Source organism: Sturnus vulgaris, chromosome 27, assembly GCF_052056855.1.
Source record: "Sturnus vulgaris isolate bStuVul1 chromosome 27, bStuVul1.hap1, whole genome shotgun sequence".
In the NCBI taxonomy this organism is placed as follows: Eukaryota; Metazoa; Chordata; class Aves; order Passeriformes; family Sturnidae; genus Sturnus; species Sturnus vulgaris.
In genome coordinates this window covers 885,632-956,255 of record NC_142269.1, presented here as the reverse complement: position 1 = coordinate 956,255, position 70,624 = coordinate 885,632, and the positions used below count along the sequence as shown (strand labels likewise).

Genomic DNA, 70,624 nt, shown 5'->3' with positions numbered 1-70,624 from the left:
TGCCATGTCCTCTTCCCATCACAACTCCAGCCTCCCGTGGCTGTTCTGGGAGTTCCAGATGTCCTGTGCTGGACCTCCATGGCCATGGACAAGTTACACCTCCCTCCCACCTTTCTCCAGAGCAGCAGAAGGGTCAATGTGATGGAGGAGGTAGAGCAGCAAAGGCCTCAAAACAACACCTTGGGCTCATTCCCACTCAGTCTCGTTTCACAAAGTTGCGCTCAGCAAGTTCCCAACAAAATCACAAATGTGGTTTTCATCCTTTTCTGGATCCAGAAAGGGATATGAGAGAATGCACTATGGATGCAGAAGAAAGCAGGGACAAGGAAAACATCGAGACCATCTTCTTGGGAGGGACATTCAGATGTGGGCATGAGGGACCCCAGCAGCAGCCAAAGCTCTGCTCACCCAAACTGCTGCACTTGCTGCTGCTCCTGTCTCACACATCCCAGAACACACCTTGGGATCTTCCAGCACAGGGAACAAGTTGAAATTGCTCACTAAATAAAGCCTTGGGAGAGTGTGACAAGTATTGACAAACACTGAAATGCTTCAGCCTAGAGTGGCCTGCAGGGCCCCTTCTAGACACAGCCGTTCAGCTCTGCACCTGAATTCGATAAAAGCAGATGGAAAAATCTTCAATTTCCACTTCAATCTTCTTCTTGACAAAATCAGTCCATTCAGGGGCACATTCTGTTTCTTTAAATCCTTATTTGCAGCTGAGAAGCTGAACCTGTGGGGCACTTCTAGCCAGTGGTGCAAATTAGAAGAAATGCTCGTAGAAAGCAGAGAAAATTTCCTTTTGTGTACCTGGCAGATCAGAAATGTCACACACCACAAAAATGGGCAAGTTTCACATCTCCCTGACTGTTTCACAGCAATGCTCAGGTTTAATATTTTTGCCTCACTTTTCACAAGTACAATGATTTTGAATTGTCCCTAACCCAGATTTAGGACTGGCCAAGAGAGTGAAAAATTCTATGTTTTTTCTTTTTATTTCTCTTTATATATATATATATATATATTTAATTTTTTTTTTTTGGCCTGTGACTTCTGATCTTTAATACCTTTATTTCCATTATTCATGCATGTGTTTCCCAAGGAATTTCCTAAGGTGCAACACTTCATAGAATGTGTGGTGGAGCCATCCCTTCGTGCATCTCTAAAAGATGCAGTCACCAAGAGATGGACTTTAAATCAAATCAAAGAAATAAATAACTAAAGGCCATTAGTCTGCACAAAGTCCACGGAAATTTATCACAGGGAGCAGGAGCTCTCTGTGCTGGAGAGCTGGAGAGCCTTGATGGCAGGGATGTCAGTGTTTTCAAAAGCCTTGACCAAGCACAACAATGTGAGAATCTGGCAATGCCCAAATACTCAGATGAATATTTTCTCCACATCATTAGAAAGCATCAAGTTTCCAATTCCTTGTCTCTCCAGCTATTAAAAAAAAAAGCTTCATATTCATCACACTCTGAGTTATTAATTTCTCAATTTTTTTTCTAGCTTGTAGTTTAGTAAATTAAAGACTCTTAAAATATATATCTGCCTATTTCTGCTTCTAGACAACATTTCTTGGTTTAAAGAGTGTATTCAAGAGCAGAAATAATCAGCTGGCCAGAAGGGATTGGATTTTCAACTGAAGCTGAAGCAAAAGTGTAGCAGGAACTTTTTTGCCTGGTTGTATGAGCATGACCTGCTGTGCTTTGTTCCCCATTGCTCAAAAAAGGCAGTGGGAGGAAAAAGCCATTTCCTACCTCTGAGACAAATCGTGACCATTAATACACTGACATTTATGGGCAGGCAGATAAGAGAACAATTCGCAATGTAGAAATGTCTTTTAATTATGTTTAATATTCAAATTAGGATTTAACATGGCTTTTTCTAGCTGTACTTAAAATAATTGCTGTGAAAATAATGCATCTTTCTTCTTTAGGGATCTAATAAAAATTATGAGAGAAGAATAAATAGCCTTTGGAAAAGCCCTGTTCTAAATCCTTGCCACAACAAAACTAAACAAAGAGAAAACAAAATCCAAAAAGCAAAAAACCCCAACCTGTTTACTTCAGGTTGATTAAAGCATTTTTCTTAAGCTGATATGAAATGTTTTCTCATTTTCAGGCTCACCTTTTGTTTTAATTTAGGCAGAGAAAGGATAAATTGATTTCTGAGTCAACATTCTGTTCCAAAAATAACAAAAGACATCTGCTCCAACTGCTTCTATGCAAACCCAGGGAGAGGCTGCAGATCCTGTACGTTCCCACTTCCTTTTCCTCCCTCCTGATCAGCAAAATTCATTTCACTTCCAGGGCCACAGCTACGAGCTATGAGCTTTTCTCATTCCTGGGGCCTGTGTTTGCCCAGGGCACATTCCCAGAGCCAGGACTCCATTCCTGCCCCTGTGGGAGCCCCTGCTGCAGCTCTGGGCAGGCACAGACACAGGAAATGCATCTCCCACCTGTCCCATACCTTTATTGCCAAATTTCTCTCTCCTCTCCTGAATGCTCTTAGGTTCAATTATAGCACTGAACCTTTTACGTGGTTTCTATTATCTCCTCTCAGCCAATGAACTTACTGTGTTCACAGATTGTGTAGCAAGGAAGGCTCAGCCTCCTCTACCTCCTGCATTTTCACAGAATAAATGTTTGGGTCAAACAATGGCTTTCAAGAAGACAGAATAACATCAACAAACTGGTTTTTGTCAGGGAAAAAGTGGAAATCTTTAAAAGATGCCAGGGGAAAAGAAAGCTTCCCTCCTCACCCCCAACAAAAAACCCATTTTCCAAGTGAAAAGGACATTTTCTTTGGAACAGTCTCCTTTCATCAGAAACCAGTGAAGAAAAGACAAAGAAGTGCCAGGAGAATTGTCTGAGCTGAGGTCCAAAAAACATTTGTTCAAGCCAAAGTAAAGTTTCATTAAACTCTGGACCAACAAGGAAGTTTGAATACATCACTCAAAGCAACATACCAACAAAAATAAAGATTATGACAGTGATGACAGAGATGTCACTCGAGTGATGTCACTGGTTTTGACCCAGCCCTGCTCCTGCCCCAGCACCTGAATCCTTGTTGCCTTTTCATCCATCCACATTATTTTCCTGCTCTGGAGTTCTTGCTGGTCCTGTTTCCACTCCTGGCTCTTCCTTGCTTTGAAAATCCCAAAAATTATCTGTCTGCTCTGGGTTCCCAAGAAAACCCACTGGAATGAGGCCATTCCTTCCTGCAGGAATCTGTGTGCCCTAATCCTGACCTTTCCAGCTCCATCATGTCTTTCAAAAAGAGTGATACTCTCGTCCCATTGTCTCAGCTGGACCTGACACCTGACATTTTGATGACTAAATTTAATTGAGTTTAATTCTGTTTCACTGCAAGGGAGTCATGTACTTTTTAATGCATGAATAATTCCATACAAAATACTTTAAAATTAGTCACTTCACAAATCCCAAGCACTCCATGATTAGGGATAGCAGGCTTCACTGTTCATTAAATATTAATCTGCCCAGCTCATGCATATCCATTCTGATACAGCTTCTCATTATATCAATGCACTCTGCTTTTTCCAGAGTCCCTGCCTGGAATTGCTATTCCCAAAGAACAGCCCAGAAAGACATTAGGTCTGCCAAGAAACTGCTTATGATCTTTCATTTTCATACAAAATGTATTTTAATGTCTCTTCCTAACCCAGCCCTTTCGATTTGCCTTGACTATAACATGGCTTGTTTTACAGAAAATAAATCATGTTGTGCCCTTAGTAATAATGACAATAAAGAAAAATAATAATCCTTGGGGGACAGGAGAAAGAGCTGCAGCAGCAGTTTTGTCAGCTAACATGAGTATATGGGAAATCATTGGGGATAAAAGACATGCAGGTGGGAGTCAGCTGCTTAACAAAAAGCTTTTCTAAAAGCATCTCCAGAATGGACGGAGCAGCTCCAGCTATGCCTCCTGCCTTTCTCTGGTTTGATGACAGTAATTGGAAAAGCTCCAGGTAGAAAGGAGCCCTTGAGACCCTTGGGTTCCTTGACAATATGTGCAGCAGCAGCTCATGTCTCACAGCAGGGCACTGCAGAAAGGCTGGGAGGCTTGATCCATTTGCAGTTTGAAAACAAAAAAGGAGTAAAAGAGGTATAATTTAGTTTTAACTTCAAACATCAAAGGTCTCTGAAAACTTCTTGAACACTGAGAATTGTGTTTGCTTTCCTCAGGTTTCCCAAACAATCCCATGGCTGTGGTTCATAAGATCTGTCTTAATTTTAGAAGTATAGAATCCCACAATGGTTTGGGTGGGAAGGTACCTTAAAGTCCAAGCACTCTCGAACCTGGCCTTGTGCACTTCCAGGGATGGAGCAGCCACAGCTTCTCTGGGCATCCTATGCCAGGGCCTCAGCACCCTCATAGGGAAGAATTTCTTCCTAATGTCCCATCTAACTACCTCCCACAACTGTGCAAGGCAGTGTCAGGAATTGTGCTTCTGGCTTTTCTGAGCCCCCTGAATATTTGCAGAGCAAAGCAAAGGGCTTATGTGGGACCTAAGGGCAATCTTCTGCTGAGATTTCCTGGTTGGGATCCTTGCAGGTGTCACAGTGCTTGGAAGGCTGGAAGGAAAGCAAGATGCCATCCCAGCTTCCATGGCTGTCTCTGAGAGAGGCCTTGCACTCTAACAACCAACAAATTGCAGTGCACTGTCTTGGACAATGTAGATGTGCTGTCCTGGCTCCATCCCCCATGCTCAGCCTTAGTCTCAGCCCAAATGAGAGCTTTAGAGAGAGGAACCAGGAAAAGTGGTGCTGCCAGAAGAAGATGCCTATTGCTTACAAATAAAACCAGGCAGATGGCCTGTTGAATTTTAATCCTTAATTAAAGTGCCTTACTCTCTAAGCTAATTATAGACTAATTCCTGCTGTGGGAGGGGCTCCTTTGGCATGGAGAGGGTGGTAATGAACATCTCAGTTCGCCTCCGCATCAGCAGGCTCGGACCTTCCCTCTGCTGCCTGAGGGATAAAAGAGGGATAAAGATACCCCTGGCTGTTAGCTCCAAGTAGACCTTGTGAAGGGAAATGAAAAAGGGAGCAAAAGGTCTCAGACAGCCCTGATGTGATGGAATAGGATCACACTGCAATGTCTGTCATGGCACGGATGACCCAGGGAACTCCCACGGGAAGCTGCACCCCAAACTGGGTTGTGACTAACAGTGAAAGCTCTGCCAAAGCAGATGCATTTATCCAAGTGACAAAAACCTGGTTTGGGGTAATGTCTGATATGATTGAAAGAGGTTTCTGTTAACACTGGGATTCCTTTCTTCAGGATCTGCACTTTAAACTCAATCCAGCCTCCCTGTGCTGTGTACGCCTGAAGTGCCACCTCCCTGCATGTTCCTGTGCTGTTTCCATGAGAACTTCTGTGTCCACTGCATGGTGAAGGAAAGCTCAAAATACAGATGGTAAATTGTAGGGAGAAGGACTATTTGTGCAAGACTTGGAAGTGTAACAGCTTGAGCAACGCCACGTCCTTGCAGCCACTGGGATCCTGGAACAGCCTTGCTGTCTCAGCAGCTTTCACCCCACACCCTCTTCTGCTTCAAGGGGTCTTTTGTCTCCCAAACTCATATCCTGACTAGTACAACATGAAATGGCCTCTAGCCACACCTAGGAAAAAATGTCTTCACTGAAAGGGTTGTCAAGCCCTGGAACACGATGCCCAGGGCAATGGTACAGTCACTGCCTCACCCTCTCTGGAGGGATTTAAAAGCCATATGGATGTGGCATTTGGGGACATGGATTAGTGGTGGCCTTGGCAGTGCTGGGGCAGTGGTTGGACTAGGTGATTTTAGAGTTTTTTCCAACCTAAACAATTCTCTCTATCTCTAATTCATCATCCCTCACTTTGATGTCTTTGCTAAGTGGCAAAAGACAGCAGGATTTTGTCCTCCTTCCTCATCTGTCTCCTGTGACCCTTCCTAAACAGAAAGAGAGTGAGGTTCTCCTGTCCCACTGCCATCCTTTCCTGAACACTAATTCTCTGAGACAGTCTCTGTGATTTCCTAGCTCCTCACATTTATTGTCCCATTTCCAGCCCCACCTTGAAATCAGAGGAGAAAAATCTGAGGCTTCTAATGCTCAACCCCTTGTGTGGCTTGGGCTGGCCTGGCCTTATCAGCAGACATTGGCACGGCTGTGTCTTTCTAAAGGGCCCAGGGAATGGAAATGTTGCTGATCTCTATCTGCCTGGCATTTCTCTCTCTTTCTCCATCAAAATCAATGTGAAAGATCTTTTTCAGCCCCTCTCTGAGTTAAGGGAGGTGGGGATTGGGGAGCTGGGGGAGGGGGGAAGGGATGGAAAAATACTCAGCAGATGAGAAACTTTGCACACAATTTTTCCTGCCTGCAGTTTCTATATATAGGTTTAATTAGAACATTAAAGGCACCTCAGGATTATGCTGTGAGATTTGTTTCCTTAGCCCTGTAACTAATGCCCTGCAGTTTCTCTACCATGACTTCATTAAATCTCCTAGCAAAAATCTACCTATAGAAATTGCAGAATTGCCATCCTGGGTGGGAGCACCACGTGGGCATGGGGAAGTCGGAAGCTCTGCTTTAAATGCTCTCTAATTATCTCCAGCTGAGATTACAAAGTGGTTTGGCACCTGTGAATTGAGTTCTTGGGAGAGAGCCCCTGGAAACAGGCTTCTTTGCCTGATAGTGGAAAGCTTTGTCTCTTATTTCCCACAATCCTTGGTGGTGGACAGAGATCAACTATCTCACCTACCTGGAAAAGGACTGAGCAAATTCTAATGAGGATGTTGTATTAACCAACTTCTTTTTGGCTGCCAGGGGAGCTTGGTTTGTTCCTTTGAATCATGGAATCACAGAATGGTCTGTTTTGGAAGGGGCCTTAAATTTCATCCAATGCCACCCCTGCCATGGGCAGTGACACCTTCCACTATCCCAGGTTGCTCCAAGGGCTGTCCCAGCCTGGCCTGGGACACTGCCAGGGATGCAGGGGCAGCCACAGCTGCTCTGGGCACCCTGTGCCAGGGCACCCTCACAGGGAAGGATTCCTTCCTAATATCGCATCTAAACCTTTCTTCTGGTAGTGGAAAGCCTTTTTTTCCCATCCTGTCTCTCCATCCCCTGTAAATAGTCTCTCTCCATCTGTTTTGCAGGCTCTCTTCAGGCACTGGCAAGCCACAATGAGGTCACCTCTGGTCTCTTCCCCAGCTGAACAATCCCAGTTCTCCCAGCCTTTCCTCCCAGCAGAGCTGCTCCATCCCTCTGATGATCCTGGTACCTCCTCTGGACTCTCTCCAGTAGCGCCAGGTCCTGAGCTGGGATCCCCAAGCTGGAGGCAGCAGAGCAGGGATGCAGTGGAGATGCAGGAGCCAAAAGGGCTCCTACAGTTACACCACACATTCAACCCCACATTGCATTTCCCCACATATTCCATGGGATCCCAGATCACAAGGAATAAGCCATTTCTTTCATTTCCCCTTCTGTAGCTGCCACCTCCTACTTTTTACTCACTTGAGTAGACGTGAAATGGCATTTCATGGTCTTGCAACGAACACAAAAGAATCATTTCCATTTTGCAATGCAGAGATCTCTGAGACAATCAAAACCTGTTGAAATACTCTGACATTTCCAAAGTTAGTATTTTTTTTTCAGTCTCTTAGAATTTCTCCTTATTGTGCTTGTAGAAATAGGGCATCTTGAGCTTGACTGTGAAGGAAAGAGAAATGCTAAAGTAAATCCTCAGTTAGAGGCTTGGATCCCACACTAATGTCCATGAGCACCTTAGAGACAGGGAGGAAAGACCCCACTAAAAGATGATCTCCTGGTCCTGGCACACCCACCTTGACACACCTTCAGTCCCCACAACACACCAGCCAATACTGCAATATTTTGGGGTAGTAAAACGCTAAATTTCAGGCTCTGTCTTATCCCCACACCATGGATTTCTATTGTAGCAGATATTGGATCAAGTCCATACACAAGCTGTTAACCAGCGCATCCAAAACACTTCTGATATTCATTCATCCTATACATGAATTTATCCAGGTCCTGCCCAAGGAGAAATCTCTTGACAAGAAATCTGTCCCGTTTTGTGCTGTCAAGCCCCAGCATCCAACTCATCCCTTCTCTTGGCCCTGCTCCTTGTGTCACATCCCACTCCTGTCATTCTGGTGGAGATTTCTCCTACAATGAAGAGAGGCTTGCAAGATCTGAATCATCTCCAAAACTCTTTGTAGTATCTGTAGTATCTGTCAACCAGACTTAGAGGCATCAAGCAGCTTTTCTGTGCTCAAAGAAGAAAAAAAAAGAATCAGTCTATGAGTAAAGCCTGAACTGAAACTCAGGCATCTGAAATAGGTTTATAAATATATTCAACCCATTTCAGATGGTTAATTAATGTAGAGGAAATACACTTCATTCATTGTGAGAACCCAAACCTATGGAGCAGAACCATCTGAGGAATTATCTCCACAGACCATTCCAGTGGCTCACAGAAACATCTCTCCAACCAAGCTGCTTTCAGATAGCCACTTGCATTTTTGTGTTTTAGTAGCACAGCTGTTCATCTTTATTCATTTATTTATTCTCCTTACAAAGCAAACCATTTAATTTTTAACCAGCCCATTATTAGGTTTCAGCACCTAATTCTCAGATCGAAAACTTGCTTCCAGAGTTATATGAGGGAGGAATTATGAAACACACAATAATGAGAAAATCAGATAGTCAGTGAGTTAGTCAGGCTGGAAACAAATGATCCCCCTCCTGAACTGAAGAATTAGTACAGAAAATACAGTGGAAGTATGAAAATACAAATTAAACAAAAATTTAAAAGGCAGCTGAAAGCTTTCCCTGTTGAGAGGAGGATTTGTAGAGCACTTTCCTCTGTCTGTCACAGTGACAGCTTCAAGAATCAACAGGAGAAAAGAGAAAATAGCACGTCAAGGTATTTCAGGAGACTGGTGAAGCTTACAGGGAAATTTCTTTGCAGGCAAAGAACAAATATTTATTGCCCTTGCATTATTTCTTCTGCCCAATCCAAGACACAAAGGGCTCTTGCTCAGAACCCAGTAAACAACAGCTCACATAAACCCTCTGATCTTTCACCCAAGTTTAGATCAGTTCTGGAAACCACCATGAGCATAAAAAAAATGAGTTGTTCTAATTGTTGTTAATTTGGGAGAAGTTAATGGAAAATGCAGGTTTTAGAACTGGGGGGAAAAGGTAGTCATGATTGGGCTTTGTCACAGAGCTTGCTGAGATTCCCAGATATTGAATGCCAAAGATCCAAGTGCCTGGTCCATCCTTAACTGAATGTCCAGCCTGAGACTCTGCTCCAAACCAAGACATGGAGAGAAGTTGGGCCAATCTGGTCTGACCTGAACTTGCTGTTCTGACAACCCAAAAATCTGTTTTCCTTTAAGGTGGAATAAAGCAAAAATCAGTGGCCAAATTGGATTTTACGTGCATTTGAGTCCACAAGAAGAGTGGACTCAAGTGAAACTGGAGCCCCACAAGAGCTGGAAGGAAATCTCTATTTTGGATCATGTCACCCTAAGAAGGAGTAAGTTGAGTTGGTCTCACACTGGAAGACCGTGGATCCCTCTATTCATTGCACACCCACCACTGCCCAGCTGCTCCCATGGGATTCACAACCAGACCCAATAGCAGATCCATCAGTGTACTGGAATAAAATCAGCAAGTGCTCTCAGGAGCAGGACCTTCATCCCAGTGTGTTTTGCTGCATTTGCTCATGTCACAAATTCAGGCACCTGGGAGCTGGGAGGGCTGAGTCATCCTCATCTTGGCTGCCTGACACAGCAGGGGGACTTTGTCCCCTCGTTCCTCCAGTGAACTCCTGGTGAGTTCCTCTGGAATCCCACTTGAAAGGATGTGACCATGGCAGCTTCAGCATCCACAGATGGCATGAGGCGTGTCAGCTCACAGAACTATATGATGGTGTGGGTTGGATGGGACCCTAAAGACCATCCTGTTCCAACCCCTGGGGCTGGTGTCTGAGCCTCAGCTGCAGGAAAGCAGTGAACAGAACAGGAGTGGGACAGCTCACCAGCCATGGGGCTTCTCATGGTTGCCTAGTTGGAGGTGTCTCTCTCTGTGTTGGATACAACAGGAACGCCTCAGCCTTTGGCTGCATCTTTAGAAGGGTGCAGGGTCCTACTGGTCCTATATCCTGTTTTCCAGCCCCAAGGATTTCAGGGACAGCTTGTAGCACCTCAGAGAGCAACAGCCACGTGTGTTCAGGCAACTGAACTCAACGTGTCAATTTTAGTCATCCTCTACTGAAGCAGAGGTACTAAGGAAGAATTCCTGACCCAAAACTATCAGTGCTGAAATACTTCTACTTTCTGCCAGCGAGTTCTCTATCAGCACCTTCCGAAGGCCAGGCTGGACAGGGCTTGGAGCAGCCTGGTCAAGTGGAAGATGTGCCTGCCCATAGTAGGGTGTAGCACTGGATGGTCTTTAAGGCTCCTTACAATCCAAACCATTGTGTGAGTTTATGATTCAGTTCCAAAATGTGGTGTGGGCAATCACCCTGCTGCCCTGGCTCCAGACCTGTGCCCTCACTGGGCACTGATCCTCTGGCCCCAAGTGAAGCTTCATGAGGAAGGTGATGAACAGTTCCCTTTTTGGTTTGTGCTCTGTGACTCCTGAGCTGCTGAACTCCGTGGTTGTCATGCGAGGAACATCAATGGCTGGTGGGTGGCTGTCTGGAAGCAGAGTGGAAGCTGTTTGTGGAATATGTAATGACAATTTTGTATGTGTGCAGCTCACCCAGAGATTGGCTGAGTTTGGCACTTCATGAAGATGCAGCCTCCTCCTTGTCTCACTTTGTTTTCTTAAACCCCTTCCCCCACTATACTGGGAAATCAGGATTCATCCTTCCCTCTCCACCCTCTCCTTCAACTTGAGATGAGTGATTAAAGTCACAATATTTTAGAAATCCTAATGAGCTCTGAGTGTCTTTCTAAGTTGCTTCTTGATTTTCTAAGATGGGATAAAATATTTCAAACGAAGTTTCAACTGCAAATTATAACCCACCTACCCACCACGCTTCAATCCGTACTGGATTTTCAACACCATCCCCAGCTGGGTTTGGATGGGACCATGGAAAACCATGGGAAAGGAGGCATACAGATTTGGGGTTAATGCCATTTCCAGTGCTGCCATGTGACCCCCTCCGAGCTGCACAAACAGCAGTGGCACGGAGGCCTTGGAGGCTCAGGGCCGCCAGAGTTTCTAAGGAGCATTTTGCTTCCCAGGACTATGGCTGCAGGAAGCTGAAAGGATGGAGAAAGGCATTGTCCTTCAAAGCTGGAAATCAGTCCAAACTTGCAAAAGTGGATTGAGACACTTGAGTCATCCTGCTCCTAAACTTCACAATGCAGGTTTTTCTGGGGCAAAATTAAATTTTATTTTGGAGCTGGTTTATTGCTGTGTCTCTGTGTGTGTTTGTTGGGAAAGGACAAGGTACCTAGCCCTGCTCTTCTCCTCAGAGCCCAGGGAATGCTCAGCGCCCACTCCATGGACCTGAACCCATGCTCAGTGCAAGGGTTTTGCTCCCTCCAGCTCCCCTACCACTCTACAAATCCTTCATCCCTCCTTCTGTGCACTGGGATTCTGTGTAAGGGCTTGCAGTAGAAGAGATGACTCAGATGGAGAGGTGGGAAGGGTGAGGAGGGGAGGACAGAGGGATGAGATGTTAGAAGGGGGAGGAGGAGAGAGATGACAATGCAAGACTTGTATTTGTACTGTCTCCTGGAAGATTCTGTTTTGATGACCATGAAGGCTCCATGAATAGAAAGAAAAGAGAATGTTTTTTTCTAAGTAAATCAGCTGAATATCCACTACAGCACAGGAGCCTCAGCTCCCACTGGCACAGTTCTGCTGGCCCTCAGCAAAGCGCTTCCACCAGGAAACACTGAGATGTCCAGGAGCACCAGGAGTACAGCTGTACTCACATCCTCAACCCTTGAATGTGACTGCAGTCAGCAGTGGAAGCACCAGGAAAGCTCTATGGAGCTTTCTTCAGCTTGCAGAAACTCAGACTCCTATTTCAAAGACCTCTTTAATGTTAGAAGTGTTTCAGGGATGAGGCAATGTAACAACTGAGGCACGGTCTCAGACCAGCAGGGAATCTGAGCCGTTTATTCAAAGAAACGAGCTGGTTTTATACCCTTCTTCAAGACACGGTATTTCCTTACCTGGTAATTCTCATTAAGTGACCGCATGGCCACGTCAGCAACACGCTCTCAGTGTCCTTCCGTGGGGTGATCCCGCTCTGCTCACCCGTCTGTCAGCTTCCAGCAGGCTCCTCTCTGCGGGGCTCTGCGCTTGACACCTCCTCCCCCAAGGTCAGCTCTGACAAGCCTCCGTGCTGCCGTGTGCTTCTTTGTGCTCTGATGTGCTTCTGCAGGTGAGTGCCACAGCCTGCAGCTCAACTCCATCCCATCTCTTCCCACAAGGTAAGTCTCACTATCCAGGGCAAGGAATGTCTTTGGCAGTCTTAGGTAATAAGAAGGCTCAGTCCTTCCAACACTGCTTTCCTCTCTGGGAGGGACAGAGAGCAGCTGGTGGGTGTCTGAAATGTGCAGTGTGCCCCAGCAGAAATGAGGCAATAGTGGGACAGTCAGTCTATTACTTCCATGTCCTTCTTCCTTTTCATGTAACTTTTCCTGCAGGCTTCAGTTTCTCACAATGTGTGCTATAAGTGATTGTTTGGGGCTTTAATGTACTCTGTGTAACTGTATCATTTCCAGAACAAGAGTCAGAGGTTGCCTTTGCTTTTTCTTTCAAAGTATTTTAAGAAATAGTTTCCTCTCTCACAAAATCACTGGCCATATTTTTCCCTGAGAACACGAACTGGGTTACTTCCAGATTCATCCTTTCATGAGGTTTCACTCTGCTGTAAATCTCTGAGAAACAGATGCTGGCAGTTTAGAAAAGATCTCAAATAATATTTATATTTTGTATTAGTGAAGGAGCAGAAAAATATGCTTGTAGGGCATCAGAGAAACAAACTACTTTTTAGTCCATTAGTAACTAAGTAGGTTGTTAGGCAACTTCAGATGGGAACAAAACTGTATTTATATAATTTCAAACCAATAATTTTACATAATTTTTATTCCTGAGTCTTCAAAAAGATGGTCAGAGTGTTGTCCAGCACACTGACGAATGAGTGGGAAATCCTTCCTTTGGGGAACTGCAGAAGCTAATGGAGCTTTGTGCAGAGAAGAAAAGCAGGATGTCACAGACCACATCCACTAACAGGTGCTTGTCAAGGGCAACATAATGGGAAAGTTGATCTTGGAATTTAGCAAACTGGGAACTGAAGGCTGGGAATGTTGTGCCTTTCATTGACTGTGGTTGTCTCTGGTCAAAAGGATTTTCAGACTCGATTTACAGTTGGTAGATTTTGATTTCTGAAAGACCTTTGTCTTAGCACCAGTTAAAAGATCAGCACTGAGCCAAAAATGGCTTTGTCAGCCCAGGTAGACTGAGAAAAGGTAACACCTGCCCTGGCAAAGCCAGATTTGTCAGTGCTGATGAAGCAGATGAATAAAGAGCTGCCAGAAAGGACCATCTTTGGGAGGGATGTTTCTGGTGCAGAGCTGCAGAACCACAACCAGATCATAGAATCATGGAATCCCAGAATGGGTTAGAATGGATTAGGAGGGGCATAAAAGATCATCTTGTTCCAACCCCCTGCCATGGACACTTTCCACCAGAAGATGCCTCTCTGTTGATTCATCACCACTATTGAAGCAGATGGAAGATCACATGCAATCAAGTCATGTGCAAAGCTCAGTAATTTAGGGAATATCAAAGAAGAGAAGACAAGCCAGTGATTACAAGTCTCCCATCCAACAAGCCTGTTCTAATCCATCTCTTTATGCCTCTTCCTTGCCTTCATCTCTCCTAAAGCAGTTAAGGACAAGCCAGGCTTACCTCTGGGGGGAATTGACAGCTCAGAAAATGAACCTACATGAGCTCCAAACACCAGTCCTGCCAAAAGGGCTGGAGGCAATGGAACTAGAAATGCCTAGATAATGAATATGTGCAGCCCTGGCTCTACGTACATGGACAACTCAGGTGTTGCCAGCATTTGTGGTTTTGAAAAGAAGGTGAAAATTCAGATGCGACTGAAAGCAGAGACCAGGTGTGATTGGAGAGCCACAGAAAATGCCACACCATAGGAGACTTACAGAGCTCGGTCTTGTTTACTGCTCAAAAAGGGGAAAAATAAAATATAAAGAAGGCAGCATGAGGGGTGATTTAATGAAAGTGAGTAAGTGTCTCCCTGCAGAGAAAATACAAGGTACTCGAGTGCTCTTGAATGCAGAGCTCACCACAGAAGCAGTGGTGAGGATCTGAACCAGGGTAGCTTTGCATTGGAAATGAGGCACAAGGTTTTTCTGCACTGAGCATGACTAATCCATGCAACACAGACTAGCCATCCTTCTGCTGTTTCCAGAGCAAAGCTGGGTTCTGCTCCAGCAAACAGCCTGTGTCCAGCAGCAATGATCAGACTCAAGAGCTCAGTCATGTGAAAATTGAGTAGGACTTCGCAGTCCTATCTCCAGGTTCCAGTGGGACTGCATCCTCCAGGTGAGCAGCAGTCACACTTTACTCCATAAACCTGCGTGCAACAGTCCCGAAACGGGGCACTAGATGTAGATGTTGCACCTACTCCCAAAACTCAAAACGAAGCCCATCTCCAGCCTTTAGCTCCCTCCTCCCAGGAACATGGGGTGATTCCCAAATTTTCACTCCAATAACACAGACTCCAGGTTAACTCCTGCTGCTGGTGCCATCCTGGGAGGACCCCAGCAGCCGGGAGTGACTCAGCCTGAGTGGGAGAAGGCACTGAGCAAGTGGCACTGCGGGATGACTCACAGGGGGTGTCTGCAGGGCTGAAGGCAGCAAAGGAATTCGCCTTCCCCAGCACTGGGTGATGTAACTCAGGAAAAACTGTACCTTTTCCATCGTTAATGAAAAGTAAAAGCAGCCAGGTCTGAAGTACCTGGACGTTGAAGCCCTTACTGGGCAGAGCATTCTGAAATGCTGATTTAGCTCGTTCCGGTACTGCAGCTGTGGGTTTGGCTGCTCCCCAGGGTGTTTCCCAGTCACATTTCTGAAGTAGCATCTCTGATGAGGAAGAAATTCCTGCAGCCTCTGCCTGGGCAGGCTGCCAGACAGCAGCAGCTTCCTGCTGTTCTGGGGAAAACCTCATTTTCCTCCAGCACCTCTTCCCTGGCCCCGCCTGCTGCACACCCGGAACCTCCCAGCAGCTTCTCCTCATCCTGAAGATGCTTATCATGGTTAAAAAAAGCTGCATTCTGCTTCTGATGAAAGCCAGTTCATCAGATACATGCTGGAAACAGCATAAAACTCCACAAAGGAGTTGATATCCCCCTTCCAGAGTTCCATGTGTGTCTTGCTGACTAATTAAAACCCCTTCATCCATCTCATAAACATCCTGGAATCGTTTTTCTCACTGGCTGAATTATTTAAGAGTCATTCTTTCAGGATTCAAAATTATTGTTTTGGTGTTGCATTACTGCAAGTTCAGTGTGGTGAAAACCTTTGGCCTCTGAGGAACCTCCTTTGAATAATAAAAACAGAAATGCTGATGCTCTGCATTCAGAACACTTTCCTCAGTGGAATGTTCATCTGGTCCTGGAAAATAGTGAGGCAGGGCCTTTAGGGACAACTTTCCTGCATTCGTGCTGGTAGAAGTGCATCAAATAAAATGAGAGAAGGAGAAACTCAAAGCCTCAGTTGCATCCTAGAATGGTTTGAATTGGAAAGGCCCTAAATTTATCCAGTTCTAGCCCCCTGCCAAGGGCAAGGACACTTTTCACTAGACCAGGGTGCTCAGAGCCCCATCCAGCCTGGCCAGCTTGACTGAGCAGACCCAGAAATAGTACAGCACAACTAAGAACCTCGTAAGGGACTGAGAGTGATGAACAAGGTGAGGACGAGGCAAGAGATGTTTAATTAGGCATTGCTACCATGCAAAATAACTGTGGCATCATAACCCAGTGGGCCACCAGAGACAGATTTGGGGATGTGCATAGTGTATCTGCAGAACTGAACATGGAAAGCCTCTGCTAAACTGCTCCATCAGGTTCCCAAGTTGGTCTCCTCTGCTTCTCCAGCTGCACTTCAAAAATATAGAATTTGGCAGTTGGACATAGTAGGACACTGACAGCAGGCAGGGCTGGCTGAAGCCCCCAGGAAGATGAGTTTGGAGGTCTGGAGTCCAACCACAGCTGCTGCTGTGTGATGGTGTCATTGGTACCATGCAACCTCCTCGGGGGATGTCCCCCCTCAGGTCTCTTCATCTGTAGCAGATCCAACCATGGGAAAAGAGACTTCTGTAGTTAGGGCTTCAGCTGCATCTGTACTTATATGTAAACTTCTTGCTAGCCAAGTCTTTCCAAATCTGTTTCAAATTCCTCTCCTTTTCTTTTTTTTTTTGTTGATTTTGGTAGGGATTGTCCCATCAGCACACAGAGTGAGGCTTTCATTCAAGCAAAGCTCCACACCCACAACAAGAAATGAGCATAAACTTAGAATCATGAAACATCCTGAGTGGAAAGAACTCCCCAAGGATCATTCAGTCCACCCCCAGCCCTGCACAGACACCCCCAAATCCCACCCTGTCCATCCCTGGCAGTGCTGTCCAAACACTCCTGGAGCTTTGGCAGCCTCGGGGCTGGGACCATTCCCTGGGGAGCCTGGGCAGTGCCAGCACCCTCGGGGGGAAGAACCTTGCCCTGATCCCCATCCCAAATCCCCCTGGCCCAGCTCCAGCCATTCCCTGGGTCCTGTCCCTGTCACAGGGAGCAGAGATTGGAGCTGCAGCCCCTGGTGGGCTCTGCCCTCAGTTTCCTCTGCTCCAGCTGAACTGGCCAAGTGCCCTCAGCTGCTCCTCATGTGGCCCCTTCAGACCCTTCCCCATCCTTGTGTCCCTCCTTTGGACCCTCTCCAACAGTTTTAGATCTTTCTTACATTGTTTTGCCGAAAACTGCCCCTAGCACTCAAGGTGTGGCTCCCGCAGCCCAGAGGAGAGCAGGACAATCTCTTTCCTGGCCTCCCTGATGCCTCCTAGGACATGGATTTCCCTCCTGGCTCCAGGGCACTGCTGACTCCATGGCCTTGCCATTGACCAGGGGCCCCAGGTCCCTTTCCCAGAGCTGCTCCCCAGCCTGTCTTTCCCCAGCCCGTACAGGGCCACCCTGAATGTACCACACACTTCAAAGAGCAAAGCACTTCCCACCCTCTCAGCTTTTTGGGCCATGAATGACATACCCAGAGTTCACATTTCCTGGATTAGGCAAGTCTATGCCAATGGCAAGGAATGATGCTTCCAAATGACTTTAATACCGTGGAGAAGTGATTGAACAAGGCATTTCATACTAGCACTATCACTTTACCTGCCTCACATTTACTCCGGAATTGCTAAGCATTGCCCATCAAATGCAATTTAATTTCAATTACAATTTCACTGATAAAGCTTATGGCTTCTTTCTCCAACCCCCTCCTTGGAGCACCCTATGCAGTGCTGCTCTCACACACACAGCACAGGGCATGTGCAGAAAAAAGAAAATCCAATATATTTCCATATTTCTGGGACACTAACCTAGGAGTTGTGCTGGATCATCCCCCTTCACACACTTGTGGCATATTGAATAAGTAGGAACATTTTAAAATTAACATTGCTCATAATATTAGGACTTAATAGATTCCCATGGGAAGGAGTCACAGTTCTGATTTCAGTGTGATACTTTGGAGGAATCAGAAGGCAGAACATTCCTTTATTTGACTGGCACTCAGCTTGGAAATCTGCAGAAAATTGTGCTGATTCCACTGGGGCTCCAGAATCATTGCAAAGTGTCTATCTAGAACATATTAAATGGGTGTTTATCCATTTTCCAAAAGGCATCTGCAAGGCTTTGGATGTCCAACGTCAGCTGGGAGAGTCAAGGAAAGAAAGAAGTGTTGGCATCTGCCCAGATCCACGGCAGATGACCAGGGAGCTGAGAGCAGGGGGAGGGTAGAGCGTGAGCTAGGGCAGGAAAAGGAGAGGGGGGAGGCAATTTGGTTATCTCTGTCACCCAGCTGACCCTCGCATCCTTTCAGAGGTGACAAGGGACAGCATTGGAAAGGAAGCATGTGGGAGCTGCCTGGACACATAGGTTTGGCCATCAGGAGTTGCTTGGCTGAAAACTCTGCAGGCAGCAGCCAGGGCAAGAGCGATGGCACTTGTGAGCTTCCTCCTGGGACCGCCTCCTGTCTCCGGCAGGGAGTGCTTTTGTCAAGTCAATTAAGGGCAGAAATTACACTTTCTAATGCAGAAGAAGTCCCGCAGGCAGCTCCCTGTGGAGCAGAGCAATTGTCACAGCTGTCCCAGCTGCAGGGCTCTGCTCTGTTCTGGACCTGGCACTCCGCCCGTTCCTCCAGCACTGCTCAGATTCTCATCTCATCTTTCGGATTTGATCTTTGCCTCCGGCAATTCCCTCTACCAGGAGGGGAATCGCCAGCAGCCTGTCTGAGGCAAACGGGTGTCTGCTGCTGATAAGTAAGGTTTTATAAAAGAGAGGCCTTGTAAAATCATGGTTCAGGCTTGTTACTTCGGCTAAGTAGAAAAGAACTGCGGGAAAGAGACTCAGCTGAATTAGGTGTAGAAAAACATGTAACATAACCATTGCCTGTTCACATCGTGGAGTATGGTGGTTGGTTGAATTATGTTTGTTATTTTTTAAAAGTATGTAACTGGTGACTGGCTAATGGCTTTAAAAGACTGAGGTTTTGGAATTGGCTCTCCTTAGCACCTGCCTCGGCACTCTGTGTCACTATGGACCCTCACCTCACAGGTCTCCACTCTGTTTGCAAGGGGAAAGTCCCTCCATCCCAGACCACCTGGGGGACACCCCTGAGAGTGGAAGCTCAGCCCCATCACCACCAGGGCAGTGCTTGGCATCCAGTGGTGTGGGCTGGTTTGCAGTGAGACATCCAACAGCTGCTGTGTGCAGCCCTTGGAAAAGTCAGCTGTGGATTTTGATGGAGCATTAGGCACCTGACCTGACCTGCTCTGCAGTGCAGGGGTGTAGGAGGGGACACAGCTGTGTCCAGCTCTGCTTTGAGGAGGCGGCTCTGACTCTGCATTTCAGATACTCTGTCTGGAGCAGAACTGCCTTCAGCCACTGAAATAAAGCCATTGACCCTGAACTTTGCTGTGTGGGTGGCCACAGGCTGGAACAAGTTACCTGGGGAGGGTGTGGAGTCTCCCTCACCAGGGACATTCCAGAACCCTCTGTGCCAATGCTGTGCCATATGCTCTGAATTTGCTTGAGCTGGACCAGATGACCAATGGTGGTCTCCTCCAACATGATTCATTCTGTGATTCTGTGATTCCTTGGGCCATCTGGTGTGTTGTCCATGTCTTCATTTCATCCAAATCTAGACAGTCCAGGTGGATTAAGGGTGCTCTCTCCTTGGTCTGTTGGTCTCAATGACCTGGTGGTTTCATCTTCCCTGTGAATACCCCATGGTCCTGCAGACCTTCACAGTCAGAAAACCTCTGCAAATGACCTTGGAACAAAAGCTGCTTCTTCCCAGTTCACATAGGAGAACCTCTTTTCTCCTGTTGATACCAACTCCATAATCCCCCAGGGAAAAGCTGTTATTGAAGCAGCAGAAATGGAGAAATAAGTTCCTACATGCTGACATATACACAAAGAGTGACAAAGGCATTGAATTATTTCTTTAGGACCACTGTTTTTGCTGGTAGGATCTGACTGAGATTTATTGGCCTCCAGGTAATACTGAAGAGCCCAGTGATTGCTGTAGCTCTCCAGCATCCCCTAGACCAGGGTTTGATCCCTGACTGGTTTTCTTCATCTCCTAATGCTCATGAAGCATCGAAGCTGGAAACCGAACAGTCCCACCCACCCCTAATTTCAGAGCCAATGGTAATCCAAAGTATTTGTTGACACAGCCAGGCTATCTCCTGCCATGGATAAGTACCAGTGCCTCTGGTTGGCTTTTTGTCCTCTGTCTGAGGTGTCCTGATGTCACAGCTGAGCCCAGGAATCCCCCTCCAGCTTTCACTCATTCACGCTCTCTCTGTCCACTGCTTTTAAGTGGGGACTTAACACATTGCAGCAGGGACCTTGTCACAATATATTAGCAGAGTAGCTCTGGATAATTCCCTTCCATCAGGTCAACTAGATTTCATTTCTCAGGAAGGAATTTTAGGAAATTTTTATATGTGTTATCCAGAACTGACTTTCACAGCAGTTTTCTCACAGCCCAGTCAGTTCTTCACTCTCTGCTTTTAGTCTATTCCTTGAGCTGATTTTTTCCCCTCTATCTGATAACTTTCTTCCTTCTTCTGTCTTCAACTCACTGAGGGTTTGATTTACCTGATCTAAAAGATGTCCTGTTTGGGGTGGGAAGGAGTTTAAGGTGACCAGTCCCGGTGAGGAGACCTCCATAGTGAAAAATGACAACCTTTCCCTACCAAGCAAAATAAAAGTTAAAATGAACTGAAAGGAAAAGGTGAAATATGTAATTTCACTGTAGGAAATATATCATTGCCTTTAGAAACCTCTCCCATGCTCAGTACTAGGATGCCTTTAGGCCTTTTCCACTGTGAACCCATTGCATTTCCTGCTGAATGGTGTTTTCCAGCCCCCAAATCATTTTGTGTTAAAAATTCCCAGTTCCAGGCTGGTTAAACGGCAGCAGATATCCATAGATCAGTCTGTCTCATCCCTACAGCCTGGTGATTACATGGAAGATGGATGGGCTGGGTAATATCCACAGAGCAGCTATTAGGCTGTCTGTGGCTGCTTCAGGTCCTTTGGCTGGAATAACGAGGTTAATCACACGAGCTCCTTTCCCCATGATTACTTTGGTGGCTTAGGCTCCCCCCTAACCTTCATCACAGCAGCACAAGCACAGCAGAGCCTCCCCTGGGCACTGCATGGGGGAGATCCAGGCTCTGGGCTTGTCCTGCTACTGGATGATTTTAGCTTCAGACATGGATTTAGGGATGGAAAATGGTCGAGCCATTGCCCAGAATCCCAGAGTCAAACCCTAGTCTGCATCAGCAGGGTTTACTTTCCCAATCCATGACGGGAACTGCAGCCCTAGAAAGCTCAAGGCAGAGTAAAACTAAAGCACAGTCAAGTGCTTATGGAGATTCCCATGAAATAAAAGCAATTTGAAGGGACCAGAGCAGCCCCTGGATCTGATGGCACCACAGGGAGGAAAGGCTGATCATAATCAAGAAGTACAGGACCCTTTTTCCCATCGCTGAAGCCAGGTGCTCCTGGTCCCTGGCTAACAGGGCGTCATGGTTTAACCTCTGAGCATGGGGATTGGACTAGATGACCTTTGAAAGTCCCTCCCAACCCAAAACCGTTCTGTGATCGTGTGATCAGATTGCAGAGCCTTGCCAATAACTCTGGAATTTGTCCTCTCCCCCGTGTGAGGAGGGATGGAGGTGCTTCAGGGAAGCAGCTCCCTCACCTACCTCCCTTCACCGGGGAGCAGGATGTTCTGTGGAGCTGCTGCCTCCGGAGCACACGTGGGATTCAGCTGGGGAAGCAGTTCAGTGCCCTGGGAAGGGCCGGGATGCAGTGCTGGCTCAGCATGTTGGCAGCAGGACATAAATCATCGTTTCTGCTGCCCGTGCTGCTCCGTGTGCTGGGAGTGCAGGACACATTCTCTGGACTTTACCACCGGATAATAAATGTCTGGTCTGGAGGCACTGACAGATTGGAGACTCGTTTTGTCCTGACCTCCTTGCACATGGAGGAGCTGAGGATTCAGCCCTGGTGGAGACCATTCTGACATAATTCGTCCAAGGACAAGGACACAGCCCTCCTCTTTCAAGAAATTTTACTTTGCTAAGGCATATTTTAGATCCTTTGCCCAGCATCCAAGGACGCCAGGACCTTAGAGCATTGCTCAGAGGCTGGACTAGGCTGCCATTTAAACCCCAGCAGCCTAGAGTGGCTTTTATGCTCATCCTTGCATCCTCCTGGTCCAGAGGAGCAAAATGAACTTGTGGAGGACACCCTGACCTGACCTTGTCCGTGGGGAGAAAAGAGACCTCTTAGCAAAGCCATAATTCACTCAATCCTGAACCTGTACAAGGTGATGAGTAGGTGATGCTATCAGAGCTGGCACTATCTGGGCTGGGATTAGCTGTCAGAAAGATAAACCAGCACTGGTAACCCCAGGAAAGGAGAGAACCACAAATAACATTCCTGGAGACCCCAGTGAGTGTCCTGAGCAGCTGCTGCACTCCCAGCCTGAGCTGCCTCCCCGCCCGTTCCCCTGCCTGGGCCACACAGCTAATTTTAGTTTAAAGGCCTTTTATTGGCTGACAAGCCTCTGGAATGCTCCAGGCATTCTATAAGAACTGAGTTTCTCCCCGTGGCTTCCTGAAGGGAAATATTTGGGAGGTTTTGAGGGTGGCAGAAGTGACAGCTTCCCATGAAGTAGCTGTAGCTCCTACGATCTGCCCTTGGAAGTGCCAAGGAAAATATCTCCTGGACCAGAACTTCTCAAAGGGCATTTCTGTGCCTCAATCAACCTGTTTTGGCACCTTCAGCTTCAGGAGAGCCTCTTGCCTGATGGTCAGTACGCCACCCCCATTGACTGGAAGGCCCCAGTTATTAAAAAGCCTAAATTTCCATGTGATTTATTAAAATATATATATATATACTTTGGGGTTTTTACCCTCTTAAGTTGGGTGTCTTTGGGTCACTTTGGGCCTTTATTTCCTGACTTTCCTGTGTGAATGGACAGTGATCGTTCCTGCAGGGTCAGGAGCTGGAGTGTGAACACAAACCAGTATTTTGAGACCCAGAGCAAACCTGAGCAGCACAAACACCTCTATGCCAAGAATGCAAATAGAGCCAGTTCCTTCCCATGTGGGGGGAATTCACAGACACAGTGACACCTCTCATAGCAGCAGCAGCAAAGCTCTCAAAGGCAAGCAGCTCACTCAGCCTTAGATGGACAAATTCTGCTCAGTGCCTTTGCTGAGCACACCCTCCAGCCAGAAGCAGCTCTGGGCAGACCAGAGCACTAATGTGCCAATCTGGAGCCAAACCTTGTCAAACTAATTAATTTAGATGCTTATTCTCGAGTTAATGGGAATGTGGAGGCTTTAGCTGTGTTGAGTCATCCTGTGTAGCAACAAAATCCAAGTAGGAAAAGACCCATGAGGCCACGTCCCTGCTCTGGAGTGGATGTGGTTGTGTTGGAAAGCTCTTGGGCTGGGCTGACAGACTGAGCCTGGCAGAGCTGAGTGTGGCTTTCATCTGCTCACAGGTAAAAGTGCTGCCAATACACCTTCTTCTGGCACAGCAATAGAGGTGGCTCCAGCGGCTTCCCAGTCCCTTCCTGCATGGCAGACGTAACCCTGCCATTTCCTGTGTGCCTGTGTTCTGACCTGTCTCTCTGGATAACTGGCAAAACACAAGCAGCAAGATTGATTGTGGGATTGAATTAGATGCCGAGGCTGAAACTGCACATCCCAGCCCTGCTCCAGGGTCCCAAAACCCTAGAGCCTGTCAGCTGTGCAGCAGGCAGGAAAAATCAGGGGAGAAGGATGGGAGGGAAGAATGAGCTGCAGCAGACATCTGTCAGTGCAGCCGTGAGGGCTCTGCTGTCATATGGAATTGCAGTGCTGGGAGGTTCTGGGGTGGAGTTCCATCTCCCAGTTCAGCACAGCAAACACCAGGTGGCTGGGACATGGTGAGGACAGTTCTTGCCCAGTGCACATCCCAACCATGGCAGGGACTGGTGACCTCACACAATCTGGAGCCAGCCCTGAATACCTGGGAAATCAGGCCTTCCTGCAGCTCTGCATCAGCACACATGGAGTCTGACCGGGCTGCATTTTCCCTAGTGAAAATCATTCCTGACAACAAGAATTCCCTGGTAGCCTGAGGTCAAACAGAAGCCTGGATGTGGGAGATGCCTCTGGCTTCCCATCCCAGAGAGCTTGGGACCTGCACAGGGGAGTTGGAGGAGTCAGGCAGCACAGAGGAGAGATTGGCAACAGGGAAGTGCTGCTGCTCAGGGAGATAGGAAAGGAAGAAAAGAAGGATTTTTTCTCCTCTCCTCTCCTCTCCTCTCCTCTCCTCTCCTCTCCTCTCCTCTCCTCTCCTCTCCTCTCCTCTCCTCTCCTCTCCTCTCCTCTCCTCTCCTCTCCTCTCCTCTCCTCTCCTCATTTTTTCATCTGCATCCCAAAAGGGACCTGCCCAGCTCTGAGGGCAGCTGTGCCCTGTTCTTGGCAGCTCCACAGTAGTCACCTGGCAGTGCCACAGCAATGCTCCCTGTGCCTGCAGGGACCACAGGCTGCCACGCACAAACTTCTCATTCACACACGGTGCCACCACAATACCTCCAAGGACATATGAGGAAAGGGCAAATAGATCCATGTGCAAACTGTATCCCTTCCAGCAGACCAGTTTTGTGATTTCCTCTTTCCCCTGGAATAAACTGCAGCCCTTTGGTCGACCCTTACTCAGTGGTTAATTATTCCCAAAGAAGGAAAAATCCTGACTGAGCAATGATGGAATAAAATATACATGAGGAATACAGTTAGCAAACTGCCAAAACCTAAACTCTCTGGGATGAAACATTATATATATTTTAATAATCTCTGGGCTTCTCGTAGACTGAGAGACTTTATAGAACAAGAGAGCAAACCCAAAGACATCCTAAATAAATGACTGTTCTTTGTCCCCAGCTGAAGCACTGAGGACCTGCAGGATCATGGTTAACGTGTGCCTGGAGAAAAATATTTGAAAGAGGATTTTTACCTATGTGACCAAATTATTTTATGACCACAATTATTAAACAAGGTACTCACACTACTTCCCACGTCACCTGCACACTGGTAGCAGCCTGAGAAATAGAGATGGTGGTGATACCTCTAAGTTTTAAGTTTTCTATTCTGTTCTGCTTGGATGTGCTTTTCCGTTCTGCTTGGGTGATGAAGACAAAACAGTCCAATTCCAGCTAGGGACTCAAGGACAGTATCTTTAAACTTCAAGCCCTAAGCATAAACAACATGAAAAGAGGAGGGCGGACACACAAGCAAGAAGGAGGATGAAACTTCCCTATTTGAGACTATTAATTGGACAGTTGACTCCTGCATGCAAATGGACTGAAGCCTATAAAGGTGTGAGAACTCGTGACCAACCCCTCCTTTCCTTCCATCTTGGAGCCATCCCAGCAGGGGCCACGACTGTGGCACTTGTATTGCTGGGGTGTGGCTTTGTAGGCCTTTCGTAGGCCTCACAGTAAATACCCATTTTATTCTCCTCAACACTGTGTGTAGCCTCTGTTCCAGCTCCTCAAGGCATCAGTGGAATGTTTTTTGCCTCATCAAAAGTTAGGAGATTATCTGTGAGATTATTGTACAGAAAAGATGTGACCCAAACACATAAAGACAATTGGCTGAGAGGTCACAAACTGAACAAGACTTTGCCAGACTCTTTTTGGCTGCACATGCAAATCCTTTCACTATCCACAGCAGCAGTGAGTGTTTTCCAAGGGCCATCACAGGAAGATGGAGCAGCATCTCTCCTCAGACAGTGGCTGAGTCCAGTTTGAGGCTGCATCACCCTGAACCAGGGCCTTGTAGGAGCTCTGCAGGGAGACTTTCCCTCTGGAATCCCATCCCCACAGGCTGCCAGTCCCTGTCACACTGAGCAGCTGCTCCAGAGGCCATCACCTCCAACACCTTCACCATCTGCCTTCCCTCCCTGCCCAGCACAATGGCTCCAGTGCCTAGTGTCTTGGCACCAACCCACCCTCCAATTAAGGCACAAGAGAAGGAAGGGGAAACTTTCAAAGAAGTCCCACCAGTAGCTCTCACAGAACAGCTTCAGACCAACCTGAGCAACTGCCTGATCCAAGTCCTCTTCATCCCCTTCCCTGCATGGTCCTGCTTGGCCTCCCAAGCCCTGAGGACACCAGGTCATTTCGTCTCTACCCTTTGTGCCAGCACAGAGATGCATTTTATAGAATTCTACATTACATTTGGAATTTTATTTCATCTTGATTTTCCTGCTTTTTGTTGTTTGTGTTGAGGCCCTGTGCGTCATCTCTTCTCAGTTTTATTTGATTGCCTTTTGGAGATGAGGAGATTAATATTTTATCAAATGTACAGAGAATAAATAACCAGGTTTGAAAGACGTCCAGAACCTTTCCTGTCTCGATGGGCATTTGCAGACCTGAGGATCAGGGAGGTATTTTTACCACAAGCTATTTCTGAGGATGTCACAATCCCTGCCATGATCTCTGCAGGACATTTCCACCACACATGACATGTCCATGATGCTGTGGGATTATGCCCAAAGGTTGTCCAGTGAGTATTACACTCACTGAATATGTTCATTCCTCAGTGAGACAGTGGGAGGCTCAGTCTGGAGAAAAGGAAGTTCAGGGGAGACCTTCTGGCTCTCCACAACCCTGACAGGAGGGGGCAGCTGGGGGAGTCAGGCTCTTCTCCTGGGGAATAAGGGACAGGATAAGAGGAAACGGCCTCAAGCTCTGACAGGGGAGGTTCAGGTTGGACATCAGGAGGAATCTCCTCATGGAAAGAGCTATTAAGCATTGCAAGGGGCTGCCCAGGGAGATTTGGAGTCCCTATCCCTGAAGGTGTCCAAGGAACACCAGGACATGGTACTCAGTGCTCTGGGCTTGGTAACAAGGTGGGGATGGGGCACAGGTTGGACTCAATGGTCTGGGAGGGCTTTTCCAATCTAGCGATTCCATGATCCATGCAAGAACCTCTGTACATCCATGGAACTCATGTCAATCTGTGCAACAACACCACGACAATGCAGCAGAATCATGATGGGTCCCTGTGCTGCCAAACAGACACAGCCACAAAGAGGCTCATAGCTGACAGGGTTGTACATCTCTCTGTCACAGAGCATGTGAAGACAGAGCCACTTTCGGCTGGTGCATTGATGGGATCAGTTTCCAGAGTAAAACCATGGAGTTTTTCCCAACCACAAACCACTGTGATCTGTGTGATGGGAAATGCCAACTGCTGATTGGGAAATTTCAGTTGACTTAGCTTTGAATGAGAAAAATAATAATTACGACTTTTATTATGATCAGTTTAGCATTCTGCCTTGAGGTTTAATTAGCTGTAAAACAAAAGCTTTTGTGTTTCTCTTCTATTCAAAATTGACACATCCTCCCAAAAACAATTCAAAAAACATGGCAAACACTTTTGAGAAACTTGGGAAGCAAATGAGAAATTCAGTTAGATCCCAGACCTTTGTGGGTTTCCTTGAGTTTGCTTGTTTTAGTTTGCAGTTGCCGTGTTTTTGTTAATGTGAGATTTCCTATCAATGCACACAATGTGGGAAGAAGAAATGGCAGGAGAGAATTATCCTCTTGAAGGAGGATAAATGAAGGAATCAGTCACTTGCTGAATGGAGCAATGAGTAGAGTAAACCCAGCTCCATGTGTCTGAATTTTCCTTTTCCCAGCAGGACACTGGTTTGTCTTCCTACATGGACAACTTCTGCATCTCCAGCAGAGTTTGATGGGATGAACAGGGGTCTGAAGTGTCCAGAGGTCACACAAGCATTTCTCAAGGCCTTCAAGACAAAGAAAATCTACCAGCCCAGCTCTAAGGTAATACTCAGAAAATGAGGGTGGTAACAATCTTAGGTTTCCTTCCCTGCAATGTTTTCAGCAGGGCTGTGGCTTCAGCTTTCCTGCTCTTGGTCTCAGAGCAGCTGTGAGACTTGCAGGGCTGAAGCAGGTGATACAGAGTGGTCAAATACAACAGGGATACCCAAATTTGAGGCATGATTATACTATGTTGTGACTGGGAATGAGGGAAACCTGGTCCCAGCAACCGCTTTCTTTTGTCAGGCAGAGTTTGAGAGTGTGTTCCTTTCACTGCAGATCTAGGTGGAGGGAAAAAGACGCAGGACAGAAAACCTGGAAACTAATTTTAAAAGCAGGGCAGAAAAACAAGTCTCCTGGGAGAAACTTAGTGTGTTGAGTTGGATTTTTTCTCAGCCTGCAGTTGCTAACACAGCCCCACGTGCTGACAACCTGTCCTCCCCTGAGCAGTGTCCTGAGCATTCCCAGCTCCACTCGGCCTCCTGGGAAAGACACAGTCCCACCCCACAGTTGGGGAAATCAAGGCACACTGCTGATCTCAGCTGGGATTTCAGCTGAGAAGTCAAACTCCACCCTTTCACCAACCTGACCTAAATGTCCAGGACACTGAGGATTTTTCTTTTCCTACAGATGTCCCATCTAGAAGCAAAGTCCTGCTACCAATGCCCTATGTGGGAAGTAGGAACGCATTTCCCTGCTCCCTTTCAGTGCACGGACCAGTCTCATTCCTATAGTGCAGGAGGGACACATAGAGTTTTCCCAAACCAGGCAGGGTTGGCTGCAGGGACAGGAGGGGAGCAGTGGTCTAAGTCCCACAAACAACGCCATGGTGCAGCTGTCATGGAGCTGCTCAGACACAGGACCATCACACCATGTGCAGTTACATAAAATAATAATAATTTACCAAAGGCAGGTAAGTCAGACTAATGCTCTCCTCTCCCTCCTTCCTGGAGATCCGATATTTCTCTTCATTGTCTCCATCCCTAATACCCATCTCCCACGTTTGTCTCTGTGCCACACCAAGGAGTTTGAGATTAACCATGACGAATGAACTGATTTCTGTGTCTCAGGGACCGTTTTATTTTCCTTTGCTGCATCTGACAAGTTGCATTTTACTATAAATCCCCTCAATTAGGTGCTTCAAACAGCTCTGCAGCCTCTTCCCTGATATATGGGGAAGGAATTATCTTCATGTCCCTGGAAACCAATTCCTTAACTAAAAATAGTGTTTACTTCTTCCTTCCCTGCATCACCTCACACTTTGGGCACCTGAGCAGAGCACGGCCATCCCACGTGTCCCACTTGGTGGCCATGGGCAGGCTGAGATGGTGAAAGACAATCACTGGTCTTGCTGTGGGAATGAGGTCTCTGGTGCTTCCCATTGGAAGGTCCCTTCTGTCCCCTAGGTGCACAAAGCCCTGAGCAGCCCCCAAAACCAGAGTGTGTTTTGTGACCAGGAGCTGCAATGGTAGAAGGTGGCCCATGGCAGGGGGTTACATGATCCTAGGATGTTCTCAGCTGAATCCAGGCTGCACAAAGTTATTTGAAGCTTTCTCAAGCCATTTTTAGAAAAATCTGCATTTTCCATGGGCTTATTGAAGTGAAAGGTAACACAAGGCTGGCTCTGGAGTCTGTCTCCCATCCTTGTCAGGGGAGGAATGTTGAGAGACCTCAGAAACAAAAAATTTCCTGAATTTACCAGAGCTTCATATATTTTCAGATTTCTTTGCCAAAGCAGTGACACAATTGATTAAACCCAGCTAATGCCAGAAGATTTATGTCTGTGTTGTTTATTCCCCTTGATTACTAGGCCGGGAACATTAACCCTTTGGGGGACAGGATGGGACACTGGGCACCCCCACATGCTGGGGCCAGTCCTTGTGCCTTGGTCCCGCAGCTCAGGGAGGACCTTGATCCCCTTCTGCCCTCTCAGGTGCTCCGGAGACAAAGAGCAGCTCAGTGAAGATGGATGGAGGCTGTGGCCATGAATTCATCAAGGGACACTGCCCTCCTATTGATCCATCCACAACCTGCTGTGTTCTGCAACCATTCCCAGAGGCAGAGGCTGCGGTTGGGAGCATGATCCAGCACCCCATGAGAGGCTGGTGGTGGATGAACTATCATCAGCTAAGGAAAATATCACAGCCCTGGAGGAAATATTTGGCATCCCATGGCAATATTTTCCAGCATCTCCCTCCCAGCAGCACTCTTCATTGATCCTTATTTCCTCAAGGAAAGAAGGAAGCACAGTGTGAGCCTGGCTGTCTGCTCCAGCTCACCTCAGGCTGATGGAGCTTGGCTCACTCCCAGGATAGGTGCAGCACCCGCAGTTGGGACACCCCCCTAAACCTCAGAGGGTACAGAAGGCACGCTCTGAAACTGCCCTGGCATGGGGGAGCAGGTTTAACCCATCAGAAATTCATCCAACTCAGGAATGGACCCAATCCTGACCATGGCAGCCCCAAGACACAGGAGTGTGTGGGATCCTTCCCCAGGAGACCAGGGGACAGCTGCCAGGGGACGGCAGGAGCTGAGACACAGAGGTAGGATAGGAGACCCTTTAAAGCATGAGGGTTATCCTGGGGGAGAAGGGAAATGTCATTATCCAACACCTCAGGAGCGCCATCCAGGCTCTCCCACACCACTGCTCCCTACCCTCTCCAGGACACTTGTCCTCCCCTTCTCTATCAGTTCAAGCCCCACCCCCCCACCCCCCCCCCCCCCCGCTTCTGCCCCATCACCTCTGCCCCTCCCGCCACCCAACCTACGGGACAAAGCGCGGTGCCAGCAGCATCTCCACCTCCTCCGGGACGGCCCTTGTGATCCCACACCCCCCTCACAGCCCCGGTGTGAAAGACCGGCATCCGCACCCCCGCCCCTCCCTCAGGAGCATCTCCTTCACAAGGCAGGACTGAAACCCCTTCCACCCCATCCCTGTGGAAGAGAAAAGGGGCTCTGTCCTCCCTTCGTGTTCACCATCCATTTCGCAAAGGGGCTGCAAAGGCTGACGGGGGAAACCTCGCCTTGTCCCAGTTCCTCTGCCAGAGCCCTGGAGTGAAATCCCCAAATGCATAACAACCACTCAGACCCTCATCCCCGGCAAATTGCAGCCCTAAACCCTTTGCAGACACAAGGGAAGTCCCCAGGCTCCGCAGGAGAGACCCCATGTCTGCACGATGGGAGTAAGAAGGGTGGAGAGGAGAAATTCCACTCCAAGGAGAGCCGGGAGGGCGGTCCCTGGGCCGGTGGGAAGTTTCTGCTGCTGAAGATGCTGAGGGACGGAAGGAGAAGGGGGGGGGAATCAAATAGAGTTGGAAGGCACCAGGGAGGTGGAGGGAGGAAAAGGGGAGGAGGAAGAGGAGGAGGGAGAGAAGGGGGAGTGGGAGGCTGGTGAGGAGGGATGTAGCCCATCGGCGGGCAAGCTGGAAGGTGGGCAGCCGGAGGACCGGCTCCAGGGAGGTTATAAAAGGCAGGACCGGGACGCAGAAGGACCCGCAGCCTCCGCACAGCCCCGCCACGCTCCTTCATTGAAGCGCAGAGGATTCTCTCCCCGACGGCAGAAGCCGCCCAGCCGGAGCGGGGACACTGCCAGCCATGCCCCGGGGAGCTGGGCGCAGGGGCAGCTGAGGATGATGCCCAGCCTTTGTCCTGCCCTCCTCCTCCTCCTCCTGAAGGTAAGATGCTTTCAGTCCTCTTCTCCCATAAGGGCCCTTCTGCCCCCTCCCCATCACCCCTGCGCCCCTCACCGTCCGCGTTCTCCGCAGTGACTTTTCAATTTCTTTGAAGGGAAAAGTAAAGAGAGAAACTGCAACACAAAGGGCCCTCGGGAGAATTCCTCCAGTCGAGGCACTGGGGCTTGGCAAGAGCTCCTGATGCTCAAAAACTATCGGGGAGGGGGGCTGAAGTGAGTCAGAGGATCATTTCAAGGGGGGGAGAATTGCAGCCAGGTCCTCCTGAGCTCAGCCCAGGGCTCCCAGCAACTCCCAGCCTTGCACCTCCCAGTGAAACCAGCTGCCACCAGTTTCCCTGGCTGCTGGGAGGGGGTGGCCACTGGGGGTATGATGGATGTGTACAACGCAAATGCAGAGCCCAATTGTATTCCCCATAATTAATTTTCTAAGGAAGCCTCCCCGTAATTAATTTTCTAAGGAAGCCTCTCCTTTCCCCTCCTGCACCTGCAAAGCACAAGACTTTTTCACTCTAATTTGCTCACTGTGGAACTGTAGCCACTGCTAATTTTGCAGCTCTGCACAGTATGCAAATGCTTTGTCAGAAGCAATATTCCTCCTCCTTGAGTGCTCATCAAAGAGGGAAACATTCATAGCCCAAAGCTTGTTTAAATCCCAAACCCTGGACAAATGAGGTGAAGGGGTTTCTGAATGAAATATTGAATTTTATTTGAACAAGACTATAGTGGCAGTTAAACAAAATGATCCAGCTTTTGATAAAACCTCTGTGTCAAGGAGGGGTAAAAGAGTAAATCTGCCTGGCTGGCTGCAGAATGGTGTCTCAGTGGCCCAGCTGGGACTGCCCAGTTAAAACCGCAGGAAAAGTGGAGGGAGAGCTCTCTCCATTGGCACCGCTATGTCTCATACCCTGCGGGCTGTGCACCTCACTGTGCACCTCACACATCAGCTGCACCTCCGGGCCAGGAAAGTTCTCACCTAAGTAATGAGAAGAGCTGATGTGCACCAGGAGACCCCCTCCTGCCAAGTTGGAGTTGCTTCTAAAATCTCCTCTTTTGAGCAGCTGCTCTCACCTATTGCTGCAATCCACTAAGCCTGATTGATAGGATTTATAGGAGCTCTTTTGCTGTTACATTTCGTGGTTCAGGTTTTGTTTGGCTCTGGTGTAAGAAATAAAGGTGAGACAGGGCAGGATGTCTTCCCTCAGCCCAGGTCCTTCTTGGCCAGTCTGCGGGGACAGCGCAGACCTAGTGCAGTAAGGCCATGTTCTGGTCAGGACAGCCATGTGAGCAGCATGATAACTTCAATGAGCAAAAAGCAGTCCAAAAGATACCTGAAGGAGCTGAGACACAGCTCCCATCCTCTGTCAGTGCTCCTTAGGCTCAGGGGATTCCCTCGCCATCCCCGGGTGTTCCCCAACGATATTCTCCTTGTGAAGCTGGATCAACAAGTCCTCAAAAATCTTCCAGAGTTTGAGATATAACCACCCCTGTGCTGGAACTGGGACTGGGGGAGAGGGGGGCGTGGCATCACAAAAACCAGTCCAGGCAAAGAGAAGCCTCTCCCAGCTGGCTCCAAAAAGAAACAGCCCATCTACAACCATCCCCCCTCTTTACAGTCAAGCTGTCCATTTTTCCTTATAAATATATGCGTTCAAAACTCAGATGCTTTTCCAGAACAGTCCCAACCCTCTCCTGGGGACAGCATGGGCTAAAGGACCGTAAAACTCCAGCTGTGAGTACATCCCTGCAGCCAGGTGTACCTGCAGCAGCATCCAGCCTGTGAGTGCAGAGACCTGCAGCAGCCCAGCCCCAACACAGAGGTCAGCAGGGACAAACCTCCCCTGCAGATTCTGGGTTGGCACAGTTGAGGTGTTCCCCATGCAACTGGCTAGCACCTCCACTTTCACATCGGTTTGCCCATGTTGCTTTAGCGGATAGACATCCCTCAGGAGGTCAGACAGACAGACCAGGAGACAGGCAGCCAAACTTGCTGCAAGTGCTCCCTGACACCCTGCAAGTCATTGAAAAACTAAAAAAGTGATTAAAATAAATCAGTCCACCTGCAGCTCTGTCAGGAGCCGATGTCATTTCTGGAGCTGATAAAGCTGCAAAAGCATTTTATGAAAAAGCAGAGATTGATGCTGAGGATAGGATAATTTCCCCTCTCCTCTCACTTGACCACCTCCAGCAGCAATAAGCCCAAAAAACAGCCCCTGCCACTTCCATGCTCCCTTGCATAAGATGCAGAGCTGCAATTGCAGGATGTGCTGACCCTGGGGATCTCTTCCAGTCCTCGCTTTCCTTAAAAGCTGGAGTTGATTCAGTGTGTATGAAATCATCCCTGTGGTTTCGCATCTCCAGCAAAGAAGTGAATGGAAAAGGCACAGCCTGTTCCCAGAATAGCTGTTCTGTCACCATAGGATGAATGTATAGGAATACAATGAGAATATCCTGCACCACCAGCTCAACCCTGCCCTGAAATCCAGCTCTGCTCACCCAAAATCCTGCACAGGGTTAGTCTAGAAGTTTGTTGTGAGTGACAAGCTCAAGCTGTGATTGAGTCTGCAGTGTTCAGAGAGGCTACATCATGGCTTTGTCTGTGAGAACAATTTTTGAACCAAAGTACAAATCAACCCCCAAATCATGGGGGTCCCTCACCAAGCAGAGCCTAGGAGCCCAACACCTCAGAGCTGTCATTTAGGAGAGGGTGGCTCTTTCTGAAGATGGAATAACATACCCAGGGCCCATCTGTTGTTTTTCCTTTTTTCTCTAACTATATTCTGAGCTGATAGAAGAGAACCCTCCTACTCTGCTTTATCCACAGTCACCCTCCCAGGAGCAGTCATCTCCATTCCAATGGCCAAGGGCAAAGTGGGTTGGCATTTTGCAGATCACAGTCCCTCTTTCACCCTGAAATCTGCACTATTCACCCTGGAAAGGCAGTGACAGATGCAGCTTTGGTGTGGCCAAGTTTTCCTGAGCTGTGAATGTGAATAAACAAACAAAAAAAAAATTAAAATGGGGAATTGAATAGCGGGTGTTCATCCCAGAGCGCAACCCTAAAAGGTGATGGGTGAAGGAGGGGATTTGGAGCAGTCAAGATGTGGGTTTCAGAACAGAGCTGGAGGGAAAAATGTCCAATCCAAAACTGAAAATACCTGTCAATGCACAAGAGTTCCACATGTACAATCTACAGGAGAGTTTAATAAAATTGCCTTAGAAAAACAGCCCTTCACCAGGCTTGTGTCCATCACTCCAATCTTCCTCAGCAGCCTTTGCCCCTGCAAATCCAGATCCCATAGGAGCTGCATGGACTGTGTCCTCCTTTCCCAGCTTGTTTGTGCCTTTAGCTTCCAACATCCAAATGCCATTAGTCATTTTTTCACCTGTTTCCAAAAATCCATGTCTCTCTTGACAGATAAATGAAGTCAGAATTATTTATGGCAAGCAAGGAGACCAGAGCTTAATCCAGGAAAACCTTTAATTGTTCATAAATCAGTTTTTACAGGGCATTCATTTAGCCTTGATTGATATTCTTTTGTTAGGATCTGCATCCAGCACACTTGGAGAGAGATTCCAAACATAATAAATACTCTCACCAAAGCTCCTGTCTACACACCACAGGGACTGGCCCTCTAACACAGATAAATTAATAAACTCACAGATTTTAATGCCAGATGGAGATATTCTCACTGCCTGCTCTCCCCCTGAGTAACATCAGCCATGGAAAATCCCCCCATAGGTCTTGCTTTGAGCCTTGTTCCATTGTCTGAGCTTTGCCTTAATGCCTTGATGGTGGCAGGGCTTGGGATGGGGCTTTGGAAAAGCAATGAAAGGGCAACGGGGGCTTGGTAGGGCAGCAAAGGGGCTTGGAGGAACCATGAGATCATGGGTGGCAAAGCAGGTTACTGCCAGCTCTAAGAGGGGTAAAGAGGGTCCTTCATGGACCAGGTGCTGCCTGGAGGTTTCATTTGTGGATTCAATTGAGGATGAAACTTTTCCAAGTGAAAGCCCTCAAGGTGGAGCAGGTAAGAAGCTCCCCAGCTGCAGAAAACAGTGCCTGGAAGTCAGAGGAGACAAAGGCAGAGAGATACCCTGCAGTGAAGGCAGGAGACACGGGGGGTTGGAGGCACTTCCAAGCACATTTGAGGGGCAGCTCTTTAAGTCGCTGTTGCAGGCCACCTCCAGCCTCCAGCTGCAGTCCTGGTGCTGCTCCCTTCCTGCACATCTGATGCTGCTCTGCCATCTGAAGTTGGCATCCAGCTCCTTTAACACTCACTGTATTTAATACCCAAAGTCTGGCGCCTTTTACAGCAGGCTCAGAGCCACGAACAGGCTCCATCCCAGCATAATGCCCCAGGGAACCTCAGCAAAGATCCAGGGCAGCAGCTGCTCAGCCCTTCCCTGCCCATGTGTTCCAGGAGGTCTTTTCTCTTCCACACCAAGTGTTGTAGTGGACAGCAAGCCCAGCCAAGCCAGGGAGCAGAACTGATGGGTCAGAGAGGTCCCTACAGCAAGAACAACTCCAGAGTGGTTGGTGTTGCCCCCTCTCCCAGGAAGGTCAAGGTGGCCATCACTGTCCACTGCTCTCACTGCCCTGTCTCCCATGGCTTCATCCCAGGCTTCAATCCCACTAATCACTCAACTCTCCAATTACAGCCCCTCGGCACTTGACCCCCTAGACTGCTAATTAGGCTCCAAGCCATCTCTCTCGTGCTCAGACCTGTCAGCCCTTGCTGCCATGCAGATCCCCTCTTTTTTGAGGCAACATTATAGCGGGGAGGGGGGGGGGACACGTGCTTGTCTCTGGGTAGCACAGTGCAGGGGGTGATGGTGCAGTTGGATGTGAATGTATTAATTACATTAATTATTAATTATCCGTGGATTGCTTTGGAGAGCGAAAGTACCGCAAGGGGACATTAATTCCTAATTGCTATTAATTGATTTTTTCTGCCAGGTCAGTGGCAGGTCACAGAGACTGATGCCACATGTGTGTGAGTGTGCTGCTCATCCCTGCAGCAGCAGCCAGCCTCCCAGTGCTGATGAGCTGACACTGTCCTAGTCCATTGTGCTGCACCTCCTGGCCCGGGGGACCCGCCACCCTGTCTGCTCACAGGCACAAGTACAGCTCCCAGAAAACAAAGTGGGTTTTTTGGAGCCCTGGTGGGACCCGGACATGGTTGGTGTGTCCAGATCCAAGAGCTCTGCCCAACGTGGTGCCCCACAGCCTGAGTAACCTGAGGCAGGTGGTCCTCAGTGCCTCAGTTTCCCCTCTGGGACAGCCCTAGCATAGTGGGTGGTGGAACGCCGACCACAGCAGATGTTTGCTCTGAGTGGGATGCAGGAAACACAGGAGCAGTGTCAGGTATGGTGTCTGAGCTGTGCAGTGAGGACTGGGGGAGCTGGTCCTGCTACAGAAAATGTGGGGATGAAAGGAAGGAGCTGGTGCTCCATGAGGTCCAAGGTTAAAGCAGAACCATCCCTGCGTATAAAACAGAGATGTTACAGAGCCTGGAAGGGAGCTGGGCGGGTGCTGAGGCAACAGCAGGGGAGACAATGGTGGCTCCTGATGAAGAAGGAGCTGCTGCCAGTGTGGGCCCTCACACAGCCCGTGCAGCTCCTGGCAGAACTATCATCCCTCCCTGTGGGAGCAGCTCCCCGGCCTAACTGGGAGCACTGTGCAGAGTGGCTGCTTCCAGAGGAGCAGATTGCCTTCCTTCCCGGACAGCTGAGGGCTCAGCTAAGGCTCCCCAGGATTTTGGCAGTCTGAGAGAGGTCACAGAGGTGTTCCTGCCTGCAGAGCAGGATCTGCCATAGCTGTGTGAAGGCAGGGCAGGAGGGTGGAGGAACACGGCCCCTCTCTGGCCCGAGCCCAACCCGCTGCCGTGTCAGGGCTCTTGAGGTGAGCTTGGCTCCAGCCCAGCCAGGCTGGGCCCTGCTGGGCACCATGTGGCATCTTAGAGAGCAGTGATGCTCTGGCACGAGAAGCTCTTCAAGGACGGAGCTTTGACCTGTTCTCTCTGTAAAAGCTGCAGAGGGGTTGCACTAACTCACAAAGAGCAAAACAGATAAGACAGTGACCAGCGAGTGCCAGGTAAGAATTTTTTCACTGGGGCAAATCCCCCTGCAGCTGCCACCACCCCTGCTTAATCCCCTCAAAATGCTGACAGGAGTGGGACAAAACCTCTGCCTCTGTTAAGAGCTTTGGCCACACTGCAGTGAAACAAGCTCATTTACAAAGCCTGCAGAGAGCCAGTGACTGCTCCATCCACAGCCCTCCCTGGCTGTGGCTTTGTCCATGTGCTGCTCAGTGCCAAGACCTCTCCCTGTGTCTGGAAGGAGAATGGGCACTGCCAGGCTGGAGCAGGCTGGGAGTAGGAGAAACACATCCAATTAACACTTAAAAGCCTGTTTAGGTAGACAAACCATCCCATCCATTTTTGGGCAGAGCTCTTCTGTCCCAGCTGCCAATGCCAAGAGCCACCAGGTGCGGTGGGCACCAGCTGTGGGCATCAACACAGAGGGGAGCAGACTCCCTATACCTTGATTCCTCCCTGTCTGGAGTTTGGGTGGTCTCAGCTTTCTGAAGGAAGACTCAGGAGGTGCTGGGCTCCTGCAGGATCAGCACCCAGGAGCTGCGAGCAGCTCCCACACCAGGGCAGGGTTGAGCTGCCGGATCCCCTGTGCCATCTGGAGCAGTCACAACAAGGGAGCTATTCTCAGCTCCATTTATACGTCTGCCTGACATCTCTCTTGCTGTCAAAACCAGCTTCCCAAGGCAGTAAACAGTTGTTTGGAAAAGAGCAAGTGGGTGCTGAGCTTGTCTCTGTATCTGAATAAATCCTGCTAATCCCTTGGTAAGGCATGAGGATGGCTGGGTGTGCCAGCAAGAGCAGACAGTGTTTCTATGGCTCAAGGACAAGAGGAGGAATGTCTTCTCCCTGTTCAGAGCAGTTTGGGAGGTAAATGGCACTCAGGAAGAGGGGTCGGGCACTAGGAATCAGCCTGGCTGATGGGGAAGGCAGAGGTTGTTGTCCCTGAGGAGCTGGGAGCTTGCCTGCAAGCAGGAGAGGCGCAGCCCTTCCTGCCTTCAGGCTCAGGGCTGTTTGCCAAGGGATCTGTATGTGACATATTTTGGGGCACAGCTCTGTCATTTAATCAGTGACTTCTCTCCAGGGGATTTGGTCAGTTGTTGAAGGTGAAGGAAGTGGAGTTGAGCCTCATCCACCATTAGTGCTGGTGGAGCAGAGAGAGTGAGTGTGTGTCACCCTCCTTTGAGCTGGAGGAGAGAGTGGACAGCTGCTTGTGTAGAAATCTGTGTTCTGCAAAATATCAGGTCACATCTTTCCCTCATCTGCACCCTGGTGAGTTGTGAGACCAACAGCACCATCCCTTTGCCATTCTTGATATCCCTTCATACTGGCAATTGCCTTTCTCACTTTTAGTTACCTCAAACTCCTGCAAAGGCACAATAATTCAATAATAATTTTTCCAAAATAGCTCCTTGTGCAAAATTTTAGCAGAGCTGGGTAGATCGTGGTCTGTGCTTTCCAACTCAATGGCAATGTTGGTGTTTGCTGACAATTCTCCAGAAAAAAAGACTTTAGCCAGAGCTCGTTGTCTGTGGATTGGATCTCCTTAAGGACATGTATGAACGTCTTTCCACTGACAGTTTACAAGGCTGTGATTTCAGTAAAGGATTGAAAATCCAAGCGTGGTGTCAGGCTCATCATGTTTCCCCTGTCTGCTCTCAGGATTGAAAGATGCTAAACCCAGAAGTGTTGATTAAAATGCTAAATAGCAGAGGTTCCACAGTTCGGCAGGGGCTGCAGGAAGGTTTGCTGAGGGGGTTATTCGAGGCAGGAGAGGATCACTGGGTGGGAAACAGAGAGCAGTCCCCCAGACTTGGGCTTGGATAAGCAGTTTCCCTAGGAAACCATCCTGAAAATGGTACGTGCCCATTGTGCAGCTTTGGGGGTGGTACTCACCCAGACATGGGCAAGCTCAGATCTGACCCAAGGGGGCATTTGGGGATGGGGAAGCTGCATATTGCACCTATAACCCCACCCCTGTCTGCTCTCTCCCCATGCAGGCGTTTCTCCTCTGGGAGAGCCCGGCTGCAGCCTCCATCCAGGAGCAGTACTGCGAGAGCCTGCCGCCTGTCACCAACCACACTGGTGAGTGTCTCCCAGCCCCAGGCCACTCGAGCCACCCTCCGGGAATCCAGTGCTTGGGAAAGGGTGTCAGGGGTGTCCCCGGGCTCATCTGTGCTGCATGGATCCTTTTTGGGGAGGTGGGATCTGTGGACGCTGCATCACAGTCCTCTGCTGGTGCTGCTGCAGCCTTCTTGTGACAGTGGAGAAGGTGGAAGGTGCAGATCTCAGGAGATGAAAATGGAGAAAATAAATGTGTGTTGGGCAGAGGGAGAGATGGACAGAGATCAGGGCTGGCGGCCTCTTCTATGCCATGCCAGGAGACAGCAGGACTTTGGCTCCTTTGTCCAGCCCCCTCTACCATCCCCCTGCCCAGGGATGATGACTGGAGGTTTTGATTTTTGTGGAGACCACATCACCAGTGCAGTGTGGCCACCATGGCTCTGGGCTCAGCCAACTTTCACCCCCCAGCACTCCTACACAGGTACTACTGAACCGTTTGGGAGACCACGAGTCATGAAGAGCTTTTGGGGACATGGCTATGGCCAGGGCTGGCTCAGCCCTGACAGGTGGGAGCAGCAGGGTCATGGACAGCTCACTCCTACTCAACATTGTACATGGGTTTGATCCAATGAGGTCAGAGCTTGTGCCAAAACTGGCTTTTACCCTATATTCAGGATGTGACTTGGATGTCACCTCAGCACTGACAGGTCTGGTTCAGTGACAGGTTTTGGGGGAGGAGAAGTGTGAGAAGGAGTGAAGCTCACAGGGACAAGGAGAAAAGTCCTCCCCAGCTCTGGGATGCTGCAGTGTTGATTTTCCATGACTGAATGACAATCAGTGGGCACCAAGGACCTCTGTGTCAGGGTGATGGATGGCCACAGGACTGGGCACTGAGGGATGGCCATGGGGACCCAGAGCTGAGGGATGGCTGCCCACCACTCATTAACAGCAATATTAACAACTCCTTTTTAATAAATCCCATCTTGGCACCAGCTGATCCAATGTCTGGCCAAACCCAGGCTACCTTGCCCTGCAAGAAGCTTCCCAAGCCCACGAGGAGGAGGCAGAAAGCTAGGGGACAGCAAAGCTGCCTGTGGAATGGCAATGCCTGGATGTCTGTTCAGATAAGAGACTTGGTCATCACTCGTGTTTTGCTCCCTGAAGGTTTCATCACTCTGCTCAGTGAGGGCCTGTCCTTGGCCATGTTCAGCTGTGATAAATCCTGACCCAGGGTAGCAGGCAGGTCCCAGAAAACCCTCAGGCCCAGCTTGTGGCCTTTTCCACCCACTGCTGGAACCTCCCAAGCCCCAGGCAGAGATCAGAAAGGGGAGAGAATTTCTGCTGTGGTTTGCGGATGGATTGCCCTGGAATCACCATCATCCTCAAGCACCGAGCACTGCTTTCTGCAAGGATTGGGCTTTACTCATTGGGGATTTATCAGCATGATTCCAAACAGGATTTAGTGCACCTCAGTCTCCATCTCCGTGCAGACGAGAGAACATGAGGCATCAGATTTGCAAATTGTCCATTGTCTCCACACATCCAACCTGCAATTCCTGAGCAACTCATTAATTTGGACGGGGCTGGCACACGTGAGAGCCATTTCCAGCTGGAGGATTTAGAAGAGGTGGAGGTGAAACTAATAGTGTTAGATCTGCTTGGGAAGTGGAGTTCAGCACCAGCCCTGGTCCTTGGGGTCCATTTAGGCCCTGTCTGATGGAGACAGTGATTTCTATGGAGGGATATTTACTAAACTGGAAACTTTGATTTGAGCAATTTAACATGAAGAGTTGTTAGGATGATGCTAATGAGAATTGCAGCAGGGCCCTGAGACTTCATTTGTTAATGTCTTCACAACCCTTGGGAAATGACACATGCTGATAACACGAGCCCAGCAGTCCCCCAGTGCATGGCTCAGCAGGCGATCTGCTGGATGCATGGACAGGCACTGCCTTGTGCCTGTGTGCAGCATCCCTCCTCCAAAACACAGCCCAACATGGGCTCTCCTCCTCTCCTGGGCCACCAGTCTCTTAATCTTTTGGTTTTAAGGAGGCTGTGTGGCTGGACAGTGATGTTACCAGAGTGCCAGCAGTCCCTAGGCATGTGCACTGAGCTGGAAAATCTCTGCCCCAGCAGTGAGGTGGAGGGGTAGAGGCACTCTGGGGTGATGCTGTCCAGGTTCAGGTAGTGCAAACTCTTATCCCAGGACATAGAGCACCTGAGCCTCACAGAGCTGTCCTGTCCTTCCCTCTTATTACCATGGTTTTACCCATTTTTCTTCAAGCCTCCAGTGCAGGGTGATATCCTGGGAATTCAGGCTCATTGGGATGCTCTAACTTGATAGTTTAGGTATCCATAAAAAAATTTTGTCGATGACCCCCTGATTTTGACACAGGGACACAGGGGCACAGCTGGATGCTCCATCAGAAAGCTGCCTCCCACAGTAGCAGTGAAGAGGGAATATCAGGCTGGACTTGAGGTCAACATGGTACATTCAGGAAGTCAGGTCAGCTGCACCCCCAAACTTCCGCAAACCATGAGAGTCTCAGATTAAGCTTGAAAAGGAACACAATGAGGATCAGCATCTCTTGTCTGTGGTGGATAGGTGCTGTCCCAAGGGCTCCCAGCCCATGGACTGATTCAGATTTCTCTGGCTGATGATTTAAACTCCCCAGGTCTGTGTGCAGCTGCTCCTCTCCCTGTCACAAAGTCCATCAGAAAGGGACAAGGTCATTTCATCCCCCAGGGTAAAGCATTCCCTGCAGCTGCAGGGCTGCTTCTCTGGGGAGGGAAGGGGGAATCTGAGAAGATGGGAAAGCTTCTTCCTAATTAATAATGAGGCTTTTCCAAAGCAGCTCAGCAGAAAGCACTTGAGCAGAGCGAGCTCGGGGCACTCTCAAGGGGTTGTTTTGCCATTTGTAGCTCTCAAGCCTGGATCAGCCCAAGGAGTTGCCACCCAATTGCTCACATCCCCTTCTTGTCCTGGCTGCACAACCCACTCCTTTAAGCTTTTTATCACAATGAATTCTTATTCTCAATCCTGTATGTGTGCTCAGGAGAGAGAGGGGAGCACAGAAAATTCCTTGTCAAGAAAGAAATGTTTCATGCCAGTGCCAGTTCACCTAAAGCAAAGAAAAATGACACCAAAGCTAAGCACAAAAAAAGAAATGTCCGTGGGTTTTTAACGGAAGGTTTTTTCAAGAGGGAAAGGGAGCGTAGCTTTGCCTTAAATAAGACAAATCTAATTCTTCCAGATACAGCAAAATCCTGTGGCTAAGAAGCAGTGAGTAATGAGAACATATCCTTCACAGGCACTATCAGATAAGTTTGGTAACACCTTTCACAGCGGGTGAAAATTTGACCACGAGCCTTTCCCCCCACTACAGCTGAGCTCCAAAAGCTCTGACGCTGCTCCAGCAGCCCACATGCCACTGCTCTTTCATTCACTCACTGACTCCCGTGGGGTGAGTCTGGAATTTAAATTCATAAAGGTCAATTTAACATCAGCGACTTTTTCCTCTTCAGTCTCATTGGCATCTCTCCCACCGAGACAGAAATATTAATAAAGGAGCTGAGCAAGGGTTAAAGATGTAGCAATGAGTCTAGTCAGGGACTTGAGGGAGAGACATAGTACTGAGCAGTTTTGGGAAACAAAACACTCATCTATATCGAAAATTGTAGTGGTTTAAATATATACTGATGTTGATAAGGCCATTCTCTTCCATCATCTGGGAAACAGGGATCTCAATAGCACTGATATTCATAGATTTTTATGTAGTGGAGGAGGGAAGATGATGAGGTTTCCCAGTACGAAGCTGTGTGGCACTGGCACGTCCCAGTGTGAGCAGCAGCTACAGCAGTTAAACTACTCTTTGGACTGGATGCAGTGAAGTCACTGCCAAAGACTTCACTTGTAGCCAAACTGGAAAGAAGGCTCTGCTGGGAAAACTCTGCCAGGGAGGGATTTTAATGCTTCATTCACCCACCACCAAATCCCAGCCAGCCCCAGGGAATAAACAACTTCCTGTCACGCTTGGTTATCAACATAACTCCAAACACTCCATGGTTCATGTCAGGAGAACAAGATAAGCCCCAAACACAACCCACTACATTATATACCTTATATACATTATATACCTTATATACATTATATATATGCTGTAAAGCTGTACATGGATCATCTTAACTGACAACATTGAGCAGATGCATCAGATACCAATAGCACAAGCTAGGTATGGTGCCTTTTATTTATTCTTCTCCAGAGCAGCAACAGACCCGAGGGGATAGTCAGTGATAGTGAATAGCAACAAGCCAAAAATTCATTACAAAGACCCATAGATATCATAATGCTTAATTAGCCTGAGTAATTATTTTACATCAACCATCGTGGAACTTAAATGCTGGGGAGAATTGCTGGGGATGTTTTAAGGACTGAAGTCTTACAGAGGTAAATAGAAGGCCCCAATGCAACCGAAAGCAGTGCTGGAGGTAGGGTGTAAGCAAGGATCTACTTTGAGGCAGCCACAGCTGCTCCCAGCCATCCTGAGCACCAACCATTGATCAGAGGGAAGGCAAAATTCCACCACGCCAATTTCTACCCCATGTTAATATAAATTGTCCCCCAGTCCATTTCCCTCAATGCCCCAAGGTGCTACTCAAGCATTTAACATCTGAGTGACTCGGCAGCTTGACCCAGCCACCCCTCCCTGGCACCTCAGCACCTGGAAATAAAAGAGTCCATCAAAGGTGCTTGTTTTGGGGCAATAAGGTGTGAAATTAGTCTTTCTTCTTCACCACTCTGGTGAAGCTGCCTGGGAAAGACAAAGAGATTTTTGTGCAATTCCACAGTATATGCATTAGACACCACAGTGAGTTCTATTTTGATTAGATGTGGAGATGAAGCCCTGATTGCCAATTGCAAATGTTACAGCAGAGACACAGGGGACATTCTCAGGGAGCCAGAGGCTCGAGGCAGCAGCAGCAGTGCAGTCACAAAGGACATCAGGGCTGGACAGAGATAACTATGGTTGAAGAAGAGCCCAGGACAGGTAGTGATATAGGTTAACAACTTTCAGCTGTTAGGCTCTTGCGACACCTTAGATAAATAACCCCATCATTCCCAGCCATGGGAATGAGCCTTTAGTTCAGATTTCCACCATCTCTCCTGCCCCCTCTGCATTGCAGAAGAGAAGAAAGGCTTCACCCTTCCACACTTCAGAGTTGTGTCTGTGCACAGCAGCAAACTGGGACATTGTGCTGCTGCACAGTTCTCCCCAGTGCAAAGCAGGATGTGTTTACAAGCACAGTTATATCAGCACAACCTTTGTTTTACCCTTCTTCAGAGTATCCCAGCAATGGCTTGAAGGTATGATAATCCTTCAGACCTCCTGGCAGCAGCTCAAGAGCACTGTGGCCACACGTCTGGTACTGCCAGACCAGGATAAACATGCTCCATCCTCTTCAGATTTGATCAAAATCTTTTGGCAGATTAGCTGGGAGTGGAGAGCTTTACTCTGCCAGGTGTGACATGGTTCCTTGCTTTAGCTCAGAGCCATCTTGGAGACCCCAGCAAGTGGTGGGAGCAAGCTGGAGAAGGATGTTTTCTAGAAACAGATGGGATACTGCTACAGTTATCCTGAGACAGTTATTGTGTTACAGTTGTCTCAGTGTAAGTCCCCGGACAGACACTTTTTCTTCAGAAGAAAATAAATGCTTTATATTGCTTCAAAGCAGCACAACTCAAAGGCAATAGGGTGAGAAGGGATTGGCGCAACTTCCCCTGTGCCACATTCCTTGTCTCAAAGTAGGGCCTGTATGGTTACTGCTCTGCAGAGAGAGAGAAAAGACAGTAACACACACGGACTTCTTTTGGGGAAAAAAGGCCAACTTTATTGTACAGACAGCCCGTATTTAAAGTGTGTTAGTGCAGCTAGGACAGGACAGGAGCTCATTGGACAATTGGGAAAAACATCCTCGGGACAGCACCTCAGGATGTGTCCCACGGCAAAGACACCAGGTGTTAATCTTTATTATGAATTCCACTCTGTTTCTCACCCTGGGAGACTTCCTCCCTAACTGAAGCTGCAGTCAGCTTGTCAGCCTGGGAATGGAGCTGAGAGTCAGGAGAAATCCAGGCCTGAAAAGGATTTCCAAGCTGTAATTCCCTAGCTCTCTAAATGTGTGTGTCCACAGGCCTGCTCCTTCCTCCTCCAAACAGCATGTTTCTGTGTGGGAAGAAGCCACAGTAGGGAGATTGAGTGCAGGTAGGAAACTCACTGACCTTTCTTGCTGTAAATCTGTGAAGACCAAACCTGTGCAGACAATGGAGCTGAGAAGCCAAAGCACAAGTGTGCAGAGCCTGTGGAATAGTCCCCTGCAAACATGGATGGGCCACCTAGCAGGCAGGGAAGCATTTATTACTGAAACATCATTTCTGTGCTAAACAGTGCTCTAAATGCTGGGAGCCGGGCACCACTCAGGGGTAGCTGGAGCAGAGAGTTCTCCTGAGCAAAGGGGATGTTGCAGCCCTCATGGCACTCTGTCTTCACTGTTTTACTTATCACTTCCGTATCAGGAGGGGTTTTTTACTATTTTCTATATGCTGGAGAGGGCAGAAAGAGCAGCATCTGCTTTCTGCAGCTTTTCTTCATCAAGTTTTTCTCAGTGTAAGCCTGAGAAAAATATTACAGCCACCCACTAGATGAAAACCTGGTTGGACAGAGCTCCAAATGCTGCCAGTGGCAGCACGGGAGTGAAGCACAGGGAGAGGTCCAGGAGCATCCTACAGCCTGACTGAGCATCTCTTCATCTGATTGCAGCTCCAGACCCCAATGTAACCCCCAGCACTACCCCAACCCAGGGGATGAGGAGGGCTGAGCTTCTGCTGATACTGGTACTTTCCCTGTGGTGGGACTGGTGGGACCCACTGGGTTTGGTGTCTGGTGGGATCCTGTCGTGCTCTAACAGGAGTGCCAAGCAGCATCACACGAAGTGCCTTGGAGAAAGGTGGAGATATTAAATCCAGCCTTGAGCAGACGTATCACAGAATGATGCACCTCTGTCTGGCTACATCATTCCTGTGGACACACACATTCACAGAGCTGGGGAATTACAGCTTGGAAATCCTTTTCAGGCCTGGATTTCTCCTGACTCTCAGCTCCATTCCCAGGCTGACAAGCTGACTGCAGCTTCAGTTAGGGAGGAGTCTCCCAGGGTGAGAACATGGTGACAAACAGAGTGGAATTCATAATAAAGATTAACACCTGGTGTCTTTGCCGTGGGACACATCCTGAGGTGCTGTCCCGAGGATGTTTTTCCCAATTGTCCAATGAGCTCCTGTCCTGTCCTGGCTGCACTAACACACTTTAAATCCGGGCTGTCTGTACAATAAATTGGCCTTTTTTCCCTAAAGAGCTCCGTGTGTGTTGCTGTCTTTTCTCTCTCTTTGCAGCACAGTAACCACACATTTCCATGACTCTATCTTGTGTTTGGTTATTAATGGCATTGCTGTGGGTTTGTTTTACTGGTGGAGAGTATCATCATTGTTGCTCTCTGGCCCTGCTGACTTTTAATTACTCACTCTTCCTGTTTGTCCTCCCTGAGCAATCTCTGTCTGTCCCCCAGAACAGACCCTGGAATGCAGGAGGGAAACTGAGGCAAAAGAGTATGCAAAGAAAATTGAGTTTGTGTGCAGCCCTACCAGTCCCGGGAGGAGTTGTGATAGCTTCGTGAGTTGCCATGCTCAGTAGTGTGCAAGCCCCATTTTCCTGTGCTGCATTGTTCCAAGTGAAGCTTTCCCGTTCCAGTCATTCACGCAGCTTCTCACCTAACAGGGTGCCTAACAGGGAGAGCACTTGCAATTTAACTTTGTCCTTTGTTCAAGTAATTACTGGGGTTTTTTTCCTTTACATGGATGAATGTTATAATAAAATTTTTAACTGTGACCCTCTATTTCTCTGTCAAATTTGGGTCAAAACAACAAAGGAGATCAATAAATTTAAAAGGATGCAGAAAGGCACAGGCACACACATGATGAAAAAGGCATCTTGTTTCCTATATAATACAGGCTTAAAACAGTTAACTTAAAGGGAAGGTTGCCACAGCAACCCTACACATTAGCAAAGCTAAAAGCAAAGGTCATTGTTAAAATTAATTTCTCCCCACAAGCTTTGGGAGGCAGAAGGCAATACTCACCATGCTCTGATACTTCCCTAGCTCACATGCTTGGAAGCTGTTTTCCCTTGCTAAGATATTTGAAGACACCGAAAGCCCTGCAAATTTTCTCTGAGAACATCACAAAATAACAAGAAGCCAATTTTTCAGATAATTGATGAAAACAAATATTCCTCCATAAAAACCTTCAGCAGCAGCAGCAGCAGCATTATTTTGCTTTTTTTCCTTTGGTCGCTTTTTAGCCAGCCCCATCCATAGGAATTTTTGGGAAAGGCATTCATATAACAACCACAAATCCAGGGGAAGAGGAAATGCTGTGTTCTCGCATCCAAGGAGCTGTGAGTTGGGGTGTGTTGTCTTAGGAAATGGCAATTTCTGTCTCTGTGCCAGCAGCACAAACATCTCTGGTACCCAGGAGCGGTTTGGACTGAACTCTGCTCCTTCCAGCATCTCCTGCCCACCCATTTTCTGCTTGTCTTGGATTGTAGTATATGGATATTGCAGCCATTGTGCTTCCAACCTCACTGTGAGATGGAACGGGGACATATTTAGCTACACTACATGTTGTTCTAAATATACACAAATTATACATCAAAAATCCTGCAATCTGGCCTACCTAGTGTCTACGTTAGCACACTTGTGTAGCTGGGAAAAGCACATAAATCCTTGAAATCTGAAATAGCAGCAGCTTTGGAGTTTTCTACCCAGGAAAGACTGGAAGAGACCAACGGGAATGGCTGAGAAGGAGATTTTGCAGCCAGGAGGTATGAGGTGTTTGGAGAGGCTTAGAACCAGACTGGACCCACCACTGAGGAAGAGCAAGTCTGGCTTACTGCCTGTTGTGGGACTAGGTGCCAAAGTCATGGCTGAAGGAAGGAGCAGGGCTGGGAAACCAGAGCTAGGGAACCCCAAATGGACTTGGAAGCCAGGTCTGAAACCAAGTTTGTTCCAGAACTTGGCTCAGCCCAGTAGTTTAGACAGGACCAGAGTAATAGCCATGGCTATGATGATTTAACCAGCCCTTGCAAGTCTTGCACAGCCCCCATTTGATGTCTGCCACGAGGGTTTTCTGGGGGCTGAGCTTGTGGTGACCCATCAGCTCATCCAGCAGCCCCAGCTCCACAGGCAAATCTTGACCTTTCAACAGCCTGGAAGGGGCCCCTGGTGGCCCAGAGACCTCTGCTAACGCTGTGCTCTTGGTCCTTGCAGGGCCCCAGTGCAATGCCTCGGTGGATCTGATTGGCACGTGCTGGCCACCGAGCGCCGTGGGACAGCTGGTGGCCCGGCCCTGCCCTGAGTACTTCTACGGCGTGCGCTACAACACCACCAGTAAGAGAGAGGGGCAGCGCTGCTGGGGACATGCCAGCAGAGGCTTCTGACACACGAGTGACACCTCTGGGAACAAAGCTCGTCAACCATAAAGAAAACAGAGCCTTAGACTCCAGATTTCAGGGAGGATCGTTTCAGAGAAGCAGCTTTATAAGCAGGTCCTCCTGGGAGGGAGAGGGCTGATGTCCCCATCTTGGGGACAAAGGTAGAGGAGTGATCCTGCCCTGCCCTTGGAGGTGGTATAGGGGTCTGAAGCCCCCAGATGAGCAAAGACCAGAAGACTTTGAACCTTGTCCCCTCCTGGCACAGGTGACTACACTGTCACTGCCAGTGACATGCTGAGAGTAGAGGATGAAGCAATTGCATGTGAAAGGTGCCTGAAGTAGTTCCTAGCATGACGTTGAGTTTCTGATCACCCAAGTGCTGTTTTTGATGAAAGAAACACCTTGCTTCTCACAAAAAGCACAATTTTTTTCCATCCTGCACATTCTTGCAGCCATGGAGGATGGCACAGACACACAGCTCCTGCTTTGTGGTGCCTCCTGTGCCACTGTAGGAGTCTCTCTGCATTAATCACAACTTGAGCCTGTCTCTGAGCCCTTCCCACCCCATCACCCTGACGAGGCTCATGGTCTCCCATCAATGGAAGCCCAATCTCACCCCAGTGCTGGCATCACCCCAGTGCTGACACCAACCACAGACTCTCTGGGGCACCTGGGCCATTCCTTCCCAATTAGCAGTGACACCTACTGTCCTTACTGGGAGACACAAAAGCTCCTAATTCAGAGAGAGAAGTGAAACTTCTTGCTGCCATCTCAGCAGAGATCCTGGGCTGGCACATGATCACCCTAGCAAACAGTGGAGTGAAAATGAAAGAGTCTAACTGGTGCTGATTCTGCTGCATCCCTGCGTGTGGTGAGGAGGTGTTGGGGTCCCCCAGTGCCAAGGGCAGAGCTGGTGCAGACCCAAGGCTCTTGAGCAGGCCTGAAATATTCCAAGGATTTTGGTTCTGCAATTGTGACCAAGGCAGTAGCTGAGCTGCCTTCAAAACAGAAGATGCCACTGACCTGATGCCAGTGCCCTGCACTAGTGACAGTCTGGTCACATGCCTGTGCCCATCCCCATGCTCTGTTAACCCTTGGATGGGCATCCTCTCTTTCAGATAATGGGTACAGGGAATGCCTCACGAACGGGAGCTGGGCAGCACGTGTCAACTACTCCCAGTGCCAGGAGATCCTCAGTGAAGAGGTAGGAGCTTGGGAGCCCCTGGGGTCTTGGCTGGAGGGTGAGAGACACACAATGGAGTTTTGAAAGGCAACAGCATCCAGGACAGGAATGGCCCGTGGGAGCTGAGGGCTGAGCATGCAGCAGCATCCCAGTGATAAAGTTGCATGTGGCAATTATGATCCCTTCTTGATTTGCATTTTTATTCCCTATCAGAAATAAAGCCATGCCTGTTTCCATCCCCATTAAAAATCTAACAGGATTGGCAGTATGAGGTCCCCAGGGTCTCTGGGTACAGATCAGCCCTGTCACTCTCCTGCAGCTCCCTCCTGACACAGTACTCAGTGAAAACCCTGTCCTTCCCTGCTGGCAATGAAATAAAGAAGATATTTAGGAAGCTGAAAGAGATAACAAAATGACCATCAAGAATTACAAGCCCCTGAGTAGGTCAAGCCACCTCCTTGAAGAGGAAAAGACATACGAGTTTTTCATTTGCAGTTGGTATCAACTCTGGTGTTTAAGATGCTGATATCTCTTGCCAGGAATGGTTTTCTCACTCACTTAATTGCTAATTCACTGATTGGATGAGTGCCTAAGAGCAGGAGTGATCAATTAATTCAATTATCACTCACACTTTCCCTCTGCCCAAATTCATCCCAGCCTCTCAATTACCCCCAGGGTAATGGCGGGGTGAACTGAGATTTAAGATTCCAGTGAGCTCAGCTGAGTTCTTGCAGGGTTTCCCCAGAGAATGGGTTGGGATGTCCCAGCATTGAGCTGTCCAGTGAGCTGCTCTGGTACAAATGGGATGTGAAACCAGGCTGGTTAGCTGTTAACCCACATTAGCCCCATCTCCATCCATTCCCACTGTCCTGTCCCAGGGTGGGGTCCAATTGCTTCCTGAAAAAGGACCCAAAATTTGAGGTGTATCTGCCAAAGGTGATGGGATGGAGGAGGTAGGTTTGTGCTGGTACTGGGGCTGCTGCTGACCCTCTGCCCATCTCCCCCACTCCCAGAAGAAGAGCAAGCTGCACTACCACATTGCTGTCATCATCAACTACCTGGGCCACTGTGTTTCTCTGGGGGCCCTCCTCGTGGCCTTTGTCCTCTTCATGCGCCTGCGGTGAGTGACAAACCTGCTGCCGTGTTCCTGCGAGGTCATCTCAGGCAGGGATGCACCCAGCTCCTGTGCTTTGCCATCTCCTCCCCCACAGCCACTGCACTCCAGGCTGGAGGTATCCTGCCTGTCTCAGGGTTGATTTTCTTCTGCTGCTTTTTTAAAGCGCCTGGTTACAGAGGCAGAGTGTCCTCATTGGTGCCTTCTACCTCCTGGTCTTTCTCCTGCCCACCTCACCCAGGGCATGGTCCCAACAGAGACACTCAGCTCCACAAACAGCGCTGTACCCAGTCCCCCTGCTCTGATGGTGCCTTGTTCCACCCCTCTCCAGGAGCATCCGGTGCCTGAGAAACATCATCCACTGGAACCTGATCACAGCCTTCATCCTCCGCAATGCCACGTGGTTTGTGGTGCAGCTCACCATGAACCCAGAGGTGCACGAGAGCAATGTGGTAGGTGCAGCTCTGCCAGGCTGAGCCCAGCCCTGAGCAGCTGGGGGGTGTGAGGACCCTGGAGATCACAGAACCACAAAGTGGTTTGGGTCTGAAGGGACCTTAAATTTGGTTCTAACTCCCTTGCTATGGAGAGGGACACCTTCGCTATCCCAGCTTGCGCCAAGCCTCATCCAATCTGGCCTGAGATACTTCCAGGGATGGAACAGTCACAACTTCTCTAGGAAACCTGTGCCAGGGCCTCACCACCTTCGCAGGGAAGAATTTCTTCTCTAAAACTACTCTCTTTCAGTTTGAAGTCACTAAGATGTGTCTACAAAAGCAACTTCAGGGGGTGAATAGGGCTAGCTGGAGGCTGGCAGGCCGTGAGAAACACGGGTTTGACTGCTCTGCCAGGGTCTGTGCTGCTTCATGCACTGTTTGCACCACTGTGGCACAGAGTTTGACAAGCTCCACATCTCCTGGCAGGTTTGGTGCCGCTTGGTCACTGCTGCCTACAATTACTTCCACGTCACCAACTTTTTCTGGATGTTTGGCGAGGGTTGCTACCTGCACACGGCCATCGTGCTCACCTACTCCACGGACAAGCTCCGCAAGTGGATGTTCATCTGCATCGGCTGGTGTGAGTGCCAGGCTTCCTCTCACTCAGGGGTACCCAGGGTTTAGTAATGGGTGACACCCCCTCCATCCCCTGCTTCTGTTCTTGCACACAAAGAGCTGCAATAAGGGTGCCAGGAGCAGGAGGATGGGATTTACATGGACACATCATCTCACTGGGTGGTTTGTATGTGAGAAAAGCCCTGTTATGATGTGGTTTTGTGGTGATCTTGCACTCTGAGACTCACCTGTGTGTTCTTCTGCAGGTATCCCCTTTCCCATCATCGTTGCCTGGGCCATTGGGAAGCTCTACTACGACAATGAGAAGTGAGCCTGATTGCTCTTATCCTCCATTCTTCTTTCTATCCCAGATCCTCGGGGATCAGTTGTGTCAGGAATTCTGTCAGGGAGGGAAAAAAAGGATAGTATTCTTCCATTCTTTCTTTTATCCCACCTTTCAGCTCTCTGCAGCACAAGCCCTGCCCCTGCTTGTTTCTCCTCAAAAAGCAAATGTGATTTTTGAGGGGGAAAAAGAGATTAAACCAGATCTCCTACAATAGGTTTGCTAAATGGAGCTGAGATTAAACCAGAAGAGATATAAATTCCCCCACCTGAGTCATTTTCACAGGCAGCCGCTAATGAAGGTCTTAACAGGTACCTGAGAGTTCATGCCAGAGTGGGAAGTTGAAAGGAGCCCGTTGAGATGAACGGCAGTTTGTTCTGTTTTCCAAAGGTAGTTCTCTCTGCTGTCTTCAGAAGCCCCATGCTACTCACACAGGCCCTGATTGAACAACCTTGACAAGGTGCTCCCAGGACAGGGATACAACTGACTGAGCTCCCACAGGGTTTGCTGAGGACAGAGCTGACCCAGACCTGTGTGTGTGAGATTATGGCGAATCATGGAGTATCCTGAGCTGGAAGGAACCCACAAGCATCATTGAGTCTGACTCCTTGCCATGCACAGACACCCCAGCAATCCCACCCTGTGCATCCCTGAGAGCATTGCCCAGAAGCTCCTGGAGCTCTGGCAGTCTCAGGGCTGTAATATTTCCCTGGGGAGCCTGGGCAGTGCCCAGCACCCTCTGGGGCGAGAATCTTTTCCTGATCTCCATCCCAAATTCCTCTGTGACACAACCTCAAGCCATTTCCTTGGGTCCCATCCCTGTTACAGGGAGCAGAGATGGGGGCTGCCCATGGGGAGGAGCTGCAGCCCCTGGTGAAGTCTAAACTCAGTCTCCTCTGCCCCAGCTGAACATTCCAAGTGCCCTCAGCTGCTTTGCATGTGGCCCCTCCACACTGCTCCCATCTTCATGTCCTTCCTTTGGATGCTCTCTAATGACTTCAGATCTTTCTTATATTGTTGTTCCCAAAACTGCCCCCAGGATGAGGGTGAGGCTGCTCCCATGCAAAAGACAGCGGGGGCAGTCACCTGCTTTGTGAGGAGGGTGTCCCTGCTTGTCCTGTAATAACCAGCTCCCACATCCATATGTGGCCCCTAAACACTCTCACAAGCCCACACACACCTCCTTTTACTGGGTTCCCAGGGAAGCTATTCCACAATGGCTGCAGCAGTGTGAGTTCTAGTGCTTTCACCTCACACACAGTGAACTTACAGACTGTGCAAGGACAGGAGTCTATGTAGGTCACTGTCATGTCAGACTTGTCCCCAACACCGCTTGTCCTTGCCTTGCAGGTGCTGGTTTGGGAAGCGAGCTGGAGTTTATACTGACTATATTTACCAAGGCCCCATGATCCTGGTGCTTCTGGTAAGAGCAAAGTGACCTTGTGTGCTAAATACAGAGTCCCCCTTGTGCAGGTGGGACACAGCAACTTCTGTACAGGGTATTGCCCCGTCCTTCACTCTGCTGGGGCTGGTTCTGCTTCCCCACAGCAGCACTGCCCTTCACCCAAACTGCCCCTTGAGCAATTTTGGGCTTGGGGTGGGCTAAAGAAGGAGCCTGGAAACCTCATTCTGACAGGGATGTCCCATCAGAAGACTTCAATGTGCATCAGTAGGTCCCTCCATTCCTGCCCTGGCATTGTTTAGGTGTGGGTGGATGCTTTGCCAAACATTTGCAGAAGCCTGGGATCCTTGACGCCATTCCCTGATCCTGATTCCAATTCTCTGCTCCTGGTCCCCAGCTGAGTAGCAATGCTTGATCCAAGGATCACATGGATGGGGCTTTGTCTTTTGGGGAGGACAAAGATGAGCAGAGGTGGCAGGTCACAAGCTGGGGTTCAACCTGTATTTGCAGGGGGAAATCCAAAGCCCCAAAACTGTTCCTTATGCCTTACCCAATGCTGAGAAAACTCAAGGGAGTAAAAATCACCGGCATGATGGAATAATTGATCCTGCTTCCCATTTCCCTGACTGTCAGGCAGCCAGGCCACTGCTAACTCCTGTCAATTGTGTTCAGCTCCAAAGATGCCTCCCCATTCCCTTATTAGCAATTCAGCAGCCAGGAGAGCAGCCAGGCAGATCCTGGCTGGGATGGCAGCCACTCTGCACCTTAGATTCTTCCTCTCCCTCTACTTTTTCACCTTCAGCCCTTTCTCTAGCACTTGTGCTTCCTTGGCAATCTCGTGGCATGCCCTACTGCCCTGATCCCTTGACCAAACTCCGAAATCTTATTGTTCAAGTGTTTTTAAACAAGGCAGACATCCTCTCATGGTGCATGGAAGGCAGTAGATTAGGTTCAAAAGGAAACACTCATTTCCCCTGACTCCCCCATCTCCCTCCCCCCCCACCATTGCAAAATAAATGGGAGGAAATACTGGGGAAACAAACACTAACCAGTGACCCTGTTCCTCCCAGATCAACTTCATCTTTCTATTCAACATTGTCCGAATCCTCATGACAAAGCTCCGAGCTTCAACCACGTCCGAGACAATCCAGTACAGGTAAGAGCATGAGCCACCCTGCAAGAAGCCAACCTAGGAACTGGGTTCTCTCATGATTAGTGGGGATGGGAACAGCCCCATTATCCTGGTAGCAAGGGGATAGGAGCATGGAGAGACACCTAAGAGCACTGCAAATCCTCTTTGGAGGTACATGGTCATTAAATCTGGCCAGGGAGAGCCTTGTGATGTAGAGTGTGGGTGACCGTTTCTGCCTTTGAAGTGAACCTTTGGGATTTGAGTCTCTTTGCAAAAGCCTGTTCTGGTGGGACCTGATGAGCTCTCCAGGCTGGGAGCTGCAAATCCTGGCATGGAGGTGAGAATTACATCACTGCTTGACAGAAAAGCAAAAGCTGAGGAAGGAGTGATAAATCAATGCCACCCCAACACATCCTTGTAAAGCAGAAGACAGTATTCCCTCAGCACAAGGCAGGAAGATTTAACCCTTCCTTGCCTGTTGGGGAATATTTTGCAGACCACATAGGAGGTGCACAGTCAGAGCTGCTCCCCAAAGTACCTGGAATAGAAAACAATTTGAGCTTCATCATTGCCTCTGTCTGAATCATTTTGTAGGCAGGAATTGGGGAATCTGTGCCAGGTTAAGAGAAGCTGTTTTGAGATGGAGGGTGGCTTTTTCAGCTGAGAATGGAAAAATTCTGGTTCTATTACTGGGAAATGCCAGCTTTCCTCATCACAGAGTATTGAACTAGGATCAGGGGTTCAGCTTGGGGTAAACAAAGATAAAGGTTCTGGGAAAAGGCTGGTTGGCCCCAGTCAGCAATTTTGAGAGACTTTTGGTTTTCCAGTATTGGCTTCATTTTGGGAGGGTTTATCACCTTTGGACAGGAGAACATTTTCACTTCCCAGAAATATTCTGTGGGACAGGAAAGCTTGGAGAACTTGGTATGTTATAAACTGTGCACTTCTGCTTAAACCAGGCAAGGGACAGCCCTGGAGGGTTCCTGCTCACCTTAGATGGTGAAAGACTGATGTGTCCCCTGCTGCCATGGCTGCCCCTTGGAGAAGCTACACCAGTGAATGTGCTGTACTGTAGTTTTCCAGCTCCCATCCTTGGTTCCCTTCAGCTCCTCCACGTCATCAGCCCATTTGTGTCAGGGACTCTTCTCTCCTCTAAGACAGAGGTGCAAAACAGGTCCCAGACCCCTCCCTGCCCAGCTCAGACTCTCCAGGGATGACCATCTACTGCTGGAATCTGTCCATTAGCAGGATCTTTAAGCAAAAAAGTGATGACTTGGCATTGTTCTTGTCCTCTGATCCAAAGGAATGAGGTGCCAAGCCCCAATCCTTCCCACACTCTCTGTATGAGAGTGTAACTACAAAAACTGCACTTATAATCTCATCAAGATATTAAATTAATTACCTGAGATACGGTTTTCACAAACTCATGTTGAAAGGTGTGAATTATTATACCCGCCTTGATTCCTTTTCAGTTAAGCTGTAGATCAGCCAAGCAATCATTCCATGCCAGCTCAAGGTCAGGCCTCTGCTCTCCACTGCCCTTTTCTGGGCGCAGAAGCAGAGCAGGTCCCCAGTGCTCAAACCATCCCAGTCCCTTGAGAACTGCACTGGCAAACAGCCCAACTTGGCTCCATCCTCCTCCAGCCACTGGTTTCCAAGTCCCAGCAGACCAGTCCAAGCCGTGCTGGGAGTGGGATGGGTGGAGTCTTTGTGCCCAGGGCTGTGCTGTAGCAGCTCGAGTCCCTGTTTTCTCCCTAGGAAAGCAGTCAAGGCCACACTGGTGCTGCTGCCCTTGCTGGGGATCACCTACATGTTATTCTTTGTCAACCCGGGGGAGGATGAGATCTCCAGGATAGTCTTCATCTACTTCAACTCGTTTCTGGAGTCTTTTCAGGTAATGATCCTCCACACTGGCTTCCATCCCAGTCCTTTCACCAAGGGATGTGAAGGAGCCCATCCTAGCTGATGCCTCATCCTGCTTCTGCACCCTCCCGAAACCAGACATCCCCAAATCCCAGAGCTATTTCAAAGCTCCTGGCTTGGGGGTACCTGTTGGCTTGTGACTCTGCTGCTTGTCTCCTTCCAGGGCTTCTTTGTCTCTGTCTTCTACTGCTTCCTGAACAGTGAGGTGAGCACAAGGGGCTGGGGTTTTTTGTGGGAGTCTACACCCTTCCTTGTGAGCAGACAAGTTCAGCACGAGACTCTACAGCTGGACAGGGCTTGGAGGGTGCTGGTCCCTAATTCTCCATCTGAAGGTCTTTGGTGATTGAAGTTGGTGCTTCACCTCCAGCCCCAGGTACAGCTGCAGCCACAGATTTTGCCCAGACAGGAATGGCTGCTGTCTGTCTCCTCCTCTGGGGGAGGAAAATCCACTCCCAGGAAGAGATGTTCTCAGGATGCACTTGTATGATTTGGTGCAACAGGGACAAGGGTCCTCCCCCTCCCAGGGAAATCCTTCCCCAGGGTGAGCCCCGTACACATGTGGATTGCACGTGGATGACATCTCCCAGGCTCTGATTCAAAACACAAACAGCAGAAAGCAAAAGAGCTGAGAGTAGAAGTGGATCCTGGGGCCAAATATTTGGGCAGCTCTTTCCTCTGCCTCCTCCAAATGCTCCCACACCTTGGCTGGCTCAGGAGAGTTTATCCCGCATGAACCTGTTTTGTTACTATTCACGTACCATTAATCCATTTTTGGCTGGTGCCTGTGAACAGCCTCAGTGTGGTGATCCATGTCCCTCATTGACCTCACCCAGGTGCGGTCGGCCATACGGAAGCGGTGGCACCGGTGGCAGGACAAGCACTCCATCCGTGCCCGCGTGGCCAGGGCCATGTCTATCCCCACGTCCCCGACCCGCGTGAGCTTCCACAGCATCAAGCAATCCACAGCTGTCTGAGCCAGGAGCAAAAGGCCTCGCCGGGAGCCGACGTCCCCATGTGGGGAACCCCTGGGAGGGGGGCACTGCACAGGAACAGGTCCTGCCTGTGGCCCCAGCCCTGCAAGGAGAGCATGAACTCATTTGGTCATGGGACACCTGCACAGCTCCTGCCCCATGTGCTGGGCAGGCCTGGAGGACAGGACAGCTGAGGTGCTGCTTTGTCATCTCCCTGGCAGCTGTGTGACCTGCTGGCATAGCAGAAAGAGCCAGAAGAACCAGGACAGGCTGCAGCAGCTTTCTGCCAGCTCCATCCTGGGCATGATGTCTCATGTCACTGCCTTTATTAGGTTTGTTGAGTTTGAGGTAACAGGACACCAGGATTTTGCTGGGATAACTTATGGGGGTAATTTCCTGAGAAGCTGTGACAACCTTCCAGTGAGCACATGCTGGAATGCTACTGGTGGAGGGTGGAACTCTCTAGAGGTGCCAAGGTCCTCTGTGTTGGGAGGGGATGGATGGAGAACCCTGGAGTGATTGTAGATATTTCTTCATGTGGCTATGTTTTTGTAGCAGTGGGGCAGAGTCATTCCCCTGTCTCTTGCTGGGTCTCCAGATGTCCTGTAACTGCTGCTTGGTCTGACCAGGTCATTTCTCATCTTGACACCAAAGGTGGGGTAAAGTAATGGCATGGGAGAGGGGAGGGAACTCCCCTGCCATGGAGATGGGTCCTAGGGGCTCTGAACAGCCACATAGAGCGGGCTTGAACTGGAGGGAAGCACAGGAATTAGTTAAATCCTCTGGCCCAGCCCAAATGGATCCACAGGTCTCAGCAAAGCCCTGGACTTCAGGTTGACTCCATGTCCCTGCTCCGAGGGTGGAAAGGTGAGGGAGCCCTGCAGTAGAGCAGTGGCTGAGGTCCCCAAAGGCAGCTACCACAGGGACAGGCTCTGGCTCTGCCCCCTCCTCATTGCCCTGCTTTTACCTGGGCAGGTGGGCCCAGTGCCAAAGCTGTTCCTTGCTCTTGTGCAGGGGATGGGGCCAAACCGTCCCCATGCTGGGGTTAAGTGCCTTGGAGGAGCAGCAGCCTCCTTTCCTCCCTCCCTTCCTATCTCCTTCCCCATTCTGGGGACTCTAGATTGTCCCCGGTTCCCCCTCTCCCACTGCCCTCTTCCGTGTGGCCACTGAAAGTAGCTGAGCAGAGAGGTCCATGCATGTGGAGGGATTTGTCTTGACCTCTTTGGAGGCACCTTTTCCTTGTCCCATACAGGGTCGGGGGATGCCCGGGCAGGTTTGTGGGCTGTCTGGCCTCTGCATCCCAGGGATTTTGCCACTGGGGCCGTACAGTGTCTGGTGTGAGCCCCTTCATACTTCTGTGCCTCAGTTTTCACACTGTAAAGAACAGACATAAATGTTTCCTGCCCTAGGGAGATTTAAGCATCCTTGAAATTGCAGTATTCTATGATTTCCTCAGGATATACCACCAGAAAGGAATAAAATCTTACATTTTTTTATTTAAAGGGAAGCATAGGGAAAAACCTCTGGGTTCTTTCTTCAAACATTGGTGAAATTCAGTAGTTTGGAGTAAATTCTTCCCACTTCCCCTCCAATTTTGATTTTCTTCCTGCATGTCCACAGTGCAGCCAAACTGGAAATATCCTATTGACTCCAATAACCTGCTGGGAACAGCAACAGTTCCCAGTATGGCACAGGGACCATACTCTGCATATGGGGCATGTTTCAGTCTTTGTTCAAGTTCAGCCACTGCCAAGAGCCCCAAAAACTGCCCCTTCTTCAAAATACAGGTATGAAAAAGACCCCTGGAGTTGTGCAATGGGAAAAGTGGCAGCTCCCAGCACTATGGACACTTTCTACTGGTGCCCTACAAGGAGCAGACCTGTGTCTTCTGTGTCTTGCTGTCTTTGTTGGGTATTTTGGCAGAAGCTAATAAAGGTCTGCTGGCAATGAAGAAGGGGAAATGCCCCAGAGAGCTTTTTTCATCATCCCTGCAAGTAATGTTGCCAAAAAATGTTGTGCTACATGTTCAATTTGGATTTTTCTAAAGTGGGGTCTTTTGGTGGAAAAATTGAAAATTGAAAAGCCGAAGAAAGAAACCCAAACAGAATCTGTGTTCACATCACTGTTTTTCCCTTCTCCTCTTGGTGGTCTGCTCCAACTGACATGACTTTTCTTTCCATAGCTGGAGTGTGTATTCTCAGTCTTGTTTGATTAAAAATACTTCAATTCCTCTTACAAGGACTTTTGGGGCATGTTTATCTTTTGGAAAAGACAACCCTGGCATGGCTTTTCCCCAGTTTCCATAGGAGCTCCTCACACTGCAATGTTCTCAGCATCCAACTGGTCCAGAGGCTTTTTTGTCTCTTTTTACCCCAAAACCACGTGCCCAGAGCATGGAGGTGGCTCTCCACAAAGTTATCCATCTCATCCAAGAGAATCCCACATGGGTTTTCCAGACAAGTACCATCAGGGCTGGAGAAAGTCCTCCAGGTTTTCCCTCTTGCCAGGTGAATTAATACAGAATAAGAATGTGATGTGTTTCACAGCAGGAGGGAGGGCCAATTAAACTCGACTTTCATTTCATACATCAATGTTTACAAGTGAAATTCAGACACAAACAGATTTCTGGTCAAGCTCTTCTGATGCAGAATTAATTTGTTCATCATACAGAGCCTTGGAGGGCACTGTAATTTAGTAAGCACGATACACATAAATAATAATTACAGGTTCCTGCTGATTACATTATTGTATTTAAAGTCATCAATTAACTCTGAGATTAATGACCTGCCAATTCAGTGCTCTTGACAAGGCTGAAGCCTCTTGGGATCATCCTTTGTTAACCCTTTATGTTATCCTGGTACCTTTCAGGGCTGGGAAAAGCAAAAGGGGAATCCAGGGGTGGGATCTCGTGGTGCTATGGGATATCCCAGTGGAATGATGCACAGGAGCTTCTCCAGCACACTGAGATGGATTTTTATTTAGCTTGTTTATTTGGTTGACACATTAAACCCACCACGGAGATTGTCACCGGCCCTGGAGTCACTTCCCACCCTATGCCCCACCACCTGGGATACATCCCCAGCAAATCAAGGGCCAGCAATGGAGAAAACCTGCCCTCCAGAACCTGAATGAAGGCACAGGGAAGCTCATGATTCTGATTCCTTGTGGAGGATCTGCGCCTTCATTCTCCTTTCCAACCAGGCTGCCCTGTGCAAATATTCCCACTGCCAGAGCCAGGACCTGCCAGTTCCATGGCACGTCAATTGGAGAGTTTAAGGCTGGTACTTAAAGCAACGTGGGGCTGTCATTCCCCTTTCTCAGACAACACATAACTGTCTGGTGGTCCACAGCTTTGGGCCATTCCTGGATGTTGAACCCTGCTGTACCTTCCCAGGCAGGTAAAGACTCTGGAAAGGGTGAGAGGTCAGGAGGGAGAGGAAATGTTGTGGCAGGTTCAGTTGTAGCTTTCAGCACTGTCTGCCCCAAGATGCCTCTCATCTCTGATGTGCTGTCCTTTGAGCACTCCAATACTGCCAAATAAATATTTCATCCTTTAATTCCAATGCCCCCTCTTTCACTGCTCTCTCCAGTGCAAGCCTTGCGCTGACATTTATCACCACAGTCACAGTTAAATGGCTCTTAGATACACGTGGTGGTGGGAGACAGGCACCCATGAAAATTTCAAAGGGACATATTTTTCCAATTTAGAGGAAAGTAAAGATCAGACACAAGAGATTCCATGGCTCAGCCATGGAGAAAAGGATCCTTGAGGAGCCTCCGGATTGTACTGAAGGCAGCAGAGGTGTGTGATCACACAGCTTGCTGGAATTGGCACCTGCACAGAGCAGGGATGGGTTAATCCCACAACCAGGAATTTGTGTTCTCACCCACAACTGAGTCCATTGTCCCAGCTGGCGTCCTCATCCAGAAGGATGTGCGCCAAGGACTGTCCGGGCTATCCAGGCTTTCCACGGTTGTTTGGAAATAGTCACAGTCCCCAACCACCTGCTCCCAGGAGAGCCTCTGCAAGCAACATGGCTGAGGTCCATGGCTGTCTCCCCTTCCAGGCAGAATTTTCAATGTGAAAGTTCCCTTTAGGCTGCTGAAATCTTTTGCTGAGCCTCCTGCTACTGTGGAAACTGAGGCACAGATTTGCTATGGATTTTGGGAAATACTGGACTCTGCTGGCTGAGCACCATCCTGTCAGGTACCTCTGCTGCAGAGCATCCTCCATCCAGGTCTGAGACCTGTTTAAGGAGACATCAGCGTGAAGGAGGCTAGGGACCCTACTCAGCAGCCCAGAGCCTCCTCCTGCCCCAAGGAAATGTCCCAAGCACCCCACCCTGATGCAGCCAACCCCACCAAACATGATTGTTCTGAGCAGCTTCCACTTCCAACCAGCTGGCTGATGTATCCGGGTGCCCTGCCAGACCCTAACTTTGGGTGCAGCAGGAGAAGGGTCACAACTTCCCTCACTCAGCACTGTGCCCATGGGGCCAGTACCCAGTGGGCCCAATGCAGATGCTTGAGATCCAGATATCCATGTCCCCTCCTCATCCTTGGCTGCTTCATTTTCTGCCTCCCCATTTTTCATAGAGGCAAATCACCAAGGGCCTGTCCCCATCTGCCCTTCTCAGCACATGATGCTGGTGATATGGTTGTCAAAGCCCAGCCAGCAAAAAGTCTTCGGGGTTTGTGTGCTGAGTGTGGCTGACCTCCAAACATGAGGTGTCAGAGCCCCTGGCTCAGTCCCAAAGGATCTTCTCTGACTGCCAGGGACTATTAACATCTCTCTCCTTCCAGAAGGATGTCAGCTTTATTTGGGATGAAACCAGCCTTTGGAAGAGTAGCTGATCCAGTGGTGTTGCAACCAGTAGGGCCTCCTGACCTGTGCTTGCAGCTCTGGGGGTGCCAGGTGAGGTCTTGGAGGGTGGATGAGGCTCTTCCTGCAGTGGGATGACTGGAGAGTCCCAAAGAGCTGGTGGCTCTGAAGAATCCTTTGGGGATATGAAATATAGGGCAAAAAAGGAAGCCCTGGGTTAAGCACTTCCAGCAATCCCAATAGCAGAGGAACAATTATTGGCTCAGGAGAAGCCAGAGACCTGGAGAAACACAAACAGGGGAAACTGCAGCCTGAGAATTAAACACTCAAGCACAGAAGCAGGATCTTAATGCAAGTCAGGAAAAAGCACTGTGACTGTTCCAGCTAGTTCAAAAGGAAAATAGGATGAGATATTTAGGAAAAGCCTTGGATTATAGGCAAGAATAATTACATCCTGAATGGAGCTTGAGTAATACTCCATCACTAACCCAAGCCAGAGTAATAGAAATGCTCACGTTTCTGATTAAAATTATTTGGGTGGCTAAGGGGAGCTATATTTTAATGCATTAATGTGCTTAAGGTATATTTAGAGGCTGCACGTTGTATAATAATAAATAAGCACATAAAGTAGACCTTTTTTCCCTCTGAAGAATGTCCTGCCCCATTTGTATGCAGGGAATGCTCTGTCCAGCTCTGGAGACCCCAAGAAAGAAAGGACATGGAACCTTCTGCAGTCATTCCAGAGGAGGCCATGAAAATGTTCCTCTGCTCTGGAGACACGCAAGGAGAGCTGGGGTTGTTCAGCTGGAGAAGGCTCCAGGGAGACCTTAGAGCCCTTTCAGGTGCCCAAAGGGGCTCCAAGAGAGCTGGAGAGGGACTTTGGACAAGGGCCTGGAGTAGCAGGAAAAGGGGGAATGGCTTCCCACTGACAGAATTGAGGCTTGACACATAAATCACAAACTGGATGAAAGTGCATCTCACCCACTTCTGCAGCAGTCCCACTGCTCCCACTCAGGACCAGGTGCTCCCAACACAACTGAGTCCACCTGGATGCTGGTCTCCAGTTCCTTATCGAAACTTTTATCAGCTTCCTTGTTTCTTTGGTCAGGAAGGTTCTAAGTCCTTTTCTCCCTGTTGTTAGCCCTTGCACACAAACCCAACCTTAAAATGGATAAACCCCACATATTTTAATTCAGATCAGCTTACAAAGGCTTCATTCATCTCTTTCGACCCCCAGAGTAAAATTTTAGTCTTAAACAATTAATTCTGCTTGGTTTGATTTATTTTTGTCCACAGAAGATATATTTCCTGCCACTAAATTTCCCACCTGTGTGTAATTCCCATGTTTATCCATTTATTTTTCCAAAAGCAGTGCCTCCACACATAATGTGATAGCGAGGAACAAAGCCTAACCCAGCCCCTGGAGATTTTCTCCTATAGAAGTTGCAACTCAGTCATGGTGCACCTAAATTGTGTGGGGAGCTTTGAAGGCCCTGACATAGCCCAAATCATCACAAATCCCAACCTAGCAAAACAAGGCATGAGTCAAGCACTGCTGGAGAGGAGCAAGTGTGGAGCCAGTGCCATGGCAAACAAAGGAAATCTATGCAAAATGGGAAGCAATTAAAAGAGAATTAACCAGGCTGCAGGAGGAGAAAATTGCTTCTTTCAAACCATCTTGATTATAGGGCTGCAATGGCCCAGAGCTCCCATGGCTTATCACCAGCATGAATAGATGAAGAGGCTGTTAATCAGGATTGTCAGAAGCTCTCCCAAAGCCAAACATTCTCACTGGAAGAGGGCTGGCAGGGAACTTTGATGTTCCATAGCTTCCTCTGCTCAGCCCTCACCCATTAATGCACTGGTCAGAAGAGGCCAGTGGCTTGTTGGTCTTTCCAGAAAAGGGCTTGGGATTTGGTGGTTAGGAAGGTGACATCTCTGGTGGAGCTGGATGGAAATGGACCCTCCACGGCCTGTCCCCATCCCACACAGCCCTTCTCCTTCCCTGACATCCTGAAAGGCACACAGTGTTGGTGCCGTGGGGAGGAGTTTGTCAGACTCCGAAAGCCAAGCTGCAACATGGGCTGATATCTTGCCAAGGTGGGATGGGGCCAGGGTATGGCTGGGAGTGGGCAGACGTGTGATTCCTTCCCTTGTCCACCCTCATCCCCCTGGCAGTGACATGCACAGTCACAAGGAGAATAAAAGGCTTAGAAAAGGAGCTGTGTGCAGCCAAGGTCAGATTTGGTCCTCTGACCTCCTAAAAGGACAAACCCCTGCTCCGCATCCTGAAGCTCTGGGAAGCAGCTGGGACACCCCTCATCAGCTCCCTGAAACAGCTCTGGGAGTTTGAAACAAGAATGGAGGGTGGGAAATTACTCTCTATTGCAGCTGAAGTAAGCAAGGAGCAGGTGGGGGTGCACAGCCAGGGCTGCACATAGAAACCAGCCTGTCCAGTGCCTGCGGAGGGGACTACCAGCTGTCCCCTTTCACCGAGCTCAGATAAACCCCAAAATGGGCGCCATGTGGTGCTCAACAGCTGAGCTGCAGCTGCCTCGGTGCCAATTACATACTCTTGCTAATGCCACCGTGCTAATTGCATTAATGGGACACTAATCACACACCTAACCGATATAAACAGGAGCTAATTGCTCTACAGTGACACCGTGCTCCATGCAGAGCAGTCCATCCCTGCGCAGAGCAGTTGTTCCTGCAAGCATCCTGCTGCCCCAGGAGTGTCAGGTCCGCAGCCCCAGGGCTCTCTCCCGGTGCCCCGGGTGAGTGCTGGTAGGCACGGAGTGCCACTCAGCCGTATCTGCATCTAACCCTCAGCAAGAATAGCCCCTTCAAGATTCATCTGATTCTTTCTGAGGCAAATTAAGCCTCTTGTATGGTGGGGAGGTGTGTTCAGGTGGCAGAGGCATCTGACTGTATATCCATATCACCCGTGGTGAAGGGGTCTGCCAGTGTCCATCAAGGGAGCCTTGCCCTTCTCCTGGGCACCCTGGGTATGACCAGAGGCTGTGGGTCCACCCTAGGGACACTCAGTATGCCTGGCAAGAGGGTAGGAAATGGGTTTTTGCTGCCTGGAAGGAGCAAGCAGGAGCTGGGGAAGGCACTGACCCTGCTATAGGTCTGCTCAGGTGCTGCATGGACTGTTTTTGCACCGTGTTCTTATTTCTCATGGCCTGCCCCACGCTCCCTGCGCTTCACAGCTGCTTGCTAACACCCATCCCTCAGGCTCCCCCAGCTCCCTGCCTCTGGCACATGGAAACGGAGCTGGAATTTCTCAGAGCCTCAACCACAGCTCGTCTTCCCAAGGGATATCACAGCCCGGTGCTAAGCAGGAAGGACACGCAGGTGCATTCCCCACAGGCTCTGTGGCCACCTGCCCCTTGCTGGAGGGTAATTAATGCCTCTTGACTTGCTCGTGTGACGAACTACAGCGGTAATGAGGGCAGCAGAGCAGGAGCAGGATGCAGCTGGGTGTCCTGGCTTCAAAATCCAGCCTTAGGCAGCTCAGTCGCCCTTGCAGGGTTTGGGATGAGTATAATCCCTAACCATGGCACTGCACTAACACGGGGCAGATCACTCTGGGGCTCTCTCTTGTTACAGCCGATCAAAGCAGAGCAATCCTGGAAATACCCTTAACTCTGACCCTGACGCTGTTCAGGACAAGGAGGAAAAAACGGATTTAGAGGTAACATTTTTCAAATAACTGGAAAGCCTGTTTAGCAGGTAGGCTAAAATCTTCTGGAGTCAAAGGTGCATTGAGGGAGGGACTGGACAAAACTCTTCTCAGGGCATCTGGCACAATAAAGGTTGGAATGTTATCATAACAAACCATGAACAAGAGGCGGGTAATCGTCTGTGCCACTGGAAATGAAGCACACATTGTTCTTTTCAACCTGTCCCCGGCAGAGCCTGAGCCAGCAGCTCTGCATCACTGCAGGCAAAGCCGCAAAGCAACTGCGGAGAAAAGCCCGGCTGGGCTCTCCCCGCACTCGGAGAGGGCGATTGCTCGGCGTGAAAGGAATCTTAATGGCATAGGAGGCAGCTGCAGCAGCATTTATCACCTGGCAGTCCCTCACAGCAGCACAGGGCTGGAACTGCAGGAAGGGGCAGTGTCAGCGGCTGTCCTCGCTGCAGTGCTCAGGGCATCAACAGTGTCACGGGCTCCTGAAAACGAGACACACAACACCACTTGTCCAGTTTTCACTGCAAGAAGATGATGCAGTGTCCCACTGATCTGGCAAACTTGGCCACAGAAGCCACAGTCTAGAGTTTCCCAGCTGCACAAGTCAAAAATATACCTGAGATTCAAATGGTGGAGGAGGAAGTCACAGAATCCTGGAACACCAGAATGGTACTGGATTGGAAGGGACTATCCAGTTCCATACCCCTGCCTTGGGAAGGGACATCTTGTGTTGGGGTTTAGGATTTCTTCCTTTTGTTTTCTTAGGGAATTTTCTCCCATTTTTGTTGCTAAGAAACAATAACGATCGGTACTTAAGAGAGATAAAAGAAGTAACTTAATTTCAAAGTTATAATACTTTAGAGGGAGGGGGGTTATATTCTCCATTCCAAGGGAGGTTCCCACCTTCCTTGTGATACACTCATCTTTCAATTTCTCAGTCAAGTAAAAGTGTTTCTTTACCCCCTTCCCCAATGACTATTCTTGGATTAGGAATTCCTCAGAGGATGAGAGCAGATGAGAGTCCTAGAAAATGCAAAACAAACCCAACCTAAAAAAAGGCTTTGAAACTGTAAAGAAAGTTAATCCACAAACACCTGAGGTTTATGTTCAAGAAGGAGACAGAGGAGTTCTGTAATTTTATTTGAATAAATGCCATGGGGCATTTCCCATGAGGTCTCTCAAATTGCTAGAGGATGTAGCCTCCTTTTTATCCTAATGTCCCAGTTGTATTTCCCTCTCTCTTTCCCCATTGGCTGAGGTACTTGAGAGCTACAGGATTCCCAAATTGCCTGACACAATTGGCAATTGTACTTCTAACGTGTACCCACCTGTCTTTTTCTTTGTATCTCTGTTCTTTTTCTCTACCTCCAGGAATTTAGGCTTTGGGTGAGCAACAGTTGATATTAATTAGTGGAATTCCTATAGAATTTGTGGTTCTACCCATTGTTTCTTTCACCTGTCAGTATCTGGGTTTATCTACCAGCAGGACCACATTTTGTTTATAAAGACACCTCTCTTTCATTCCTTTCAAAAGTAAACTCCCACCCAAATCAGTCTTCTGGGAGGGATCCACATCATGCAATTTTGAAATGTCGTGGCAAAATATTTCAAGCTTGAAGGACAAAAAAAAGTCATTCTGGATTTTAGGGAAGACTGACAAATTCCATCAGAAGCCCCATACACTTCAGTGTGTGCCAGCACTGCTCATAACACAAAATGCTTTTATCTGAATACTTATTTCCGGGCTGGAACAGACATTTTCCAGTGGGCACAACCTGGGCAGATCAGCTGCATTTTCCCTCAGAGGAGTATTATTTATTTTCCCACCCCGTTAAACCTTCATGGCTGTACCACATTGTGACCTCTCTCTAAGGAAGGGGCTGCATTTCATTAGCCAGGGGAAAGCACTTAGCTTGCAAAGGAAAATCAATACCTGTCATCTGTATTTATGTATGAGCTTTTATTAATGTGGACTTTGGAGTTGAGCTGATGTTCTCTGTGTCTGTCCCTAATACCTCCTGCTCCACGGGCTCTCCCTGCTCCACTCAATAGCCAATCCTGTTTCCAAAGAGATGCACTTTAAAAATATCTGCTCTGCTTCCTTTACCCAAGAGAGTGGAGTTTTTTCAACAATTCAATAATATTCATGTACAATATAACATTATACAATCATATCCTTTGATGCCATGACCAGCTTGATGGTGTTTCTCTTTTCCCCATCACCTTTTTCCTACAATAAAAGGAAAGAATTAGCCAGGGGTCATAAAAAAAAACTTTCAGTCAAAAATATATGGGGGGGGGGGGTTGTTTTTTTGGGATTGATTACTGCTTTCTCCCTTAATAAAGTATTTCTTTCTTGTTTTTCTTTTCCACTGGAAGATCAAAAGCCCAGGCAGTATTTTATTGGCAAAGTGTTCAGCTTTCAATTGTTGAAAACCTGAGATGTTTTGGTCTGGAAAGTATTTCTAAGGATCATTTTTAAAACCTCAAAACTCTTCTTAGTATTTAATGTTTTCAGTTAAGATTAACTTTTAAAAAGTTCTGGAGCAGATGTAGTCTGGGAGGAGGCTGTGCATTCATCACCTCTGTCTACAGGTCATGCGTTCTCATGGCTTTAGCAGAGTGAGAGCTGAGGATCCCTGGCACATTCCTCCACATCCCAGTTCCACCTGCACAGTGACTTATGAGTTAATTTGAAGCTCTGAGCTGGTTTCACATTCCCTAAGCCCAAGCAGGGATCTCAAGATGGGACATATTAACAAGGCATCTGTTTTGGATAGCAGCAATGCAGGAGTGGGGGCAGCTTCCTAACTTGGCATCTCTCCTCAGCAGCAGTGAAAAACAATAAAAAAATAAATTTAAAATTAAAAATTGAATGGGAAGAGAGAAATACAGAGACCAGAGTGTCTTCTGCCTGCAGCTCAGCTGGATCTGCCTTTCTCCCATGGCTCCTGAGGATGCTTTGAAGTCCTGGATGCTCCTGGCCGCATCTAGATCCTCTTTCTTAATTCATTCACTGCCCAAGAGTGGACTTAACCTGTGGAGTTGCTGATTTCCGTGTGAAGAATTACTTGATTTAAGCACCCTCATCCCTTGATCCTCCCCATCCCTCTAATCCTTCCCCTGCAAAAGGAAAGTAAAATATGGAAACCACTGGTGGCACCAAGCTTGGCATGCCACAGACAGTGGCATGGAGAAATGGGCCACGGCAGCTGTGGGAGCCTTGATTGCCTTCAAACAGAAAATTAATGACTGAACTTATGTCTCGGAGCTAGGGAGATTTTCTCCTCATTTACTTGAAACTAAAAAGGAGAGGCAAGGTGAGCTTTGCTCACATGGATCCTTGAGGAAATTGATGTGTAAGGGGCTTCTCACTGTGTTGCTTTCCATGGAAGGAATTTCTCAGCAAGTATCAAATGCTGGAAAAATCATGGAGGTGTGACCCCATCCCCTTTTTCTCTATTATATTGCTTTCACCTCCACAAAAATTCTTACAAAATTAGGGGGTTTAATTGATCTGGAAAACTCCCTTCTGCTCCTTTCACTTGAAGGAAAATTGCTGGTGAAGCCTCTTATTCATGGAGGAAAAGCTGGAGGGAGACCCAAGGCATGCCATGCTGGGGCATCTTCATGCCACACCAATGCTTTTCACCTCTTGTTGAACAGAGTGGCAGCTCTGCTGTGTCCTGTGTCATTCTGCAGCAGCTCCTGTTGCAAGGTACGGGGGAGGAGAAAGAATCAGCAGCTTCTGGATGATCCTGAAGCATCACTAGAAGTCACAAAATCATGAAATATCCTGAGTTGGAAGGAACCCACAAGGATCATAGAGTTCAACACTTGGTCCTGCACAGACATCCTAATAATCCCACCCTGTGCATCC

At 48.7% G+C, this 70,624-nt stretch overlaps 1 protein-coding gene and 1 long non-coding RNA gene across 5 annotated transcripts in view; one reads left to right on the top strand and one right to left on the bottom strand.

The window, feature by feature from the left end:
* Positions 1 to 31,112: 31,112 nt before the first annotated feature.
* Positions 31,113 to 60,460, top strand: CRHR1 (corticotropin releasing hormone receptor 1). 3 transcript variants are annotated; one of them, XM_014884791.2, is made up of 13 exons: positions 31,114 to 31,393; positions 39,500 to 39,584; positions 48,945 to 49,064; positions 50,227 to 50,312; positions 51,305 to 51,411; positions 51,737 to 51,857; positions 52,326 to 52,479; positions 52,721 to 52,781; positions 54,148 to 54,220; positions 55,270 to 55,355; positions 57,090 to 57,225; positions 57,418 to 57,459; positions 58,088 to 60,460. In XM_014884791.2, the coding sequence occupies exons 1-13, from the start codon at positions 31,349 to 31,351 to the stop codon at positions 58,226 to 58,228; spliced, it is 1,257 nt and encodes a 418-aa protein (XP_014740277.1). In that variant the 5' UTR covers positions 31,114 to 31,348; the 3' UTR covers positions 58,229 to 60,460. The 3 variants fall into 3 exon arrangements, with proteins under 3 accessions (XP_088035584.1, XP_014740277.1, XP_088035583.1); XM_088179457.1 differs by lacking the exon at positions 57,418 to 57,459; XM_088179458.1 differs by lacking the exons at positions 51,305 to 51,411; positions 51,737 to 51,857 and having other exon boundaries at positions 31,113 to 31,393.
* Positions 60,461 to 68,685: 8,225 nt separating this feature from the next.
* LOC148221030 (uncharacterized) overlaps positions 68,686 to 70,624 on the bottom strand; it is a 6,605-nt gene continuing 4,666 nt past the window's right edge. For both annotated transcript variants that reach the window (XR_015808564.1, XR_015808563.1), the window contains exon 2: positions 68,686 to 70,624. This exon is cut by the window's right edge and continues 982 nt beyond it. This is a non-coding gene — a long non-coding RNA (uncharacterized LOC148221030).

Coding starts and splice junctions, on each gene's coding strand:
- CRHR1 (XM_014884791.2), top strand. CDS start 31,349: ATGATGCCCAGCCTTTGTCCTGCCCTCCTCCTCCTCCTCCTGAAG. Junction 52,782..54,147: donor CTCTACTACGACAATGAGAA/GTGAGCCTGATT, acceptor CTTGCCTTGCAG/GTGCTGGTTTGGGAAGCGAG. Junction 57,460..58,087: donor ACTGCTTCCTGAACAGTGAG/GTGAGCACAAGG, acceptor GACCTCACCCAG/GTGCGGTCGGCCATACGGAA.